Genomic DNA, 71,554 nt, shown 5'->3' on the forward strand with positions numbered 1-71,554 from the left:
GATATTTTCATGTCTTCGAATGCGTTGTCGTATGCGCGATGCGTTGTTTGCCTGACCTTTTGCAGTCTTAAGCAGTCATCCTAAGTGGAATGCGGTTCGACTGTACGAATGGCTTTTCTAGGCAGACATAAGTATCTACCTGTAAATCTGTGGTGGTGTAAGAGGGTTTTCAGGAACGTAAAACTCGCGGCATAGTGCCATCATAGGGATTGATGGTAGAACTAGATGTTGCCGAAACGCCTTATTATTTCAAGACAACCCATGCCGTCCGAAGTACAGCGATGTGTCCTATCCAGCTTTCTGACGTCACCGCCCCACGAACCACTCACGCCTTCCCTGACGTCACGGAGCTGCCGTCAGCCACTCACCGAACACGGTCTCTCCCTCCCTGACGTCATAGTTCTTGATGCGTCCGTTGACGGCGTCCGTACGACCGACGCCGCAGCTGCCCGGCTGCTGCCTGCCCTGCGAGCCGATGGGGATCGGGTTCCGGCAGCAGACGTCCGTATGGAAGCAGCCGCGGTGGTTCGGCTGGTAGCCCAGCTGGCGCTGCCAAATGGGAGCGTGACGTCAGTGAGGGGGGGGGAGAGTTGCTGATCATTGTGATCTCAGGCTACCTCCAGGACGAAAATTTAGCGGTTAGCACTGCTCGCGTTGCATCGGCGTAACGTTCACGGTCCAGATGAGCTCAGTTCCAAAGCTGACATGCCGACTGATCCTGAGCACTTTTTCCACCTTTTGGATGTAACCAACGCATGAGGTGAAAGCAGCTTTGTGGGGTTCATTGGCCGTGACCACAACTGTTGCTTTATTGACGAACCGACCGTGGCTATCAGTGTTTTCCAATAATTTTCACATTCATTGGGGACTAAGTGACATTGGCACTCGCAGATGCGATACAAAGTGTGGGTGCGTGGCATGCCGGTAGTTGCGTGATGTACCGATAAAGCTAACATAAGACCCAATGCACAAAATATTGCAATGTTGGGTATTGATTGGCGAATTCCAAGGGTTAACATGTAAGCAAATGCTCGCACTCGAGGTCGAGGGTCGGAGACTCGACGGCTTGCAGCTGCTTTCGCGTGCAGTGAGACCGCTGAGGTCACAGTGTTATCGCCCAAATGAGGCGAGGACTGATGTCATGTCACATAGTTGGTGTGGCTTGCGGAACGAAAAATCCCGAGACCTATCGTCTGTATCTGCACGTCTGTACCGAGACCTATCACTGGATCTAGCAAAGCCTATCAAGGGAGCTTTGCAGTTGGAATGGCATCCCTTATTTTTCATAGTACTTTCTGGAAATCATTAACAGATTCCTTTCAAAACAAGGCTCCCCTACCATTTCGCCGCTTCCGAGGATGACGTGTCGCCTGTAGCCCACGGAATCGGTTTGATCGGTCATCTTTTTCAACTCATGTCATTAAAGTCACTGACCCCAGACGAGCCCACTTCAAGATTACAGCTATGACGTCGGATCAAGGACCGTCAACCGAACCACAAAGCCGTGTGGATCGCACGAGCGCCGATGAACGCCGGTGACGAGGTCGCCCTGGAACGCGTCTGTCGTCACGGCCGACGGCCATCTCCGCGCGCCGAGGCAATGCCGCAAGGAGCGGCCTGATAATCCTCCAGCAGGACCACGCACCCCGCCGTCCCGACCGCATCGCCCCCGGGCTTCCCCACCGTGACCGATATAAGAGAGGGGGGCGCAGGCGACCCTCGGCCGAGACACAATCCTCCCGCCGCTCCTCTGTCGTAAGGCTCGATTGAGCAACAACGCCGCACCGTGGGCAGCCGCGGACAAAGCCGCGGCCTCCCGGTGCCGGACAAAGCCGGAGCCGGCCGGCGCCGGACAGGGTCGGAGCCGGCCGGCGCGCGCGCGGGCTGGACGGTTTTTGCGGCGCTGTTGCGACAGTGGTGCAGCTCCGGCGGAAGCAGGCGCGCCGGCCGACCGCCGACGCTAATCGCAGCACCGGGTCACCGGCACGCCAACAGTCCAGGGGAGGCAAGATGAATGCTCAGTTTGGCGGCAACGTGGGAGTTGGGAGGTCACGCGAGTTGGGGGTCACGAGCGTCGGGAACGGAAGGGGTAAGCTGCTAAAAGGGTGGGGCTGAGTCATGGGAGACGTAGCGATCATAGGACTCAAAGCGGGTGCCGTAATTTTAAATCTGACGGGAGGAGCAATCGAAATTTTAATTGACCGTAGTTTGTGCAAATGTTACCCCGCCTCCATGCACGACTTGCAAGTTTTGAGGGCCATGTCATCCCTGTTGGGTGCCATGTTTCGGTAATGCTATAGACATAAGCCATGCGCATGTGGAATGTGTCTGAGTCATGATATTGGTTGCGGGATTAGAGAGCGGGTCGAGATCACACACATGGAGCTTGGGAAGATTGCTGAACGCTGGGCAACCGTCGATTGTCATCCCGTTGTCACCAGGGGGCTATCGATAGCAGCGACTTACAAAGTAAAAAAGACTGGCGCCATGACAGCAACGGGATGTCGCCCATCGCCCCTGCGAAACGAGAGGACGACCCACTCGTCGCCATCATAAGGGGCTTTCGCATGTGAACAGATGGGGTCACGTGCCTGTACGTGGTAAGTGTCTGTGTTTTGGTGGCTCTAAGTTCGTCGAACTATTCACTCATGCCTGGTGTGCTATGTCGCGATGCAACAACTGCAGCTTGGCAAAGTCGTAACGAATAAGTACGGAGTCCCGCATAAGTCCAGAAGAGTCTCAAAGTTCCGAAGTAATCCGAGTGCGCGCATATTCTGCGTTGCTCGAGTTGCGGATCATTTCGTAGGGGCGCCACGAGCTCAGGAAAAAAACACACGCGTATGTCAAGCTGCACGATGGATATGCTGTACGCTGCACACATATCCCCAAATTGCGCTTATACATCCCCAAATTTGGAATGTCCGTTCGGCAAACGCCGGGAGTTCGACGGACGCAACTGCCGGCCATCGTATCCCTCTACTGTAGAACTCAAGCGTACGGCACGGACAGAGCCTAGTGGAGCCATGGGGTGGATCGGCTACGCGTGTCCGCCATTGCTTGATGGGTTCTACGCGTCCGCCGCTGTTTCATTGAGCCGCTTTCATCGACATTCCAGACGGCTTGTCTATCCGTGTTTTGCTCCCACGCCTCAAACAGGGATTCAAAGGACTCTTTTCGTGTTTTCAGAGAATTTTGTGAAGATTCCGCTTCTGGTTTTAATCGCCACACATCAACGTTATCTGCCTGACACCAAATCTGGTTCATGGCCTCCGCGACCCGTCCTGATTGCTGCCATGTGCTTTTCCCGAGAACCAGCTTTCATCTGACGCTTGTATCGCGTGCTATCGCAGTCAGCGCCCACACAACAGGCCGCTCTGAGTCTCGATTTCTCGACCGCCCGCGCTCGCGTGCCGGGCTCGACGGCGCCCCCAGCTGCATTGCATTGACCTGTTTGACCATAGCGTCGCGGCAGACCGGCCGCCGCGACCACTTTCACTCGTGCCGGCCGTTTTCGCCGGGCGCCGTCGGATGGCGCTAGTGTCGGCACCGCTCGTGATAAGCGACTGTCGAGCAGCGGCGTTGCTCCCGCACAGTTATTGAGCTCTGGCGCTGCTCCGGGCTGTATCGGTCGGGTCCGCCGGCCAGCTCGGAGCGTGGCCTGGACGGCTTCCTGGTTGGGCAACGCCTGCTGACGAACACTACTCCTCCGAGGCCGCGACCGGTCCGCGCCGACCTCTCGAAAGACCCGTGCCATGGCACGAGGAGCGGTTGACGGGAAGCGCAGCCCACCGGACAGGCGCACCCCGACGGGACTCATTGAGGGTGGGGCCAGTACGTCTGCACATCACATGTTACTCAACCAAGCTGGTTGACTCAGAGCGCACAAGATAATGTGGTTTTTATCATGCCATAAATGTAAAACTGCCGTCGGATGGCCACCACCCTATTAAATGTTTCGCGCCGCCGCCTTTAAGCTAGTAAAACAGGCTATAAATTTGACGTTCAAAATGCAGCCCTGAGCCAAAGCCTTAGCAGAATGAGTGAACTAGCAAGAATAGCAAGATAATTCGAAATCGTTCCTTCTCACACACTTACCGGAGACGTCGGTCAACGCTCTCTCTGCCACACGAACAATGACGGGGAAATAACCAGTGCGATCTGGTTTGAGAGCCGAGAACTGGACAGCGCTCTCACCAAGCTCAGTAGAGCAACCCTTCTCCGGTTCCAGTGAAACTCGCTCCCTAATATCGATATGGATTGGGATATACCATTAGTGCCGCTCCTTGACTGGACCATCGACAGTCAAGCGCGCATTGTCAATCTGTGCGAAAGTGTCTACACGGATGCTAGTTTTCTACAGACAGTTTTGACAAACCGCTCCAGCACCCCAGCCTCACGGTATAGCTTCGCGACTCAACGATGGACTTTCGCCCCACACCAAGTGTCGCACTGCCCCTCCCGCAACGACACCATCCCCTGGCCGTCTGCAGCAGGCCACCTGTCAGACGGGTTGAACGTGCGCAAGACACCAGCACCGAGGCGCAATCTCCAGCCTTCGCGTGGAGCCCCTGCCTGACGCAGGCGCCGTACTCACCCCCTGTGCGTCGGTGACAAGCTGTCTACCCTCGGGCACCTCGGGCGTCGGCTGCGAGCTAAGACGGCTCAGTTGGCGGGCCTCGGTCTCCTGCGGCTTCGTCAGCGTCGCACGTCTCGTGCGAGACACCGTCTCCGACCCCGAGGCCGCCGCAGACACGTCCTGCTTCTCCTCCGAGATGACGGCCTTGACCTGCGGTGGGGGGGGGGGGAGGGGGAGATCAGCGCAGGGTGGACGTGTGGGCGGGACCCGCCGTCACCGACTGAAGGCGCACAGGCGTACCGGGTCCGCGCCTGGCAGCGTAGACACTGGAAAGCGAACCAGTTCTGGACAGCTGGTCGCATGCGTCATGTTTTTGTCGCGTTTCAGGACAGCTTTGGTAGGATTATCTGTTTGAGTCTTTCTTTGCTGTTTGTTTTGTTGTGCCGATCATAAAGGTGTGATCAGTTTTCTCCCACATTACCCGCTAGTCTCGTCCCGGTTGAGAATTTGCTGATGGTGAACAAAGGTGTGGTGTGGCACATGGTGAGAACAGACGAGGGGGACACGATCAATGTCTCCCAGTGACTCCTTACGAGCATCTGTCAGCAATGTCACCGCATGGCAGTCCATGAGCCACCACATCCTCGTCTCATCCTTCTCGGGCCAAGACAGCTCATCATGACGACGCCCCCTGACCGGCGCCATCCCCCCCCAGCGACCCTCCATCTCCAGATCCCTTCCCCCCCATCGTAACCGAGCTGCCGCGAGCTGCCTCTCTGGCCCGCGTGACCCTCCCCCTCCCCACGCCACTGAGCCTGCCTTCCTATGTGACTCTATGTCCCTGTCTACGCGACCTGGCGTGGCCAGCCCGCCCTGTGACGCACCTGGGCCAGGATCTCGTCGCCGTCGAGACTCTTGGCGACGCGCGCCAGTGCGCTGCCGTTGCGGAAGTTGGCGCGCGGACTGATGACGCTAAGGTCGACAGTGCCGCGGCCGGCGCGCGCCGACACCACGTCTACGGCGTCGCACGCGTAGCGCGGCACGCACACGCAGTTCTCGCGGTAGTAGAGCGAGCCGAGTCCGCTGGCGGGCCTGCCGAGGCTGGCCGCGCCGCCGCCGCCGAAGCCGCCGGCGAGCGTGGGGTTGGTGAGGCCGGCGCCGCCACCGAGGCCGCCCGACACCGGCCGGTTGGCGATCTTCGTGACCCCCGGGCCGAGGTTGGAGTTGACGAACGCGCCGCTGTTGATGGAGGCGATGCCCAGCTCGGGGCCGCGGTTGACGCCGGCCAGCAGCGGCGTGTAGGTGGGCGGATAGACGGGCAGGCTGACGTCGATGGCCTTGCCCGGCCGGCCGGGCTCGATGTGCGTGTGGTGGTGCGTGTGGTGATGCTCCTGCACTGGCGCCGGCTGGATCGGCGCGTGACTCACCGTCACATGGCTGTCCTTGCCGTGGCTGTCGTGGTCGCCGTGGTGGATGTGCGTAACGTGGTCGTCGTGGTTGTTGTGGCTGTCGTGGCTGTCGTGGCCGCCGTGCCGGACCGGCCCGTCCCGGTGGATGTCGTGGTGCGCCTTCGGCGGCGTGTAGTGACTGTTGATCGGCGCCGGGTACGCGCCCTTGGGCGGGCCGTAGCCGCCCTTCGGTGGCGGGTGATACGCCGGCTTCGGCGCGCCGTAGCTGCTCTGCGGCGGCCCGTACGACGGCTTCGGCGGCGAGTAGTGCGAGTTGACGGCGGCCGGGTAGCCGCCGCCGTGGACGGGCGGGGGGCGGAGCGGCCCGAGAGGCGCCGGGCCGACCGGCGCCGAGCCGAGCGGCACCGCCTGCACCGGCGGGCCGTGAGCCGCCAGGCGCACCGGCTGCACGAGCAGCACGTTACCCGGCGGCGCAGGAGGCGGGTACCGCGGCGGCGGCGGCAGGTCGTCATCACACTGTGGAAACACCAGAGGCGGTGATCAGCCGCGCACAGTGAGCACGTCACAGGCCGGCCTCATGTGGAGTAGTTGTCGCTCGTCTGACATCAGATTGACACGACATGCCACGAATACACCGTGAATGGCTTCTTGGGTCGTTGCGGTAGTGTATTTATGCATCGCTAAATCGTGCGAGGCGTCACGCTACTAAAACAGCTTCAAACGTGACGTCGGGGTGGAGGCTACTCGGACATCAGTCAGTCGCGTATGGCATATATGTAGTGAGGTTTTCAGCCTATTTCGCGCAGTTTCAGAGCACGTCATCTTCCACAATAACGGCCCTCTCCCCGTGATCGGCATACGTCACTTCCGATACCTGGCTAGCGGAGCTCACTCCCTCCCCCAGGCTACGAGGATCGCCGACGGGTGGCACCGGTCACTCACGTCCACCAGGCCGAGGAAGCACAGCTTGTTCCTGATGAAGGAGCGCGCCTGCGTGTCGTTGCCGGCCTCTAGCGCCGCCTGTACCTCCGGGTCGTTGTAGATCTCGTCGTAGGTCTCCGAATCGATCGCCTTGCCCCCGCGTGAGGAGTCTAGCGCGGACTCTGTTGGCGACCCGAGGCGGATAGTGGATGCAGCCAAATTCGTCGTTCCAGGGGCGAGTGGGATTAACATCCATGACCACACGGCAGGGTCAAAGGCATAACATTCAACAGACTCAAATTGTCAAATAGATTCGACAGACTCAAAACCTGAGAGTATTTACTAGTGATTCCTCAGACCATCATGGAAGAAGGTTCACGTCTAAATATCACGGAGCCTTTGCCCCTTCGCTCCATCTAAGCCTTGCGTATGGGTCTCCCACTTCTGCCCAACACAGAAACAGGACAGATTTACTTGCTCGGATGTCGTTCCACAGAATGAGTTGGGGAGAGGGAGTGAGGGGCTATAAAAATTACGAAACCTCACCTCCAAATAAGTATGAAGATATTTCATGTGTTCAGAATTTAACGCCGTCGACGTCGGTACAAGTCACCTGAACCCGCTACCTGCTGTTACTCACCGGCCACGAAGTCTCCGGAGGTGCCCTGGACCACCTTGGCCTGGGGCAGAGTGTCAGGCGGCTCCGTGAAGGCCACGAACCCCTCTTCGTCGGCGGTCACCTCCTCCACTGGCGCAGCGGCCGGCTCGGTCGGCTGCGCTGGCGCCGTCTTCACCGCCTTGCTGGTGCGACCCCACACCCACTCGGCCGACGCTCCGCCGTTGCCTAGCAACAGCAGGGCGGCCAGCAGGCCAACGCTGCGCGGCTGCATCGCGACACTCCTGGAGGGAGGAGCGGAATGAGTGAGAGGCGACAGACGTGGGGAGGGGAAGGAGGCCCCATGATCAGAGGCCCCTGTTCGTTCGTCCCATGAATATGAACCCTGTTCATCCGTCCCCTGTCAGCGCTATTGAGCGGGGGGAAGGTGTTAGAGCTGCCAATGTGCTGTGGTGGTTCAGATACTGTGAGAGATTGCTTCCGCTCTTGCGAGCTAAATTCCGAACTTATCGTTACCTGCACAAAACAGTCTTTGCAAACTGCGCTCTGAACTTTGAACCACGCGAGCCGGATTACCAGCATCGGAGCTGGCAGGAGCCGCTCCGGTGGCCCCTAGTACGAGCAACCAGTGGAACGAGATTGAGTCACCCCGGAACGAAACGTGACTTCTCAAAGCCCACGCGATAGAAAGCAAAGCCGGATGCTGGCATGTGGCCACCATTCTGAGCGTCACTGCCGCACGCGCCAATGGCCAGGCGCTGCAGGGCTCCCCCACCGGGCGGGTCTCGACGTAGACGGCCTAGCCAGTCAGGTGTGCTGTATTGTATCATACGGCAGACACCCGCGTGCCTTGCTCCAGATCACATTGCGGAACCCGTCTCTCACGGTGTGTGCTCGCTCTCGCATTGCAAGGCATTGACCGGGCGCTCTGCAGAGGTCAGCCCAGCGGCGTCCCGTGTCCGGAACGCAGGTCAAACCCACGGGTCAAACCCATGGGTCAGACCCACGGGCGAAACTCAGTGGTCAGACCTACGGGCCAAACCTGCGGATCTAACCCACGCGTCAAACCCACGGATCTAACCCACGCGTCAAACCCACGGTTCAAACCCACGGGTCTAGCCCGCGGCTCTATCTAACCCGTGGCTTCAGTCTGCGGGTTCGGCTTGGCCGGCCCGGACCGCCGGAGAAAGTGACTGTGTCTGCCCGTGGCGAGCGGCGCTAACTCGCGGGGGCGACAGCTGACCGGCTGCCATATGTGACGTCACAGCTGCGGTTTTCGCGATGATATCACAGCGCCAAGAGGCCGATAAACCTTGTTTGTGTCGGGTTATTGGCCTCCGCGTTAAGACGTAATCTCCACTGTGCAATAGCTGGAAATGTGAACAATGAACACAGGGAGGATTGAGATCTACATGCCAGTGGTTCATTTTTGGTCGTCTGCGTGACGAGCCAGCAGCTCGGGATAAGTCCCAATAAAAAAAACACGTCGAATGACGCCCTCTCTGCAAAATGAGAAAGCATCTCACTGCTTACCATGGCATTTTGACACTGCGACATCACAATGTACAAATGCAAATTTTGCGCGTCACTATCAATGCGGCGATAGATTTACAGATTATCAGGTTACACTCGCGCAACCAAGCTTCTCCATTGCATAATGGTCAGCAGCGTGAGCCATGAAGGTCGCTGCTAGGCCAGGCTCGACACGTAGTGAGCTGCGCCAGGCTTGTGGTCGTTACTCACCCTGGCTCGAACGAGTATCAGAGGCCCCTGACCTGGTTTATGCTGGCCTGCCATTAAAGGTGGTGAAATGATGTCGCATTCGGCGTGGGCCGTGAGGAGCTCGTCTGGGATTATCTACATACTGTTACTGGTTAAAAGGGGATTTTGTGTGATAAGAAAATGCCATTGGGAGAAAGAAAACTTGAAATAAGTAACATCGTTTGTTGCACATACTCAGTGGCATCAAACTTTGATAATGGGTTTCCAACCCATTGCATCGCTCAATATTGCCAGCTGTTCGTTGTGGTGGTCTCTCAAGCTTTAAGCAATTAAGATGAATTGGTGTCAGTACAAATTAGTTTAACAAGATCCAGAAGCCACTGCTAACCGAGAAGCTGGATTGAATAAGAAGAATGCTGAGTTTGCTGTTCTTCCCTCAAGTTTTCAGTTAAAGGTTTCCCATCCCACAAACATCCCGCATGAGTTTCCCTGTCATTCTGAGACTCTCTCCATTCAGTCTGTAACCAATGACCCTGTTTAAGATAGCGTGCACTGTGTCTGCGTTTTACAACCAACAATTTGCATAGCGCCGCCGCGCCATAAAAGCACCGGCACCGCATGCACAATACGAGGGGCCGACGAGATGCGGCAGGACTGCCTGTGATGCGGGCGTCTCCTCCCACGGCCATGACCATGAGTGTTCTGCACAATCTCTCTCCGGCGCGGTACCACGAGCCTCCCGCGTCTCCGCGTCTCCCGCGTCTCCGTGTCTCCCGCGGCGGCGCAGCGGGGACACGGAATGGTCGGCGGCGTCGTGTCTGGGCCCCAGCCGACAGCACGCGGCGGTTTCTCCGCTGCGAGGGGCGACGCGTCACGTGGTCGGGTGACGATTTCGTGGCGCAGCTGCGGCGAAACGCGCCGTGAAATGGTAAACCTGCGGTGCTGATGCGGGTGTGTGTGTGAAGGTGTGCTGACGGCAGGCCCGGCTCCAGACAAGCGTGACCAGCGCGGTACTAATCTGACGTCCGCTCGGCGGCGGGGTAGCGGAGGCGGGAGGGGGGGGGGGGGGGGGCGACGGCGCTTGTTAATGCTGGCTTATTGTGTTTATGCGTGGGAGCGTGGAGAGGTTTTCAAACAGGTTTTCATCAGGGTAGCTCGATGCCAAGAGACTGTGGATGAGCGGTGATGATTCATAAATTTTTCAGAGAATTGAATATACAGTTTTTGTATAGGGTGAAAACAATTGACAGGTATCAGTGAAGTTTGACTCATGACGTCAGAGCCCTTTGCATCTCAAATGCAACACCTTAGAGAATCAATAACACAACAGTGCCAGGCTCGTGAGTAATCCGAGCCCGTGTATGGAGTGGTCCGCGTGTTCGGCGCGCCTGGTTCTCTCCGAGCCAGACGTCATGAGGCGGCGATAAGCTGCCGGCGAAACCCGGCCGGCGCCGCTGCGGTCTCGGCAAGGGATCGGACGGCGCCGTGGGACTGCAACGCCACAGGAAGCTAACATCAGCCCGCCACGGCAGCCGGCGCCGAGCGGGGACTGCAGCGTCGTGCCGACGAGTGCCCCGCTAGCACTACCAGCGGCTGGCCCGCTAGCGCTACCAGCGGCTGGCCCGCTAGCGCTACCAGCGGCTGGCTGGTTCTGGGTGCGCTGACTGTGCAAATGTCACCCTGCCCCTGCCCCTACCCCAACCTCCCGGGTATGTTTCCCCGCCGGCGGGAGAGCCCGCGACGGAGAGAAATCTGGGCGGCCGGTGCTGACGCTAAAGTGATATTGCCGGGCGCGGCGGTCAGGAGATAAACGGCATATGTACAACCAAACGTATGGGGAAACTAGAGGTAGGCTTGCTCCGTACCTCGGAAAAAGTGAGCCCTGGTCACTCCTTGTTCCAACTGGTGAGAGTACAGAATTTCATCACGGTGCCGTTGCCGGACATGCGCATCTACACCATCTGGAATCTAATTTCAAATTGGTTCGGACATTTTGAGAGAAAACCATGGCTGCAGCCGGGGAGGGGAAGGGGGCGGGTCGGGGGGCGTAGGGAAAGTATGAGATACTGCAGGATAAAGCGCGAACGGCGAGCAGCATGAAATGTGCACGCCGGAAAAAAGCCCAGTACAATGCATGTTGCGTTACCACATTATCCGGGCGGAGGCAGGAGTTGCACAATGCGGTCATAGTTTTATTTTGTAGGCGAGCCAAGTGGAGTGATTTATCTTTCCAAACATAAAGGGGTCTTGCAACACGCCTGACTTCGTCAACTCGTGCAAATCTCCTCCCTGCAGCTTGTCTAGCCCGTCTATCCCAGCTAGTGAGCCCCCAAGGTCGGCCGGTAAGCGGCCGTGCTGCGCGGCTACACACGATCCCGTTATACGGCTGTATGGGCCGCCTCGTGCCGTGACGTCATACTACCAACTGTCAGGTAGCACCTCCGTTTACGCCGGCTATCTGTTCGGAGTATTGAGGCTGGCACTGAGGAAGCTTATCCTCTCATGCAAGACATAAAAACAATACAAAACCCTCTGGCCAAGAAAATAAATCAAGGCGGACAAACAGATGTCTTGATCGGCATCGCACGGTGCAATTATCATTTATCAGGTGGCAAATATTGGAGTGATTTCTGGGCAGTTGGTGCGAATAACATACAGACTGGATCCTTTACAGGACGTTGCCAAGCACTCTTGAGCTGGAGCACCTGCTGCTAGATAGGCATGCTGTGCTGTCCAGCGATATTGTGGCTACCGTAAAGATCATGACCGCCAATGCCTGTTGGCAAAATTAAACAAAAACGGGAGGTTTTTGAATTGGCAAAGGCTGCACAGTTGGGCTGAAGATATCGTTGCGTTTTAAGGTCACACGGTTCATATCACTTGGATTCAGTACTAAGGCAGTCACCGTGAACGAAGCAATGCTATTCTGATGCACGCAATGATTGAGAAAATCACTTTTGGAGCAAGAGCATGACATTACATTTGCTCAACGGCCATGCCATGGCGTTATATACATCTGCCGCCGAACCCCATTTTCACGTACTCCACATCGACAGGTGCTGATCACCGGTGGCGTAAATCCTGCTGCACCACTTAAGAAAACTCTTCGACTGTCATGTACTGAAGGGGACACGAAATGTTCATGGCATGGAATCAAAATTGTTATTCCTCCCCTTCCAAGCAACGATGTATGAAGCGTATTACGTGGCACGTAACTGATTTTAATACTGTCATTAAATTAGATAACTAACTTTCAAAGCCATTTAAACAAACAATCAAAAGCAATCAGTCAACAACTCTCCCATTGCGGATCCTTAAGACACATTTGTCGCCCACCTGATTCCCAGTTCTGCTATTGCCGAGTTGATGCGACGACGATCGCTCTGCGTCTCGCGTTCCGATTCAAGCACCTTTCACTTTCGCGGCGCGGCCCCGTACTGAGTGCACCACCGAGCCGGCCCTTTCTTTTTATCTGGCTGGCCGTGGAACTGTGACGTCACCGCCGGGGATGGCGCGCCGCCGGAAGGGCTGGGGGCGCGTCGGTCAGCGCGCGGCGCGCGCGCGCCGGCGCCGTTGGGAAATAGCCTGAGGCAGGTCCGGGTCAGGTTGTGGCAGCCGCGCGACGCGCGCCGCTTGGCATAACACCATATGCTTCAGCGAGACGCTTGGGTAACCGAAGCGAGGGTGTCGCTCGTCCCTGACCCGCTGTGTCACCGCTCCTGACCCTTCTGTCCGGGAAGGGCTCGACCAGGACTTCCGAGCAGCTTCGGGCATGCTTGAAGAGGATCGTGCTGTTCTGGAGGTTTATTGGTCCTGGCGACGCGCCCGATCTCTTACCCTATAGTCGGGTGGATGATCTCAGCACGTGGCCCGGGACTGATCAACCACCTTCAGTAATTGGTCGAGTCGACTGAATGCGTGCTCTCCTCATTGGTGCTTATCCATACGTTTTTGTGGGTGTGTCAGGTTACGTTATTCGTGATCCCATTACGTTTGCTTACGTTACTCGGGCTCCCCTTTTGTTCAAATTTGTCCTGTTCGCCGAAGCTAACTTCCGCTGAAACATTGCCATCTGGTCATGAATGTATCTAGACCGCACCGTTTAAAAAAATACTTTAACAGTGTTGTCGCAGCATTTGCACCACATGGGAAAAGCAAACAAGCACAAAAATAGACCATGAAGGTGCTTAACATTTGCTCTAGACTGGAGATGGTGACCCGGTTTTGTGACACCGGTGGCGTAACATCCCACCCGCCCGGCACCACATCATCGTCATCAGCGGAGCGGGGCAGGCCTCCTCCGAGCATCGGGGACCCGGAGCTGGGGGGAGGGGGAGGCGACGGCACTCTCCTGACGGCGTTGTGGGGCCCTATGCTCCTGCCGGAAGGCTATATACATGCGCAGTATATGTACACTGGATTGTATTTAGACACGTTTGCTCGTCTACTTGAATGTTGTGTGATTGCTTTATAAGATCAGTATTTTTTGGAGAAGCCTTGCTGTGAGGAATTCAGAAAAAAATTATTTGGGAAGAGGAACTTTTTTGGCTTTCTGGAAGAAAGGCGACGGGTATTAAATGATCTGCAATAACTACGTTTCGTTGGGCTAAATAAGGTTAGGATGGGTTGGGCAATGTTAGGTCGGGTTAAGCTGGACATTAGTTAGATGTGTTCTGTGTTAGCATGACATCGAGTATGCATGTTTTGCTCGTACAAGGTTTCTCATGAAGGCAGTGAGGTCTGTACCTGTACATCAGGCCGTCTTTCATCGGCTTTCGTCCGGAAACATTCCGGAGCAAACATCTCTTTCGACATTTTGCGTTAAGAAACCATTGAAACAAGTAAGAAGCGTTATATGTGAAAATGGCTATGCTTGCCTTTTCCACAGTTGGTTTGAAATCCTCTTTGTCAATAACCGCCTGTTTGCTGTCAGGTCTGTCTGACAACATGCTTCATGACTATTGTTGCGATCATTACGCATCTACGCAAAACCTATCAGCGGCTCTCAATTATATAAGATTATCGGATAGCCCGACATCTAAGTCTATATCGGAAAAACAATCTAGCTCGTTGCAGGGCTCGATCTTTATCTTGCTTACTCATAGTACAGTACCTCATGACGCATGCGCGTCCCAGTTACTGCAGCGCCCGCGATGATGTCATTTTCCGATGACGCAGTACGGTACGTGGCATTCAGTACTCTTGTCTCAGGTGTTCTTGATTCAGTACTCAGTCGGTTGCATGCTGGCCCCAAACATTTAGCTATCTAAGTGCTGCTGAAGTATGAAAATAATTTGAACTTTGCATAGCTATAAGCATCTAAGTGAAAGCTATTTCGACAAGCAAGTATTCTTGATTCAGCAAGCCCAACTACGTACTTACAACTCGCCTGAGTGGCTAAAGCGTGACTCAATGTACATTTGCAAACATCATATGTGCAATCATGGGGCTTAGGTTCCGAAAACTTGTCAAATTACCGTCTGCAGCAGGGCATCACGTCCGTACCAGCACGTAGGCCCCATCCGTCGCACGTAAAGAGCAGCTCTTTTGCGTTTCCGCTGTAAACGGAAGAATTTTCCGTGATGATGGAATTGGGTCGCATCAGAAAATATGCTCGACCTCGCAGTTCTTGCAAGGGATGTGATACGTCATGAAAAACGCACCATTGCACTGATCCATCAAAATAGCGTAGCTAAAGCTGTACGACGGCGGGCAATCAGTCATTCTTGTAAAAGTTCTGCAGCTGAAACTACAGTGGTCTGCAAGTGGTCGGTCAAGACAGAACATGGGACTTTATACAGACACGTTTTTTATGGCACAAGGTGTATCTGGAGGTACCAGTCAAAACTGAACGGCCAATTTTTCTCTTTTAAAAGACGCGCTACATCTCGCCAGCCAACGCATATTATTGTGGCTTGGTCTGAGCTAGTGAAGTAATGAGAATTCCAATGCAAATTAGCGCACTAACAATATGCAATATTTTACATACACAGGCGGTAAAACGATGCAATACAACTACGCATGGCATCCCTGTCGCGGCGCCGGATAACTGAGGTCAAACTATACGTAACGCTACTATCATGCAGACAGTGCAGCTTCCCATCAGTAACCAGCAGGTCCTATTAGGTCATTGCCTGCGGCTGCGCTTCTTGCCTGCTCGGAATTGTCCTCGCCGCTCCCTTCTCCTCGAGATAAAGACATTATGTCAAGAGGTTTGCTGTTTGGTTTCGTGAGCCTGTCGCTTGCTGAGCCAAGCTCCCCTGACCTTACCACCCGAAGTAATCCGATCCCGCTCACCGCATCATTTCTTTCTACGACCTTCTTTCTAGATAGGACTGCGGAGGGTTTTACGTGCCGTACGGTACTCTGAAACGGCCTCACGGGTCATCTTGACCCAGTTTGGTCAGCCGCCACCAGATCTTTTTCCATCGGTCGGGCCAAACCTCAACACCGCCGCAGGTCCTCGTTAGCCCTGTTAAGCTAGCTGTCAGTGAACCTTTCTTCGGCAGGCTGGCATAAGATGGCGCCCGCTCCTGGGCTCGAGCCCAGCGCCGCTGTAGTGTAAGTTCACTGTATCCCTCCACCGCCCAACAGAGACCGACGACATTGCGTGCATGACAACGCTCATGACGCGCCGCTGTTCTTGTTGCTAGATTAACATTGCATGCACATGCTGAGCATTTGAGACAGCTCAGAGCCTACTACCGATCCAGGCAATGTACTATGTGTCAAAAGAGTTTTAATTTGCTTGATTCGGCCAGAGCTCAGCCGTCACGCACGCCTTGCCATGGAGTCAAGACCTCGAGAAACTCCGAAAATCTCCGACGGTCAAAAACCTCCGAGGGTCGAGAACCTCCAGCAGTCGAGAACCTCCGAGGGTCGAAAACCTCTGAAAACCATCGAGGGATGAGAAATTCTGAGAACCTCCGAGGGTCGAGATCCTTCCAGAAACTCCGAAGGTCAAGAATCTCCGTCGGCCGGCGTCCAGAACAAGCAATGCTTTCTTAGGCTGCGCTGTGTGATGCTGGGTAGTATTTACCCCCCCCCCCCCCCCTCAGATGCCGTCAGTGGCCAAGCCATATATCCGCCAAGCATCTATCTTAAGTTTTTGCTGACCGGCTGGTTCTTCAGAACCCTGCATACGGCATTGATCTGACGCCGTCGTCGGCGATAATTCGCAAACGTGCTTACTGAACGAACTCGCTGAATGTTTTTCGTCACAAATTGGCGGTTAGAGGGAGTGTTCCACATTTGCATGGGGTTCAGTACTGAAATAGGCATCTTGCAGATATTTCGGTATCGTTCACACGTTTGCCCCTCTTAAAACCTAAACGCATCTAGTTCCAGTGTTACACGCCCGCGAGGACGTGCAGACTTTTTCGTGGATACTTTTTCAAGATCACCCAGGTATACATGAAGCGACAGTAACGCCATTGAAATCCTGTCATTCCATTGGCCAAACGGCGATCAAGGCCAAGAAAAATATAACTGTCGTGTCGTTCACATCAGGCGTTTGTGAGCACAATTTTCAAATGTAACGACCGTTAGTTGGCTTCAAATCAATATTGTGCAAGGCACGATAAGGTGATAAAAAACGAAGCATTAAAGGGCACATTTCCTAAACAGAGAAGTTGGGTTGTCTGGAGCAGCCTTTTCCGCTTAAAAGTATACCAATAGCAGTGTGTGAGCTCATTTCATCATATCTGATGCCTGCTTCAATATCGTCAAGTGTGGAACATTCCATTAAGTCGTCGCCATCGTCACCGGGTTTTACGAGACACTCAGCTGTTGAGTCACCCTGGCAGGAAGGCCGGGTACTGCGGGGAATCGAACCCCGCAGCTCTGGCTTCCCACACGCGCACGTTACGTCTGTATTTGACGTCGTTTGTTCGGTTGCTATAATGCTATATTAGTTGCTTGTGTGTCGTAATTTTTGCCTCAGTTGAAGCATTTTTCCGTACCTTGGCGCATTGTTTTTCAGCACTTGCAAATCAGATCAGGGTGTGTTGCTTAGGTAAAATGATATGCCCACGGTCTTGTTTGGCACTCGTTCTGAAGGCCCTACCTTAGTTTTGAGCATTTCACACCACATTCTTGAAAAAAACAGGTTACGTTAGAATGGCAAATGCTTCTGCTAGTTACACACGGGGGCTTAAGAAAGTAGCATGTTGAGAAAACGATGTCAGCTGCCATCCGCCTGACGATCAACGGCTTCCTTAGCAACTGACGAAATCAAGAATAACAGTGCAGGACGGTCCCCTGAATTATAGGATACATAATGTCGGGTAATGCATGATTAAAACTAGATGTTAACAGCTAAAAATTGAAATAATTTCCAATTCTCAGTTTACAGGATCACAAAATGCAACGCGCGCAACCCTTTGACTACACCACTGCGTGCAGACGTAGTTGGAGGCGGTTTTAAAAAGCAACGTTATATGACCCTCGATGGATTATTGGTGCGGCGTTGTCTGGGCCTCGATGGATTGTATAGCGTTTTCTGGCCCTCGTTGGATTAATGGTGCGGTGTTGTCTGGCCCTCGATGGATTACCTGCGCGGCGGCGTCTGGCCCTCGATCGATTATTGATGCTCTGAAGACAGCGCTGAGCGTCGGTGAGGGATAAAATGCACATTCCCCTACACCATATGGCCAGCTTAACGTCTTCCCAGTACTGATGGAGCGCCATGACCGGGTGGTTAGTCCTTCTGGCTCCCATGCGGGTGCCGGATAGAATGCCAGTTGCACCCCAGCCCCTGAGCGCTTTTGTAGCCACTGCAGTCGCTGAGGCTCTGTAAAAGGCACGCGACAACGCGCGTCGTTTTTCTTTTGAAAACATAGATTACTGCGTGGTATAAATCCTTAGAGGCTCGCCACAACTGGTGGGTTCATCGTGGGCGCCCGAGTGTGCGTGACCAGCCGCCCAATCTGGCCCGCTCTGCTTAGTTGATCGCTTTATTTTTTGTGTTATAAATGCTCATGTTTGTCGGGACAAAGCTGATGAACTTGATTACTCAATTAGTTTTGAAATGTGCAGGAAACATTGCAATGCTGCAGGAAAGCGATTTCCGCTCAATCATCTTATACATAAATAGCTGGAAAATGGTGAAAAAAATGTCGACAAAATGTGGTTCACGTTGCTAATAATTGCGTGGCGTACGGTCAGTGACTGCAAATATATAAGCCTTCCAAAAGCAGTGACTGCCGGACCGACCGGATCAGACTGCTGAAGCCAAAAGAAATCCGGTTGACTGATGTTAAGACAAGCTTTTCATCCTTTGTCAACCTGCAACATGCCATCTACGTGCCGATATCAGTTGGATCTTCAAGGCTGTTGATACGGAGACATAAGAAGTCCTTGGCATGTCTACAGGTAGCACGGATGTACGCCCAATTTCGCAACATGGGGTCGCAACCTTTTTAAAGAATCAATAGTTGTCTCGCGTGTAAAAGCACCGGCTGTTTTTTAGACACATATTTGACGTTTGTGCCCCAGTTTTAAATTGCTGTCATTTTTTCACATGGGTATTTTGCCATGTCAATATATCATGGGGAGGGGGAGGGGTGGATGTAACCCCTTCTTCTCCTCTCGTTCTATTTTCAAGTGCTCTGTATCTTCTCCTTTTCTACGAAACCTTTTCAGCTCCTTGAACACGCTCCTTAGCTCAAAGATGTGAGCCATCTGTCACTAGGCACCAAGTGCCATAAGTATTTACCATTAGTTGTGACTGAGAACCAAGACCATGTTTGCATCTACATTGCTATGATGCAGTGTTATGTCGTTTGCAACGTACTTAATGATGTAGGTCGCAAGTACAGGAGAATCATAAAAATCTTACTAAGCTGGTTTCGACAGGGAGAGTTCCCGACCGCAGAAGACATCTCACCAAACTAATTAGCCCCGGCACAGTCGGCTACATTTCTCGGCGTGTCGTGAGACCGACAGCCCGTTGATGTTCGTCGCATGCCTACCCGCTGACCGACGCCGCGTGTGACCGGCGGCGGCCGGCGGTGGGCTTTCCGGCGATCAGCCCCCGCAGGTCACGGTCACGTCCGCTGCCGAGAGGCGCGTGCCTGTGGAGGGCTGCCGCCCGCCTGCTCCGCCGACCCTGACCCTGGGGGGCCGAGCGGGCCTTTCCAGCGCGTCGGGACGGTGGGGCCGGGGGTTTCCAGCCGGCCGGGGTCAGAGGGGGGCGTCTCCAGACCCTCTGTCTTTCGGTGGGACGGCGGATTACGCCGGCGGTAAAGAATCCTGCTGTCTGTGAAAAGGTCTAGCAAACAAAAATTCGACACCAACACGCGATGGTGGGCTGGAGGCTGAGATTCACTCCTCGCCGCCCTCAGCAGTTCGGCTCTTGTTAGAGGAGATGAATCTCACTCGCAGCTTCTTGAAGAACTTGGATGGGTTGAAAATCCTGATCGGGCCTGCGTTAGGACCAGACAGAAGAGACATGCCACGCGACAGAAAACTATGGCCAATATGTGCATCGGCAGAAACACATCTGCACGTCGGCAGGATGCCAGTGTTGTCCGTCAATTGTTGTCATGCAGATGTCCTGTCATGTTCGCGTCATCGGTGTTCCAGAGGTGCCCCGTTGCGTAAATGCGCTGTCAGACGTGAAGCGGCGTTGTCGTTGCTCATAAAAATGTTAGATGTTTTTCTTATTAAATAATAAAGTTTAAGATATATTTTGTGGCTTTGTTTGCCTTTCATGTGTCAAGAGATGATATCCCTCATCTATTTTTGGGTCGAGTTTCCAGGCAGATGCAATTCGGTTTTGGTAATGGTTGGTTGACAGCCGGACAGCTCTGTCCCTCAGGACCCTCTGGTTGGTTGACAGCCGGAAAGTTGGTTAGTTCTTTTGTCTTGATTTACTGTCGAGGTGCCTTCTCGTATCTCGCTGCATTTCAATTTCAGCCACACAATAGATCGTGCCATTTATCACTGCAACATAAAAAACATCAACTGTTTTATGAGAAACAGCTCTAAAAGGCCTCAGAGACTTAAATGCACCAATGTAGCGTATCGACTCAAATGCAATCTCGTGAACTGCAAACTACATCCGATAAGAAAGAACGTGGAGAGTTGTATCAGTTTTATCCTGAGCTCCCCCTGCTAAAGATACTGAGAATAAGACTTTTATATCTGCAGGAGGTTATTATGTCTGCAAACAGCTATACCCTCCACCTTTATATGTAGACGTAGAATGATGCAAAGCTTGTTAAAGTCTGTTTCGTAAATGACTTCTGAATGAGCCCCTGCACAAACGAGACAACCTGTTCCACCCCGGGGTGAATGATGTCACATCGTAATGAAAGGTGTGTGTATGTTGTTGTTCTTAAAACGTAAGTTGCATCGCAAGCAAACTGACCGTGCTACGACATATAGGCGAAAGACGCTCGTCTGTGCTATTTCGCAATTCATTGTGATTACGGCATGACAAATCTTTGTCATCTTGATCAGCCAGTATTTTTTTACGACTACGTTTGATTACTATGACTTATAACTTAATTACTCATGACTGCCCAGTTACATGGGCAATGTATACATCAACTTGCTGTCTAGACGATAATGAGTCATGACAATCATGTCAGTCAGTCATTGACAATTATTCAGTCAGTGGCATTTTGTGGGTACACTGCATCAACGGTACAACATACATATGCACAGCTGTTACAAAAGCCATCTTGCAAGAAAGTTTTCACCATCCCGAAATTCTTTGCTTACAGATGTCAAATGCCTTGCAGCATATACGACAGATCTTCTCCACCACTCAGTGAAGCATTCCGGCTGGTCTAGTGATGCTGTAATCCTTCACTGGCAATGTTCCACATTTAAAGATAACAAAGCATGCTTCAGATATGACGAAACAACCTTATTTATAACTGTTGGTATGCCAATAAGTGGAGCAGACTGCTCCAGACAACACGCTAGCTCTATTTAGTAAACATGTTCCTAAATACGTCATTGCTTGATGGCGTCATGGAATGTTTATATGACGTTGAGGTAGTAACAAACTAGCCGTGGGAAACTACCACCCCCGCACTCACTTGTACTTCAAGTGCCCGAGAGGTGACTATGGCTGTGCTGAACCAAATATGGTTATATGCTCGTGATTTGGCCCTCTCTTGCGGTGTTCTTACATATTTATTCATAAGTTTAAGTTGATTACTTGTTTTCACGTATTCGACTATAACGTAATTCTTAATTTATTCGATGGCAAGTCTGATTTCCAAAATAACTAGTACGCATGTCGAACTTTTTGCATCATGTAGCACAACATGTGATTCGTGATCGAAACTTGCACAGCCTTGCACAACATGGGCTGAAAGCCAGTTGACGACGGTTATGCATGGATATCCTGCTCACCAACGCCAGATATGAACGACTCAATGACTGTATTCTTGTTGGCCTTGAACAATGTACGGCCATTGGGGTAGCTGGATTTAAATGACGTTTATATGGCGTCATGCATGCCTGAACGGCCCTGAAATAGTCTGCACGAAATCGTGTGCACGCTTTCGTGAGCGTGAAGCTCAGAAACTAACGGGATTTATGTATTAAGAAGGGAAGGATACTTAGATGCACCGAATGATCTTCAAAATGGCTATTTCATCTGAAAACCCCATACAAACGTGTAACGCTCAGTTCAAACACACAGTTAAAACAATCGCTTTAGTTTTTCAAAGACATGCGAGAAGAGATTTGTTACGCTCATCTCTAGACGCACACACATAAGCAGCCGGTAGTACCCTGAAAAGCCAAGGGAGCTGCTGTGCGCTAGATGATAGGCTCAAGACAGCCGTCCAGCGAGTAAATTTGGACTAAATCACCCTGATATTTCTTTGACATGATTACACTCACCCCACTGTCCCCCACCCTACTTTGGTTTAACCACAACGACACTCTCTGGACGCCTGATAATGCACTTACGCGACGGGGCATTTCTGGAGCGCATGAGACACGAACATAACAGATCATCAACACAACAACAGTTTGCGAACAACACTGAGAGCTTCCGGACGTGCGATGACAAACACGCCTTCAAAATTGGTTAAAACATATTTACCAATTTCTCTTCCCGCCCCTAAACAGAGAAATGGTTCTAGAAACGGGGGATCAAACGCGATGCATTAAAAAACGCGTCCACGAGCAAATGCGATGCGGATGATTTACTGTATAGCCCAAAAATTGTGTACATAAAACAATGTGACGAGAAGAAATGCGCTTACCTAAAAACGTAATCAGCAAGGACCGACTTACAAAGAAATGTCATGCGGTGACATGCGATGAGAATCTTGTCCGTGTAAAACTGTGACGCCAAGTTCTTAGTGTCAGGGAAGCACGACGTAATATCACTGGTCTCGGAAATGTGACACGCTGTCATTCCTCTGCAAAACGTCACGCAGGCTTCGTCCGTTTCGCGTTTGTAGGCCGATCTTACCTCACTGCTACTCTGACTCGTGCCATTACACTCTCGCTGCTAACAACGTCAGCGACTGCATGTGTTGAGCTAAAACCGACAACACCCTCCGGCGTAATCTGAATGTAACGTCTGTTTAGGATGGCCCCTAAGTACGTGCGCATTCCATGATACACCGAGCCTCCAGTGTCACGGCACCGGACCGCCACCATCCCGGATCTCGCGAGGCGTTCCACTCTCCGGGAATGCCCTCGGGCGTCACGGGTCAGCGGTCCGCGCCCAGCGCCCGGCCGTCGGCCCAAGGTCAGCGCTCTCTCGGTGACGCACACGCACGCACCGGCGGCCACCCCGCCCTCAGATCCTGTTGTTGTGCGTCGAGAGGTGGCGGTCAACACAGGCGAAAGACCTCTGGAGCGGGATGCGCTGCACCCCCCCCCCCCCCCCCCCTGTCAGACGACCGGTCTTCAAGGTCGGGACGGTGACTCATGCTGACCTACTTGGGCGGCAGGTGGTCGGCGGAGGTGGCGCCGACGGCGGCTAGTGGTGGCTCTGCGGCGCAGCGCAGGCTGGCGCCACACGCCGGGCCGCCCGGGAAAGGCCGAGTGGTAGCTCAGTGGTTAGTTAGTCGGCTGACTGATCGGCCTGACACTAATGTGCCGGCAATGCAGCATGCCTAGATTCTCTCATGTGAATGTAAAGTGGATGTGGTCATCTAGATGAGGACTCCTGCATGGCTTAAATATAAGCCAACGCGGAATGACGTTGACATCCTGTCGATGTTGTCAAAACGTGTGGCTTGCTTCATCTGCATTTTACCTGATATGTTGAGTGCTTTTATCTGATTTGGCGTACCTAGAAACTGCCCAGCCTTGTGGTTTCTAGAGCGACAAGGAAAATGGGTGGCTACTACAGCTCATTACATGCAGCGACTGAAGTATAGCTCAGCGCATTGAAGCACCTAGCGCGTTGTCTGCAGTCCCATCAGGTGAACGCCGCGCCTTGGGACTGGTAGCTACACCGGGTCTGGCGCTGCCACCGCACTGAAAGCCTGTTGTCGCCGCGCTTCTTATCCCCAACAGCTATCGAGCCTTGCTTCGGACCATCTGTCACGATTTCTCTCTTCTTCCATCCATGAAAGGGTTTTGTTCCAGTATTGGTGTGACAGCTAGCGTGATATCCGTGGTGACAGGCAAGCGGGAGTGTCAGTTTTTGCCAACCATTGGGAGGAGGGTTTAGCCGAGGGCCCAACGACCTCCCCCTGTTTTTTTTTCATAAACGGAGTTGGCTCAACTCATGTTGACGAAAGTGAGCTGTATCCTAAATTAGCATGTCATTAAACCATCATCTATTTTAAGTAGCCTAGCAGTCAGGCAGGGGAAGACCTCGAGAGGGGGGGGGGGGGGGCACTGGAAGCACATGCCAACTTTGATTGGAAAGTAAAAGCGTCCGTCTAGAGACCGCCTTGGGGCGCCGAAAACACTCTTCTCTGATGGCCCTGGGTGGCGGCACGCATTCTTGGTTACGGGCGGCGGTAACGGGGTTAGTTATGAATGGCTCAGGTCTTTCCACGCCCGCAACTTTCGGTTTAATTTTTAAACCTTCGTGCGTCTTATGGCCGTTTGTATGTGAACTTTATTGCATTTTTTATCCTCACAACAGCTACAGTTTCTATCTGGCAGCGAAAGCATAGATTGCTTTTCATTGCGAGGAGGGGTTCGTGTGTCGGTAGGCACACTGCTCTATATGATAAACATGTCTGCTGTGTATCTTTGAGGTGGTAGACATCCGGCTACATTAACGGATGATTCTGTTATGAGGCTTGATATCTAAGTCATTCGGCCAAATTACACAACCTACTCCATTTTGTTTTTGCCCTGGCATATAAAGCGCAGCGTTCCCTTGCATTCAGTTACGGTCTTTGCGTGTCTCACGAGTGTCGTGCGACATTTTCGCGACCTGAATTTGGTGTTGTACCACGTTTTCCAACTCAACTATGCCATGGCATCAGAATTTGTAATCAAGAGCATCATCATCATTTGGGATGCTCAATAATACTAAATTAAGTTCAACAGCTTATAATGAGCTATTATCATTGACCAACACTTGTATGGCATTAAGGCTAGAGCACACTGCCTCATTAAGATAAATACAAATGCACTGTAAACATATCGGTGAGGATGGTTTTGCAGCAGCCGTGGTATAGACAATGCATACGCTATTAATATGACCGCCACATGCATGCTCATCATGAAAATTGTGTTGCGCACCAGAGATGCACATAAATTTTCGTAAATGGATGCATGCAAAATTATGTGAACCAGTCAATTTCCTGAACACTAGTTATTCATCGGCATGAGAAAGTGATAGAAGACCGGCCTCCAATGTAAGTTTGACCTAGAGGAGTAAGGCTGCGTATTATCAAAAGCATCATTCTTTGCCGCACACGGCGAAGCACTTCTTCCTTGCAGTCCGAAAGCTTGATTTAATGCCGAGTCGTTAAATTCCCCGTGATGCTAAGGAATGCGACTAAAAAATAAACACATTTTCATTTGCAAACACATTTTCAATGCAAACACATTTTCCACAGGTTTCCAGATGAAGCTCAAACTTTCCCTTATATAGTCCCGCAAAGCGTAACGGGTGTTACAAAACAATATCAATGTTCCAGTTACTGGTGGCATGCCTCTACCTTGTTTAACTGTGCTTGGCTGTGCTCTGGGTCACAGTCGACATCTCTCGACAAAGAACGTAAAGGGTCAGCTCTTAGGACATCGCTTTTCTCCGAACCATTTAACTACAATGCATAATACACTCGCAAAAGAAACTATTTTTCCGCGCAGACATACCAATCATCGTGGCGAAAGCCCAGCTTCGGTACAGCGCTGGAGTTATATTGACTACATTCGTGACGCGGCGAAACGCGTGGTGGCAGGTTCACCTTCCAGTCTCAGTGTTCTTATATGGCTCGTCAAAGAGGGCACGTGGCCTTTGGCTTCATAATGTCAGCCTGGTCACAGGGCAGCCGACAATCGTGTAATCGCGTGGCGCGGCAAAAGTTTTTTGTGCTATTTGGATAAGGGACCGTGGTAAAATGGATCCGCTGGGCGTGCATTCCAGTAATTGAATGCTGGGTTCGGAGCGTAAGAAATAAGTGATGTTCGGCACGGAATTACGTTAAAAATGGGTCAAGACAACAGTTGTATTTTCCGTATTGTTTCTCATTTTGTAGCCGAAATGCACCTATTATCTGAACTAACGCTGCCAAATCCAAAAATTTGTTACCCGATTTTGTTTTCTCGCGAGAATTCGCAACAAGGCAGCTCGGGTTCCAATTTCGAGTAAAAAATGCTAGGTTGTTTCCCATCATGGATAGGGGAGTTCATCCGAGAACACTACGCGTAAAGCAGTATAACCATGCCTTGCCTGACATCGAATCCTTAACTCAACACTTCGTCTACAATCTTTAAGCACTCACGTGCGAGAACACAGCCGTGCCAAACGCGGCCCCGCGCAGGCACGCGGAACACTCAGGATCCGAGAGCGGCGTAAGCCGGACCCTTGATACCGCGACGGTGTGACGTCACACGGCGTGCAGCGGCGGAAACGAGTTACGACATGCAGACACACTGCGGGCGTATCTGACTTCCGACGAGCAGGACCAAGTTTGGCACAGGTGCTGCAACAAACCGCTGCCAGCAGCGACGGGCCATCTCCGTAACGCCAAGGTGTCGCCACGTACTGCGGATCCTTGTCCAGATCAGATGATTTTCGCGCCGACCGGTGACGGTTGCTATGGTTACGGTGGTGCGCAATCATTTGTTGGCACTGCCAGTCACCATGCTGTAGAGCGCACAGCCCGAAGGCGCCAGGCTAGATTTATGCCAGCAAACATCACTTTGGTATCGTAGGACGCTGAGCTCTGATGCCACCTGACTAATATGACGTTAAGGTGATGATGATCAGTAATTGTGCCTGCTTTTTTAACATGCACGTCTGCTTCGGGCCTGAGACATTGGATCATCAAATATACTGCTAAAGGTTTGTTTGCTTTGTCCGTGAACAGCAGGCTCGTCATGCTGCGGAAGCTCACGCTTGCAAACACTGCCAATTCCTGTGTCCGGATTTTCTGCTACAGGTGTTCGGGTACACAAACCTACCCAGACGTACAGTTGGACCCAACAACCTTCGGACGTAATCGACAGTTGACTGGCGATAACTGACATTGTAGTGGACGGTGACGGATAACATTGGCCGCCGAAAGCAGCTAAAACCGCATGTCTCGTGTTTTTCCAGCATCTTTGCGGTGCTTTCGTATCTATCGCTGGAATCGTCCTTTTTCTTGGACAAAAGTTTATGTTTTTCTACGGGCAAGGGCTGAACAGTCCACTGCCAAATCGTTCCCCACTGGCTGTCTTTGTCTAGTCACAGCGGCAGTCGTAACGCCCAGCGACGTCAGATGGGCCGACAGAATCGGCGACTTCCTGCGCTCACAACACCGACTTTCACTTTCTGCGCCGGCGGTGGAGCGGGGCCTGACCTTGAGCCGCTGTTGTCCCGAAGGAGCTGCCAGGGGTCATTCACCGCCAGTTGGCTGCTGTTGGAGCTAACTGGTCTCCATCGGCGCTGGTGGCAGGGTCCAGCCCCAAAGGTGACATTAAGGCTAACGTGGCGTATTCGTATTTGTATTTGTTTTTGTATTTGTTTGCTCGAAATCCACCAATGAAGTATTTTTCAGGTCCTCGGCTCGTTGCGACGTCGATTCGTTACAGCGCTCACTCACTCGTTATAACACATCGCAAAAAGGCTGTGAAATACTAGGCCACGAAATATGCTACAAAGAAAGATATTACAAAGCAATATTACAATTACAACTGTTCAATATGATGCTGTAAAATACTATAGCAAGAATACGATGCGACAACATAGAGTGTCACAGAATACGTACGAAGTCAAACGATAGATCCAATGAAGGTGCTAGATTGATAACGGAATGTGTCAAACTTAGAATAAATATAGAAAGATGAAAGAAAATACCTTGGCACATGGGATCCACATTGGCATGCATAAATCCACACGTACCTGCGCATGGCGTACAATCACACAGGTAACCGGCATTTGATTTGTAATCCTTCAGATATGAAGACGTAGTGGTGGTCGATGTTTGACCGTTCCAAGTTACCGCGGCACGACAAGGAAAGGCTCGCTCGATGGCTCCCAATCGGCCTGGGCTGGCGGTGATCTGCTGTACTACCTTTCGCTGCTGTACAGCATGCTAGCTGATTTCAAGGTGTATTGCTACATAACAGTGGTTCCTATAGCCAATCAGCGGCGGGTAAGTCGTTAGCCCGCGCTCCACGTCCGGCCACTTTTAGTATTGATTCTAGGCGAACATTCGACAATTCCCGTCTTTACACGAGTGCACTCTCGTATTTTCTATACCTTACACCTGTCGTGCGTCTGTGAGTGTTGAATCAGTGTCACCTGGGTTGCATGGCATTAATTGGATGCAAAAGTTTAAAAACCAAGCTATGTCTCGGTGTAGATCAAGCCAATCGTCGCATGATTCAGCCTGTCTCTCACGATTGAAACCGGTCAGCTAACATATTTGCAGAGTTGCACTCGATGCCGACTGCCGCCAATTTCGTCAAGCATTTGTCTGAGCCTAAATATACGAGTGTTGACCAGAAATCCAGCGTTATGGAGTCCGTGTCTGAGCAGTATTCTGAGTTTTCAGTCCATCCTTTTACACTGGGCATAAGCCTGTTCCCAGGGCCGAGGCCCCAGAACATTGAATACATGTCTGATTCTACAGCTTTGACCGCACAACAGTCATTCGCAAATTCAAGCTTGAGTCCTTATTCAATCCCCATGAGTAAGAGTTTTGAGGCACTGGCTCGCGTCCATAAGCCCGACAAGATTTTAGTGGATACCAGCACAACGTAGGCTACTCACCCAGTCTATAATCGAGCCTTCCAAACGTACCAGGCTAAACCGAACATACAGCCGAGCCGAGACTAACCACACAAACTAACGGCAGTCAGCCAGACCAAACTAACCGACCAGAACGTAACCGATGATTCCTGTTTGATTTGACTTGAACCTCAGACTGAGCTCAGTCGTTGGCCTCCAGAATCTTGCAGTCTGATTTCGTTGATAAACGTCTGAATCGGATGACATCCGGGTACAATGACTTGATCGTGCCTAAGCAAAACACAATCCTAAACATACTCATTCCAATTCTAAGCAAAGCACATTCATTCGCAGAGCGAACTGACACGTTTGAGCCCGAGCTTAAAAGTTTCGCGCTGAAAAGGCTTCGATTCCGATTCCCACCGGATTCGGACGACCATGATTCAAATTGATCCTGGATCATGCGCCCCGTGCCGTCCGTATGCACCGCACCGGTTCACTGTTACTTATCAGATATTCTACCAAGCTGTTGCTCCTCTTGCCTCGAGAATCGTCTTTTGAAATAAATCGATGTCGTCATCCGCGGTCTCTCCAGGAGGTCGTAACTGAATGTGCCAATGGCATTCAGGCACGCATGCAGCCAAGATTTTGTGTAAGGGGGAGAGGGTGGGAACACGTGGGAACTTAGTGAACACGCGTCACGCCGCCCTTTTCGGCTCTGTCATGTGCCATTTACAAGATGAAAAACATGAAAAATCGGTCCTTAGGCCTCTCCCTTGACTGCATCTCTGCATTGAGGTGAAATCTATGTGTGACTAAGTCGCGTGGTCTGAAGCGATAAGGTACCGGGAACCCCATGCGCCGTAATACACAGGGTCCTGATCATGTAAATCCGCTGGCCGATCTGTTGTGCTGAAACCCCGCTCCAATATTGGCAAACGTACGTTCCATCCGGCTCAGCGCCCCAGGAACGAATGCACCTTGGCGCGACAGGGCACTGAACTGCGAAACCAGGGCGTGTTAGAAAGTACGCTGGCTGCCCCTCTTCGCGCTCTGTCCCCACGCTCCGCCTGCCAGCCGTGCAGGAAGCTCTTCCCTCCGGATTCCCGCTGATGTGCGCGACTCTCGCGGTTCCTGGCGAAGCGTGTGCGTACGTGCGTGTCGCCAGGTGAGCGCTCTATGGCTCTTTGAACGCTCTGTCCATGTTCTCTTGGTACACTTCCGAGGCGGCAGTGAGGTGGCACTGGGCCGTGGAGAGGGAGAGCGGGTGGGGGTTCACCTCTCAAGGCCCCCCACATCCGGCTCGCGGCCAGGTCGGCGGCGGCGAACCGTCGGCCGCCGCACGCACAATCACCAGCGGCGAGCACAGGCGGGTCAAGGAGCCAATCGGCGCGTGGCGTCAGGTCCGGCTCCGGCTCCCGTGTCCCGAGAGGTCGGCTCCGGTGGCATTGGGAAGGGAAGGGGGTGGCTGAATTCGGAGAACTCCACGCATTTAACTTATTACCCAGAAGATTATTTCAGGCATGGATGGAGAACGCTCCGGGTCAGGTGCTGACAGCCCATAATTTTCGAATAAAAGCAATGTCGGCATTTCTCTTCCGGCAGACGTTCATTAAGACAGCTTTGCCACGTCGAGCTTCTGAACGATCTTCACCTGTTATCTTATGGCCATTTTTCCACGCGACGCCAGAAGCATTATTATATTATCGGACATCATAAGACGGAGGCTACACCTCCTTCCCCTTACAACAACCACCAACCCTTCACGCTCGTTCAAGCCATGCGTGTGAAGCATGTTCAGCAAAAATTAATAAGTGTTTTGATTGAGGCATGTTTCTTGTCATAGAATACACCTAGTTAGTATAAGCAATATGCTAAGCCCTCAAGTTTTTTTGCGATGATATGCTTTGAGGCCAACTATATAAATTAGTGATGGCGTCTGTTTCAACAACCGGGGCCAAACCGGTGTGCGCCGCTTTCGCATTTGGTGGCATGAAAGCTTCAGTGGGCAGGGTTCATGATGATCTATAATAACTAGTAGTCTGGGCGATATCTAAGAACACTGGGTACCAGTGGGGTACGTTAACCTGTTTTCAGTGCATTTGGGAATCTATGGCACGAGTTTACCATAAATTATTTGGAAAGCAAATTTTACGGCGATCTTACCGTTGCGGCCTGTTGATGCCGAAAGCATGACACAAATGCGAAATCTGAGGTGCCATGGTTTGATTTGAGGCTGACATTAACTTTATCACATTTATAAGTATATTCTATTTGTGCTCTACCAATGGCTATCTATCAGTACGCCACGTGCGATTCTAGCTGGTGAATTGTTGGCTCAATTTTCTGAAGTAGTAATGTGGGTGAACTTATAAAGGCATGTAATCAGTCAAGGTATCTACTTTGGTTGCTGTTTTGATATGTTGGCTGGCAGCGAAATTGGTAATGTTCATTCCAACCCACAAGGTCTGCAAGCCTCTAGATGAATTAAGAGGGTGCACCTCTTATAGTGTTTTGGAAATAAAGGTATCATGTGAGATGATAGCAAAACCAATGTATGCTTTTTATTTTTATGGGTGCTCGATTATGGTCTGAAACACAATTGTTGTATTTATGTACATGCCAGGATTTAGAAGCAGAACTGTTTGTTCTTAACATGATTGATGCCATGGTATCTTAAAATACCTTGTATCATATGTATATTGTATAGAGATAATTGATCAGGTTTGAATACTGTATGTTAATATCCTATTGATATGACTGCATTTGTATATATATTTATACCCATGTACCACATGCATAATGAATGTATATTCAGGTTTCTATGCAGAATATGTTCAGTTAGCATCAAATTTCTATTTTGATACTTGGTAGTAAGAGTAGTATCCTGATGAGGTCTATCATTATCATATATTGGACCTACAATTCTAGTGCATGTCAGTCTGGGCTCGTCTTTTCTAGGGAAATGGCGGTGTTACAATAATAACATATTGTTAGCAGTGTTGAGGGTGAAACATATATCCCATGCTACTTGTAAGCTTTGAAACTTGTGATTGTCAGGCACAGTACATGGTTCATGGGCAAGACAAGTACCACCTGTTGGTATTACTCAATAACCCCACTTCCCAACAATGCACATTGTATTCTCTACAAAATGGCAAGCTATTGCTTTACAACTCCTGAAGCTGCCTGTCACCTAAAATGGTTTGTCGTTGATCATTGGGACAAGATCACAAGTCAAACTGCTGTGTGGAATAAAGCTGCAGGCATCCAGAGGCACATAGGAAAGGGACCTGTGTGATGATTTGTGTTGACTTTTGCTGCATACAGGCCTGACCACTGCGGCCAGCCACCCCAGCCTGAGAGGAGGCACTCATCGGACTGCACCAGCTTGGTCCCCCTGCTGCCCCAGCCAGAGAGGAGCTACTTGTTGGGCTGTACTGGATCAGTCCCGCCACTGCCAAAATGACCGACTACGCAGCCAACCTGCTTAACGAGCTGATGGGCCGCAACCGGGACCTGCTGCCCGACCAGCAGTCCAAGAAACTGACCTATGACTCCCCTGAGGTGAGCAGGCAGTGACCGTTGCAGTCCGGAACCGTCCCTAAGGTGGACAGTTAGTGACGTCGCGGACGGAGCCGCGCCCCTGAGGGGGGCGGGCACCGACCGTCGCGGTCTCAAGCTACACCCCTAAGGTGGGCGGGCGGCGACCGTGACGGTCCGGAGCCGCGACCCTGGGGCTGATGCAGTTTTCTTTCAGTGGTGGTGTGCAGAACACTTGTGACACACCTTGTTGTTGTGGGTGCTTTGCGGAATGCTCGGCAGCTGAGTCTGTGTTGCGTCGCCTGCCTCACCCTGACGCGAACTGCGGGCGCTACGTGGAATTGAACCCGGTGCCTCTGGTTTCCCAAACATGCAGCTTAACCACTGCCCGGCGGGAACCCATGGGGAGCGCCATAATTCCCAGGCGGCATGTGCAGAGCGGGAGTGTCGTGATCCGCCCCCCGCCCAGAGTACCGCGGCTTCGGCTCGGTTGTGCTCAGCAGCTGTCAGGTCTGTTGTCTGGCGCTGCCGAGCAGCTGCCAGGTCTGTTGTCTGGCGGTGGCGGCTTGCGACGTCCTGAGGTCGCTGGGTCGCGGGCGCCGCTGGCACTGCGCGGTGACCTAACACGACCCCGCGGTGTCCGGCGTGCCGTTCTTTCCCCTCCCCGCCCGTCCGAGGGCGACCGCCGTAGTCGGCGCGCCCCACTTACCCTTACCTCCGCCAGGTGTGCCGGTATTACCTGGTGAAGCTGTGTCCGCACGACCTGTTCACCAACACCAAGGTCGACCTGGGCCCGTGCGGCGGTATCCACGATGACGCCGTGCGCGAGGAGTTTCTCCAGCTGCCCGCCTACCGGCGCGTGGTGTTCGAGGACGAGTTCCTGCGCTACTGTCAGGTCCGTGTTGCATGGGAGTGCCTGGTCGAGTGCAGGGTCACGGGTGCCTGCCTTATTTCCAGGGCATTGCAATTTATGGACGTGGTCGGGGAAGCAGTTGACTTTTCAGGGCAGGATTGGCTGCAGCAGCCCCTTCCAACTAATGTTGCTAGACTACGTCCCTGACTGGCCAATTGCGTGCTATGAAGGCGTGCAGTGGTGATCGCTGGCTGGCGTCTCCAAAGCCCACTGACGCAGGCATGCCGCTAATCGAACCTGTCTAGCGCTATGGCTCCATTGCACTGATTTTTGTTTTCTTTTTTGTGAATCTCCAAGCCAATTACGAACGATCCCTTTTGGCTCACCTTGCAACAGAGCCCGCGAAGTGACATGGCTGTACGGGCTGCTTGCAGACCGACTCGGCGGCTTCTCTGACTTGTATGGCGGTGTCGGTATTTCGCTTTCGAAAATCTCGCGGCCTCCTCTGCGCCCGAGTCCGGCGCAGCACGCCGGCCGTGGCCTTTGTTAGGAGCTAGGTCACAGGCTGAGCAGATCTTGGCCGGACCGGCCCGACCCGGGCGTCACCGTCTAGGGGCCGGACATATGCTATATTGCTGCGAACCTCGTAACATGGTAGAACAATATTGCTATTCGCCGAATGCGTGCTGCACGAGCGTCCTGCGTCGTTCCAGGTCGCGCCCAGCCCACGCACCCCCGTCTCTTCTCCGCCCACGGACAGTTCACGTCCGGCCCACGTATCGTCCACGTCCGACCCACGTCCCGCTCGCACATCGTCCATGTTCTTCTACGTCCTGCTCACGCATCAACCTCTTGTTTGAGCACCTTTTGTGCTATGTTCTATAAATTTGCAACCAACGAATCGCGGGCACGCATTGTTTTGCAGCAAAAGCACAAGTTTCAGAACCGACGCTTTAACATTTTGAGACCTTTCATGCGTGTTGTCTGTAGCGTTTCACAGTGTGTAGCATGCGTCATGAATGAAACATAGCCATGCCAAGTTTTGTGTTTTCTTGTGTTACGACGTTCCGCTGTTTTACGTTCTCCATTAACCTGGAAAACGTAAAGCTTGCTGATGCTAACATATAGCCCTGCTGATGATGAAAGAAAAACTTACCAACTCATAAACCTGGAAAACCTAATATTTGCCGATATGAAAGGCTGCCACGGTTCAAAGACGGAACCAAACATCGGCGATCTTTCGTAGCAGCGATACAAAGCTAACCCATTTTGACGGACGAGAGGTTTGAAAATGCGGCCGGCAAAAGTCTGGCCCGATGTGTACCGCAGGTTGTTGCACTTTCAAGCACAAGTCATGAATGTCCCCTTTTTAAAAGGGGTAGGGATGGGAGAGGACGTTTTGAATGATGACTTTATATTTCTGCCGTTAGAGGACATAAAACCACAGCAGGTCATGGGGATGGGCTACTTACTTATTGCCAGCCACACTGGGTGGTACAGATCAACAAGTGGTCGGTGTCCGACTCATTGCTGCACCAACAGTCCACCGGGAGGTGATCAACGTCAACTTGTACCGCTCTCGAACACGGGTGGTAAAGCCTGTCTGGAGACATTGAACCTTGCGAATCACACGGGTATCTGGTCCAGGCAGTGTGGGAATTTACGTCTGTTTCCTGGTTGCAGAGTGCATTTTTTAGTCTTGAAGTACAAAATTTGCAGTGAGCGGTGGTGGAGGGTTTCTTTTGTCTAGGCCCATATGCTATAGGAGCCCGATCAGGTGAGTGGATCCAGGTGAGTGGCAGTGTTAGCTTAAAAAACCTGTACCTCCTCTAGTATAAAGTACATGATATATTTCTGGTTTCGTAAGCTGACGTAGCTCAATTTCAGCTGTAGCCTTTAGCACCAGCCAAGTAAAGCATGCTGTGGCAATTTTTGTTCCATAATCTTGAATTTGAAAGGCACGTGTAGGGCGTTCCCTGCATCAAATCAGACACCAGGAACGGTGTCTGTTACGGCAGGCAGTCGAAACGGCAGATTACTGCAAACCACACCACAAAACAGACAGTACGGAGCAAACAGGCAAACAAACAATGCATAGTGGGCGAGGCCAACGACGTAAGAACCAAGAGTCATTAACGTGCATAAGTGCACCTCGGGCGCGCTTTTCGCCCCCACAGGCGCGCGTCGTTACGCAAGTCAGTGTTGCACCACAAAGCTCTAATATACCGTCAGGCATCTAGCATATAGCCAACGACGGTGCTGTCAAAGTGGAGCGCACACACAGCCGGCCGATGAGTGCGACATCGCTCGTCCATGCGACAGCCGGCTCGATTGTCGCATGGGCCAGCGTCCGCCTGCCAGACTCCCACCAGAGCCGGTCTCGCCAGTGTATGGACAGTGTATCCCCTTGATGGTGCGCTGCTGCCTGGGCCCGGCGTCCGCCTGCCAGACTCTCACCAGAGCCGGTCTCGCCAGTGTATGGACAGTGTATCCCCTTGATGGTGCGCTGCTGCCTGGGCCCGGCGTGCGCCACGCCGCGCCCGGCGCCTCTCGGCTCCGTGGTGGGACAGGCGCCAGCGGCCGGGACGCTGGCACACGCCTCTCCGCGTCAGGCCCGGCCGCAGCTCCCAGCGGCGCGTGCAGCGGCGTCGTGTCCCTGACGACGACGCCGCCGCCGCCGCAGACGATGCTGAACGAGGTGGAGCGCAAGATCCGCAAGTCGAAGCAGCGGCTGGAGCTGCAGCCGGACGACGAGAAGCTGGCCTCGCTGGTGCCGCCGCAGTTCACGCGCCACGAGGAGAAGATCGGCATGCTGACCGGCAAGATCACCAAGCTGGTGACCGAGGCCGAGGAGCTCGGCTGCAAGGGCCAGGTGAGCGCGCGCCGGCGCCGACGGCCGGCTGCCCGCGGCAGATCGCGCTGGGGACGGGGAGTGTCAGGGTGGGCTCGCGTGGGAGCGGGATAAGGGTCCGGAGGGGAGGTGACAGCAGCTAGTTCTGAGGTGGTGGGGTTCGGACGGAGTGCTCGGGCAGAGGCTAGGACCCCTTACTGTAACTTTTTGTAACCAACTGGTGGGGAGGGCTGAGATAAAACAGGAACTTTGATGCAGCGAGAGCCCCCTCGCCTTCTGGCCAGCCTTGCGTCCGCCCCGTCACGGGCTAGTGTGTCCCCCAGCCAGCCGGTGTCCGTCTTCTGACCAGCCTTGCGTCCGCCCCGTCACGGGCTAGTGTGTCTCCCATCCAGCCGGTGTCCGTCTTCTGACCAGCCTTGTGTCCGCCCCGTCACGGTCTAGTGTGTCTCCCATCCAGCCGGTGTCCGTCTTCTGACCAGCCGTTACGTCCACCCCGTCCCAGGCCAGTGTGCTCCCATCCAGCCCGTGTCCACTGTCGTCCGACCTGACGTGCGGCTGCTGACCGGCGGCCTCCCCGCAGGTGGAGGAGGCCCAGGGCATCATGAAGCTGTGCGACAAGCTCAAGGACGAGCGCGACAGGCTGCGACGCAACAATGAGGGCTCCGTCTGGCACCAGGTGGGTGCGTACGTCACTGTGTGACGTCACTACACTGAGCTGCCTGCGTCTGATCACGTCACACGGCGCCGTGTGACGTCATGACCGTGCGCTTCCCGGGCCCGGTGCGGTGACATGCTACGATGTGAAGTCACTACGCGGCCCTGTCCTGGTTTGATGACGTCACTGGTTGCGGCATGACGTCACGGCGCCGTGTGACCCGAAGCCGACCCTGTCCTGTAAGGAGGTCTCTGTGTCAGTGACGTCATGTCTCGTGTTTTGGGGTTGGGACAGGCGTCTGCCGTGGTCGTCTGTCATCCTACTGGCTCAGGTGGCACGCGAGCGTGAGTTGTGTATGCCAGCACTAGATAATCGCTTGGACAGTAGTCCTGCGGTTTTTGCTGAGGCCCCTGAGCGTCGGCACTTCCAAGTGTGTAGACCGTATCCAGCTTCGCCGCCCAACCACTAAAGCGAACCCCCTTCATGAAGAACGGACACGTTTGCCTCCCGTATGTCGCCATGTAGATGTGTTTCGGTCCGTCGCGTCGGCCGTGCCGTGCCGTGCCGTGCCGTGCCGTGCCGTCGACGCGTGACGACCGGGCCCGTCTCGCTCGGCAGGCGGCTGAGATGGCCGCCTCGCAGGAGAAGCAGATGCAGGTGTGCGAGATCTGCGGCGCCTTCCTGATCCTGGGCGACGCCCAGCAGCGCATCGACGACCACCTCACCGGCAAGCAGCACATGGGCTACGCCCGGCTCAAGGTGGTCGTCGACGAGATACGGGTACGTGGACTGGATGTGGGCGGGCTTGGGCGGCACGTTGACTGTGTGGCCTGGATGGAAGTTCGTGCGGCGCGTGTCCAGCGGATGGCGACCATGGGGTGTCTCGTGTGACGGGGCACGGAGCTCGCGTGTCATGTGTCGCGTGGGTCTTGGCATTGCTTCCTTAACCCGCTTGTTGCTGGGGAAGGGCAGGGAGCTCATGGTGCCCTCCCCATTTCCGTGCCGCTGCTCCACGTTGAGTTAGGCGAAGTGACGTCACTTTGGTCGACCAGAGCATAACAGTCTGTGTTGCCTCCTACTCCCGCTGCTGTGAACGGCTAGGGCGGAGTGTGTACGTGCTTGCGTGCTGACGTTTTCCCGGATCGCGCTGGCAGGAGAACCGCGAACAGGAGAAGCGAGACCAGGAGACGGCGCGCGAGCGGGAGCGCGAGCAGCGGCGCCAGCGAGACGAGACGGACCGGTCGGGTCCGGCCGGCTCGCGGGAGCGCACCAGCGAGAGGGGCCGTGCCGAGCGAGACAGGGGCGGCCGCAACGGCGAGCGAGACCGCTCCGACCGCCGACGCCAGAGGTGAGACTGGGCTGCATGCTACGCACGGCGGAGCTGGGGGGGGGGGGGGGGGGGGGGACGGTACGGAAGGCGGAGCTGTGGGGACGGTACGGACGGCGGAGCTGAGGGGACGGTACGGAAGGCAGAGCTGTGGGGACGGTACGGATGGCAGAGCGGAGGGGACGGTACGGACAGTACAGCTGAGGGGATGGTACGGACAGTACAGCTGAGGGGATGGTACGGACGGAAGAGCTGAGGGGATGGTACGGACGGAAGAGCTGAGGGGATGGTACGGACGGAAGAACTGAGGGATGGTACGGACCGAAAAGCTGAGGGGATGGTACTGACGGTTCAGCGGAGGGGATGGTACGGACGGAAGAGCTGAGGGGATGGCACTGGCAGTACAGCTGAGGGGATGGTACTGACGGTACAGCTGAGGGGATGGTACGGACGGTATAGCTGAGGGAATGTTACGGACGGAAGAGCTGAGGGGATGGTACTGACAGTACAGCTGAGGGGATGGTATTGACGGTACAGCTGAGGGGATGGTACGGACGGATGAGCTGAGGAGATGGTACTGACGGCATAGCTGAGGGGATGGTACGGACGGAAGAGCTGAGGGGACGGTACTGACAGTATAGCTGAGGGGATTGTACGGACGGAAGAGCTGAGGGGATGAACTGTGGTGACGGTATGGCCTGTAAGCAGTAGAGATTGGAGTGATATCCATTCAGCTTAAAACGAGTGGTTGGGCTTTTCCATGAAAATCGAGTTATTTATGGAAATGATGGAACGTAGCGGTGGACGTGTAAAGGCATCAAGCATTTTGGATGTTACAGGCCCTGGGAACAAATATAAGCAACGGGATAAGGTATGCCGCTTATTGACTCACACTTGGAACATGGCCGGATATCTTTGTCACTTGCAACAGACATAAAACAATGATGGAAAAGATCCCCGATGAAATGCTTTTCTTCCTTTCAATTACTTAAACTGACCAATTTCCCTTCTGACGAGCCGTAAAGTAATTGATTGTGTTAATACTGAAGTAACTGACGTCGCTGTGACCCATTGGCAGCTCGAGCGATTGCTCGTGATAACTCCCGGTCATGTCTAAAGCTCACACAGCCCGCAGCGCTGTGTGCGGCAGCGCTGGTCGCGCGGCTAGACTCGGAAACGGAGGCGTCGGGCAGCGTATGTCCGTCGCCAGCGGCGGCCGTGTCCGGCGGACGCTCGTCCTGGTGGGTCGCACTCCTCCGCCGACGGTGTGCCCCCCCCCCCCCCCCCCCCGTATGTCCGTCGCCAGCGGCGGCCGTGTCCGGCGGACGCTCGTCCTGGTGGGTCGCACTCCTCCGCCGACGGTGTGCCCTCCCCCCCCCCCCCCCGACACTGTCCCGCTGACGGCGCTCGGTGTCCCCCAGGAGTCGCAGCCGGGACAGAGACCGGGAACGGGACCGGGAACGACGGCGGAGTCGGGACCGTGAGCGGCAGCGGGACCCGGACCGGGACCGGCAGCGGGAGTCCGACCGTGAGCGGCAGCGGGACCCGGACCGGGACCGGCAGCGGGAGTCCGACCGTGAGCGGCAGCGGGAGCCAGACCGGGACCGGCAGCGGGAGTCGGATAGGGACCGGCACAGTCGGAGGTCTGGGCGACGGTCCCGGTCCAGCAGGTACGAATGCGTTGCAGTGCATCATACCCTTGTGAGGCCTTGCCCGGGCACGTCAGACATTCGAGACCGCTGTGTGTTGCACTCATTTAACGGTACAACAGGGTCATCGCAAAAAGACCAATTCTGTAACGGAATGGAAGTGTGGATTAGAAATACGGTTACCGTATTTGATGATGGATAGTGAAGCTTGCAATGTGATCCAGGGACAGCTCATGGAATAAAGAAACGTAAAAGGTCCGATAACGGATTAGGAATGCGGACAGAACAACCGGCATCGAGTGGTTGGTGTTGCCGGCTGTCCTCAGTCTGGGCCGCTGGTGGGCGGTGCTGTTCTCGCCCGCCGTTGCGCCTGGCCGTCCGTCTGCTTGACCCTGGACTGTTCCCCTACAGCCGGAGCAGCCGGCGTTCACGGGACCGGCGAGACTCGCGGGACCGCGCGCCAGCCGACCGCAGACACGCAGGTACGTCCGGCTCCCCCGGGCACGTCCTCCCCCTCTCCCGTCCGCTCGCTCCCTCCTCGCGCGTGAGAGGAGGGTCGGGGTGGGTGCCGCCTGAGGCGCCACAGGCCGGCCGCTGTGAGCGTGGGGTTGTCACTCGCAGTGTGGCCCCGGGCCGTGTTCGTTGAGTCGTCTGTCCGCCTGGCCGCCCCCCCCCCCCCCATCCCCCGAGCTCCAATCAAGCCTCTCATCATCCGACCGTGTGTGTTGTCCGGCAGCCGAGGGTGGCAGCGGCGGCGGCCAGGAGGAGCGGCCCGGCGGACCCCGCACGCCCTCCGCCGAGCCGCCGGACGTGGGCCGATGCGCCGGCGCGGCTGCCGTCTGAGGCGGCGGCCGTCGGAGGCGCGCCCGCCGCCCCGTACTAAGGTGTGTCCGTCCGCCGGGCTCCGCGGCTGCTGCAGGGCTGGCAGGGCTGGGGTCCGCTGCTGACGGGTCAGGCCGCGGCGCCGGCTGGTGCAGTGCCGCCAGCTGCGCCGAGGGCGGCCCGGCCAGCGGCGGCGTCAGCAGCACTGACTGGCTGGGGCTCTCGTAGGACGCCGGCTGGTGGCCACGCAGTCGGCGTTGTTGCGTTTACGGCCGCGCGGAGATTTGCTTGCATTGCCGTTGTCGTGCAGTGCTTGGTGTTTGTCCCGGCTCCTTCGGATCTAGCGCTGTGACTGGATACAGGTTTTCAGTAGTCTTAGCAATAGGTGGTTGCTGGTGAATCGGCATGGGTGGACAACGATACCTTAAAATGGAAGCAATACTGTGTCGGCGTAGGGCATCGTCCTTTCGTGTGTTCTAGTTCGTATGTCCGTTATTCTCACGCAGCGTCGTGACAGCGGCTGGCAGCGCGGCGTGTGCCGCCTGCAAGCTGTCGTTTAGGGCCCGGCTTCCTGAGCAGAGCCGCGCCGCGCCGCGCTCAGTCCGTCGCTCTGCCGGCATTGGAGGCGGCGTGCTCACCGATCGCCACCGCCCGCAGGTCACGCTGAAGCCGCGCTGGAGTTCCTGCCATCTAGTGACAAGCGTGGCCAGATGAGCCTCGCCCGTCGCTCGCCAGGGTGACAAAGCGCGTCCCCCTGCCACGAGGCGATTGGTCGGTGGATGCCGTCTGTTGCGCCGTTCCGTAGGACAGCTGTTTCATTTTCATCCCCCGCGGAGGGCAACTGGACGATTGCGCGCTCCGCTCCCATTGGCTTTCGGTAGGACCGTGCTCCTCCGCTCGTTGATTTCACTCACCGACTAATCGGCGTCGTAGTATGAATTGAAGCGCGGTGAGAAAGGGTGGAATGTGGAGATTTTGTGTGCTGACTTTCGCCGTCTAAGAGGCTGGACTACAGTCACGGTTCTGGGTTTGTGAGAGCGGAGCTGTTCTCGTGGAGAGGCTTCTGTTGCTGTCTGTCTTGAAACGCAAAAATTGTGGACGTTTAACGGTTTTGTACACAGACTGCATGTAGGACTCGCCGCGGTCGTTCTATATGTGAGGCGAGAAAACAATGCTCCCTAGATGAAATCTGGGCTGATGTGAAGGAAATACAAGTCAAGGCCCGTCATTGTTCGCATTGAAGTATCCCGATGCGGGCTGGTTGACAGCAAGGATTTCGGGGTAGAACATGTTCCACTGCAACTATCATACGGATGTTTCATTTTAGTAAATACCACCCTGGCGTCTGAACACGCCCCGAGATCATCCTACCTGAATTGTGGTCGAGCTCTGCGGAGCTGTGAGCAAAACTTTGCTAGAGTAGTTGAAACAGCCGAATTATAAGTCATGCTTTTAGCTGTGGCAGAAGGAAAACAAAACAAAACAAAAGCATCACGAGCAATTCATTTCTGATGTGTCATCGATGGTCATTGCCAAGTGATGCAACTAACCTGCTAGCTGTTTGAGGTGAGCCTGACTGTTTTTTTCTTCTGTCATGGTTACCTTGAACTATGTTAATTGTCGTCAGTAGGGGAAACTGACAATGCCGAAGTTTTAACTAAATGTGAGACATTTGCCCTCCGGTTTTGGCCCCAATTGATGACATTTGCTCTCTGGTTTTGGCCCCAATTGACGACATTTGCCCTCCGGTTTTGGCCCCAATTGATGACATTTGCCCTCCGGTTTTGGCCCCAACTGATGACGTTTACCCTCCGTCTTGGTCCCCACTGATAACATTTACCCTCCGGTTTTGGCCCCAACTGATGACATTTGCCCTCCGGTTTTGGCTCTCAGGTTTGGTCACCATTGATGACATTTACCCTCCGATTTTGGCCCCAACTGATGGCATTTACTCTCCGGTTTGGCCCCTACCGATGACATTTATCCTCCTGTTTGGCCCCAACTGATAACATTTACCCTCCGGTTTGGCCCCAACTGATGACATCCCTGGGGGGTTTTGGTTTGGTCTGCATGTCATAGACTCGGTTCTGAGCGTTGCGCTCCATCCCATTGCAACACTGATGTCGGACAAAATGGACGTCCCGAGGAAAAACCTAACCAGCGTAGTGAGGCACTCGCGGTGGAGTTGCGCCGTTCCGTCGGCTGGTTGCCGCAGGGCTGCAGCTCCATCGTTATTCTGTGAAGCCTCATGGCGGCGGGCGGTCGACAGCACACGTGCGAGCACAATCCATCGACACCGCTCGACCCGTCCGGGGTCCCGCCGGCATATGCTAAAGCTCGTCTCCCGTGTCGAGCATGTGGGTCAGGGGGTGCCAAGCGAGGCTGCTGGATGCTCCATCAAACATACTCATCATGTATTAGCGAGCCCAGAGATCACAGTGAAAACACGCGCCTCCCACGGGTCAGGCCATGGACGAGGCAGCTGGCAGGCAGGTGGCGCTGGCAGAGACGGAGGCCACTTTGCTCCGGATGATAGTCTGGTCACCCGTGTGCGGCGTCTCTCGGAAAAGCGAGAGCGAGATAGCGAGTGAGGCTGTCTCGAATCCCTGAGAAGCTTGGCCTCACCAGACGACCGTTCCTGGGAGGCCTCACGTCCTCAGACTGTCGTCCTTGGGAGGCCTTCCGTCCCCTCCGTCTCTGGGAGGCCCGATGGCCCCAGACAGCCGCCCTGATAGACCCTCTGTCTCCTCCGTCCCTGGGCGGCCCTTTGTCCCCTCCGTCCCTGCGAGGCCTGACCTCAGACAGCCGTTCCTGGGAGGCCCTCCGTTCCCACCGTCCCTGAGAGGCCCTCCGTGCCCTCTGTCCGTGGAAGCTCTGGCCTCAGACGGCCGTCCCCGGACCCTGCCCAGCCTCTGCATCAGCGCACGTCGAGCCGGGCAGCTGGCAGCCCGCCAAGCTCCGGCTGCCGCCCTTCGAGCCGGCCGAGCCGAACCAGATGTGTCTGGAGCCGGGCAGCGAGAGCACGGCTCGCCGCGAGCTGGCTGAGGTGGAGCCGGTGCCTCGCGAGCCGCCGGAGCCAGCCGAGCGGCTGCGAGACGAGACGCCCGCGGTGGCGGCCCGCCGGCGTCGGCAGCGGTGGCGCCACCACTCCAGCGCGTGCCGTCGGATAGCGCGCCGCGTGCTGCTGCGCAGGATGAGCACCAGGAACAGCAGGCAGCCCTGCAGACTGTTGATGATGTCCGTGGCGGACCTGCCGCGGACGGGAGGGGGAGGGGAGGGTCAGCTGTGCCGCGGGGCAAGCCGACGCGCAGGCAACACCAACCGCCGTGGGGAGAGCTGAAGTGCTGTATTCTGGGTCAACGGGGCTGACGACCCATTTAAATGTGGAACCACGGGCTTAGGTGATTGATGACACATTTATTGGGATATGGCCCGACGATAGCAAAAGTGAACTCGCAAACACGAGCTAGATTTAACTGGTCATATATTGCCGGCTTGCTTGGCCAAGACCATTGATAGTTCTTCGGCGGCTTACCAGATGTAGGCGGGACCGACGTGCTTGGACAGAGCCTCGGTGATCCACGAAAGTCCCATGACGACGAACAAGTTCACGTATATCTTGAGTCTGAAAAGAACGGCACCGAGGTTGTCACTGCTAGCGAAAATTTAGAGCGCGATTGTCGAACTTTTCATGACTGGAAGAAAGTATGGTACGATGTCTCAGACGTCGTGACGCTAACATCGTGCTTCTCCGTGAAAACTGACGAGGTCGGATTAGATTTGGTCATCGCCAAGACACCGACCCTGGTTGTGTTCCGAGGATGCATCTTCCGAGACGACCACTCGCCAAGCTGCTGTCTAGAATGACTGCCAGTTTCTGTCGGTGGGCGATGATAATTCATATTCCAACGATCGTTTATTTAGATTGGCGTTAACCTGTTCGAGCTATGCCACTAAGAGGGTTTTTCGTACACGAAACTTCATCGCATGATGAAGGATGATGCGCAGAAACAAAACTGCATGCCCTTGATACCATCCCAGCACATCAGCACACCAGCATCCAACACGTCAACCTACAACTACAGGAGCTGCACGTAAAACGAGGGGACCTCACATTCCCGCGTTCATGACTCCCATTGGACGAGGCAGGCACACAGTCCCGTGTCATTTGACGATGGAGTCACATAGTGCCGTACCAATTGGACAAGGGAATCACACAGTCCCGTGCCCACTGGACGAGGCAGCCACACAGTCCAGTGTCCATGACTCCCATTGGACGAGGCAGCCACACAGTCCCGTGCCCATTGAACGACTGAGTCACAAGGTCCCGTGCCCACTGAACGAGGCAGCCACACAGTTCCGTGCCATTTGACGGTGGAGTCGCTCAGCCCCGTGCCCACTGGACGAGGCAGTCACACCGTCCCGTGCCCACTGGACGAGCCAGTCACTCAGTCCCGTGCCCACTGGACGAGGCAGTCACACCGTCCCGTGCCCACTGGACGAGGCAGTCACACCGTCCCGTGCCCACTGGACGAGGCAGTCACTCAGTCCCGTGCCCACTGGACGAGGCAGTCACACCGTCCCGTGCCCACTGGACGAGCCAGTCACTCAGTCCCGTGCCCACTGGACGAGGCAGTCACACCGTCCCGTGCCCACTGGACGAGGCAGTCACACCGTCCCGTGCCCACTGGACGAGGCAGTCACACCGTCCCGTGCCCACTGGACGAGGCAGTCACTCAGTCCCGTGCCCACTGGACGAGGCAGTCACACCGTCCCGTGTCCATTGGACAAGGCAACTTCGTAGTCCCATGCCTCCTGCAGATGCGAGGCCCGGACATCGGAAAAGGCATCAGATAGTAACACGCGGAGTGTGCATACTATCGTGCTGCCCACCACAGCCACCAAAACATGACATCAGAGACCTTTGTATCGGATCTGGCCTGTTTACTTCAAACATACGCCGACGCGCCGACCTGTGACTGTCCCACCAGCATGGGCAAGACCGGAGCCCGCCGGCGGGGCCATGTGCAGGGCGGCAGGACGGCGGTCCCTCGCCGACCTGTGACTGTCCCACCAGCATGGGGCAAGACCGGAGCCCACTGGCGGGGCCATGTGCAGGGCGGCAGGACGGCGGTCTCTCGCCGACCTGTGACTGTCCCACCAGCATGGGGCAAGACCGGAGCCCACCGGCGGGGCCATGTGCAGGGCGGCAGGACGGCGGTCCCTCGCCGACCTGTGACCGTCCCACCAGCATGGGGCAAGACCGGGGCCCGCCGGCGGTGTCATGTGCAGGGCGGCAGGACGGCGGTCCCTCGCCGACCGAGCGACCTGCTTACGGAAGGAGCTGCTGGTGGGTGGGAGACTGCTGGATCAGACAAGTGTCAAGCGCGCTACAATGTCATCCTTTGCGCAAATGGGTCCTTTGATGCTGTTTGTGTATGCATTGTTGGTATGCTCTATCCATATCACTTTCCGTTATTTTTGACTCACTGTTTCACTCTTTGCTAAATGCTACATACTAGTCACGGACATTGTGTGCGAGTTGTCTGCAGAAGATGCCGGGGGAGCCTGCAACTAACATTTCACACCAGGCCCCGTGCGGCCCCCCGAATGACCCCTCTCAGTATCGCAGTCCCCACCTTGCGAAAACCCTGTGTGTTCCCATTGCATACACATCTAAAATCAGCACTGTTAGTAGCATTAAGCATTTGAGGACTAGTGACTGGGCACGAGCATTTGGTCTGGCAGTCGCTGGTGATTTTCACTGGTCCGGCGCGCACCGGCGTGCTTCAGCCCTCGCACTGGCAGCAGCCGGATCCCTGGCTCCGTATGCAGGCCAGCGCTCAGCAGGCTGGCCGGCCGCGACCGCTGCTGATGCAACTAGTCAGGTCATCTGTTATGGTTGCGTCTTCAGCGCTCGTCAGCTGATGCTTAATAAACCCCCCGGCGGTCAGCCGGCCGGGCTGCTGGATGGAGGCACTCATGGGCGGCATAAACACGAGGATGCTCGTACGGAACCGGTGCTGGGTTGGGCTGAGTAGAGAGCTGGAGAAAAACACGCGCGTGGTTACGGGCGTGGTAAGGAATCCAGAAGTGTTGTGGAAATGTAGATACTTCCAGTAGTGCCGAAAAATGGCACCGACGGTGCCTTTAATCACAATTCCTTGCGTTTCTTGGAAATGTAGTCATAAAAGAAAAATGGCAAATCTAAATGTAAAATTTTCTGACATTGTTGGATGATTCAGCAACGAAGCCCCGCGAAAGGAAAAAAGAGTGGGAAACGAATGGGTAATTGGGTTGGACTGGTCAGGAGTGAGCACAGGATGGGTGTAGGAAGGGCCCCATGGGTGACAGGTGACTGAAGTCCTCGACTGCCTGTTGAATGGCCTCACCTTGCAGATGGCTGAACTAGAAAAATAGCTCGTAACATGCAGAGGTCAAACAAATACGAAAAGTCTGGATGCGCCGCGTAGCATATCACCAGACGTAGTATAAAATTTCAACAGTGTCCACCTGTTTTTTTTTCTCTCTCTCTTCCCCCGTTCCCACACGTCCTTCTGAGCAGCCGAGTGTTTGGCCAACGTTAGCACCTGAGTACACCTCACGCGTCCGCTGACAGGGTCGTCAGCTGGCCAGGTTTTCTTCAGCTACAGAGGGCAGGCGGCTCACGACGCCGACCACTACCGACACCGGGTCACCGGCCGCCTCCGTCAGCACAGTCTCCTCTGCCCGGAGGCGCTGTCCGGCCTGCGAGGCGCCACTGCTGTCCGGGCTTTCCCGGCTCGTGTATCATTAGTCCCCCTCCCAGCGCGCTGAAGCGCAGCAGCTCGCCGCCGGAAGTGTTGGGCCGTTTCCGGGTCAAAGGTCAGTGTCCGGCCGGGTGATGGCGTCAGGTGGCGAGTGACGCGCCTGGCCGCCGCGACACAAAGCTGGTGAAGGAAGCTCTGCCAGCCCGTCACACCGCTGCCGCCCTGACTGCCGTGCGGCTTTCAGAAAGGCTGTGCTGTGAACGGCCTCCAACTTTGGTTGGCGGCAGAACGAAGCTGATTGTTACCGGCGCACAACACGTCAAGGAAAACTTATTTAGCTCTCACTAGCTTCATCACTTTGCAGCAGCGTACGCAAGGACTCCTACCGATTCCACACTCGAACGCAAGAACAGTCCCAAAGTTCTTATAGACTGGCTGCGCGGTGTCTGGTCTACATTTGCTTTAATAGGGGCGTTGTGACTTGTATTTCACGATGCCCAGTCGAGTCAGTTTTCTTTTTTATCGCAGCATATCATAAGCCCACAGAGGCTTGGGCCAAGGTACACCGCCGTATAACTGTGAGGCGTAACACGAGGATGCCTTAAGCCGCCCATCACCTATCATGGCCATGGCCTCAGCATTTAACATGGCCCTGCATATAAAGGGGTCACGCGTGACAATGGAATCGATGCACTAAGAAATGTCTACTGACATCACTTCACACAGGACGGCTCGGCCCGGCGTGGCCTTGAACTTGAATGACATTCCATCACCACGGTGACCTCCCAGCCGCTTTGATTCACACTCGAACAGCTGAATGGTCGACGCCGCGTTAGTGCGTCACCGCAACCCGCTGAGGTCTCCCACTGCGAGCGAACCTCAGGCCGGCCAGTCCGCGTCCGCAGCACCAGAGGGTCCTGTCGCCTCGGCGGCGCCCGCCCGGGGGACGGCTCACTCCGGCTCGAAACTGAGGACAGACAGCAGCGCTCCAGACCAGACGGACGGCGGCAGGCTCAAAGCAGAGCGTGCCAGTCGGATGTACGCTGCTGGCTGCAGCTCAAGCATGCACGTGTTTGCATGCGCAGCCAGCGTTTGACCCTGGAGGCTTCCTGTCCGCGGTGCGGGATGGATTTCGGATTGATGTGTTCGGTGCAGCGGAGCTGATGCACCGGTGCTGCGCCCGTCTTGAGCGTGGACTAGCGACGTTCTCAGCGTCAGGGCCGGAGACCGGCGATAGGAAACGGCGTCTAGCCACATAAGGTAGTGGGTCGCGGGGAGGGGCAGACTCTGGAAGCGGCCAGGAAACAGCAGGATATAACATGTTCAACGGGTGTGGATAGCGTCGAGTTATGACTGGGTGATATGGTGATGATATGGCTGAGTGACATGAGTACATGAGTTATGACTGGGTGATATATATGGTGATATATACAAAAACTTCAGTTCACCGCGATTTTCAAGTTGGAAGGTGCCCGTTTAGGCAAAACAAGCTTCACTCTTGTGAATAACTTGGTGGGATTAATCTTTGGGCAATATTTGTGCAAAATCAGAACTCTCCTCTGAGTGCGGGTACGAAGCTGGTGTTACGGATACTATATCTTGATAATGGTTGCATATATATATATATATATATATATACATATTTAGGCATACTACATTGAAAACTGTGAAGCTATGGGCAAGCTTTCTGTTAGGTCGTTTGACATGCCTGATGAACTTTTCATGTCGGGTTGAAGTTCGAAGATCGAGTCACCAAAATTGGCATAAACTAGGCTGAATATCGGTCACACGTCATTCGAACGTTACGTTTCGGTTTAATCCTAGAACCATTCCGAAACACATGTCATCGTACACGACCAAAGGAACACTTCATGCAAATTCGATGATTTAACCGAAGAGAACAATAGTATGTTTCATAAACTAAGTTTGGTTCGCCTCCGCTTAAGACATACAGTTACACAGGCTTCAATACATATGTGGACGCAAAAAAAACACTCCCACCGTAGAGGACGCCCATTACCAGCTATACTCAAATTCATCATGTAATGCAAGAATAAAGTTGTTGGTTGGGTGCTGGGCACGTTGGCGGGTATGTTCGGCTTTTTATATCGCAAGAAGTGTTTGTTGTGTTGTGTTTTGATGACTGATGCGTCATCGGTGCCAACCTTGCCTGTCAGTGTTGTTTGGTGGCACTGGATCATGTGTTGTTAGGGGGCACTGTGCCTGAGATACATTGTGATCCAGTCGCTTAGAAAGGGAAGTAGTTTTAACGCCAATGTAGCCCATCCGACGAAACCTAAACTCATCGTTTCAGGTTTTGGAGAGCTGGTAAACTATATTAGTGCACTTAAATATGGATTTGTGTCGTCATATACATTTTTAAAAGGTCGCTTGTTGTTCTGTTAAAGGTCGCTTGTTGTTCTGTTAAAGGTCGCTTGTTGTTCTGTTAAAGGTCGCTTGTTGTTCTGTTAAAGGTCGCTTGTTGTTCCTTATGATAGGTGGTGAGCTGAAGGCGACAGTTTGCGTTGTAAAACCATCCTTGTCAAAACCGGTTTTAGTCTAACAAACTATGCGTGTGGCAATTTAAAAAGCGGAACAGTTTTTAACAGATCTCCTTATCAAAGCTCTAATCACCCTTGTTCTATTGCTAGAAGATACCCGCTGTCGCCTTCTCCATACGTCACGGCATCTGTAGCCTTCGGATAAAGGGATGTTATATATATATATATATATATATATATATATATATATATATATATATATATGTATATATATATACAACATACATATGGTGAGCATATAAATGCACGTGTCTGATCTATCCACAAAAAATCCAGACAACGTTAAATTCCATAAATACCCCACATGAGTTACGCGCCTTTTCACCGTCACCGTTTACGTGACCACATGCCTTTAAATATGTAAAAGAAATCATTAAAAATATTTGCGCAGACACGATTTTAAGGAAACGCGTTTATCGCTTGCGGCAGTCTAACAAACCACTGGTCTCGAACAGTGTTTACTGTAACGTACAAAACACGTACATAGAGGCGTCACTTTATGTACCTGGGGGAGAAGGACTGAGGCCCGAACGCTGACCCCTCCCCCCCCCCCATTGCTCCTCTGAGCCCCTCATTGCTACTCTGAACTCATCAGTGCATATGAGGAAAGGGAAATACTGGGCCGATTAAATGCAAACATATCATTTTATCGATTGGTACATTAGGTATCCAGACAAATCACTATTAGCATCATTTGTGTCTTGTATCAAGAAGTTACCGGTAGATGCCTTAAGTTTTTGTCACGCCAATTCATCCATATGTTATATCAAGCTGCAAATGCTTAACAAGCTGTTTACATAATAACACCAGGAACTGGATAAAGAGAAACTGTCTGGGATGTACAGCACGCCTTTTAAAAGTGTAGGGCGACCCAGTACCCGTGTCTCCCTCAACAGTGGCAAATATATTTTTTGTACAGCCGGGACTGTGGCATTCGACCGCGAACTGAATGGCAAAACACGATCTGCGACACCGGTAATCATCAAAGATTCCGGGTCAACAGCTGAACTTTGCAGCGAAAGCGTCACTTGCCGCAATGTTCGTCACAGTCCGTCCTGGCTTCTGACGTCACCTGTACGTCAGCGCGGCCGCTGTCGGACGCCTGAAGTGGCTCGAACTCACCCCATAGGTCTGTGAATCGGAAGGCAGGCACTCTAATCACCTGAACTACCGCGACGGGATCGAGTCCTTGCGGGATGGGACGATTTATAGTATTGCTCGGAGATGTACCTTCCACCTGGCTGTACCACAAAAAAGGTGACGAGGAATGGGATCAACATATTTCGCGCGATGTGATCCAGAGTGAAATAAATATTGGGATGGTATTGTTTTACTTTAGTTAAGCTACATCCAGGCACACTGAAGGTTCATTATTTTCTACATGAGCACCACCAAGTCACCAATCCGAAACACCAAAACTCAAGGCTTTTCTTGCTTATTTCAGTTTCCAACATGCGTCAAAGCGTTGGTCACGCTGTTTCTTAAGACGGCCATTCTGGACGCTCATTCAGTCACTAGTACGTATCTACTGCGTCCTTTCAGTCATCGACATGCCTGCTGATAAGGTCATGCCAGTTGAGTTGTGCATTCATTTATAGGTGTATCACGGCAGTGTACTCACAAAAGTTTCAGAGGCCCTTGTCCGTACGCTTCAAGCCACTGCATTCGACATAAAACCGCCCTTTTGTGCATCAGGCCACCTTCGATGAGCGATTAACTACGCCTATTTTCGTTGATCACGAAAACTCGAATTGCTCAAATGCTGTTTTTTTCTGCGAATCACACCCAATTATATGCATTTTACATGCCAAAAAGGCGACTTTACATCGTCTTGGAAGGGAGTCACTGCCCTGCGAGAAAACAGTTTAAGAAACGACGATATATCAGAACACAAGTTTATGCTTTTATATAACAGGGACACATTTTAAAATGGCGCCAATGTGGAGAAAATCAGTTTTTGGAGAATCAGGTCGACCTTATCGGCCAAGCGCCCAGTCGATTTTAAGAAGTGACACCTTTGGCTGTGCAATGACGTTGAGTGAAGACTTGCGCTGACAGTGCTGGTGAATGAAAATCGGGCCTCTAAAAACGCTGAGCCTGTTCCGCTGTTAGAAGTGTTGCACATCATTAGTATGTCCTGCTGAACCCTGTATGCCTTTGAGACCTTTGACTTCAAATACTTCACAAGGTTGAAAAATGACCGACGCAGAATTGGTGTACCGATTAGCTCGCGAATAAAGCCAAAAATGAAATGGAAAATGCTCTCTCTCAATGTTGGCTGCATGCACTGCGGCCATCCACGAATGACCCCACAATATTTCAGAACAGAGCATAAGTACCTGCCTATGGTGATATGCAAGCACATATACTTTGCTAAAGCATCTACATGTGCCAGCTTTTCAGTGAGCCTGTCCGTTTCAGTAGAGCCTGCCCTCTTCTTCGTGGTCTCAGGCTGGCAGCCTGAACGTGCTTTTTCACTTAAAGTGACGCCTAGATCGCAGATGATGTCGGTTATCTCTAAGGCTGGGCCCGTAGCATCTTGAATCCTTTGCATCCGTTTCCTTTTGAGAGTCATGTGTAATAATTTATCAGATCGTTAATAAATATGTCAAAAAGGACGAATACAGCGGAATACCTCCAAGAGTGCCAAAGGCAGCCGAGCCCCTTTCTATTGCTAAACACTCGCTTCTGTTCATCACGGAGATACGATGTGAATCAACGTGAAGCATACCATGAATGGTATGACGAATTTTGCAGCTTTTGGATGGCAAGGGTGCGATGAACACTCCAAAAAATCCCGTTACAGTCAGTGTGCATCACATCAGTTTAAAAAACTGGGCATTCTTAAGTCAAAACTGAGGTTAAAATTGTTAACAGGATGGTAGCCACAAAGCCACTCTCCACACTGGACATGATGGAGTTCACGCAAGCCAGAGAATGTGAAAACGCATCCTTTTCCAGAACTTTACCACCAAAAGGAGCCGGAAAAGCACATCGCCAACTCTTGATCCTTCAAGCGCGAATTTATTTGCAAATAAGAATCATGTAAGCCTTCTGTCATCGTCTCAAGCCGTCTCATGCATGAAATACAGAATGCACAGTTTTGCCAACGGCAAAGCGAGCCCAACACAGCATTCACGTATGATCCTAGCACTTACGCGTGCCTCGCTACAAGCCTCGTTCACAGGATATCTCGCAACCTAACCACCTAACAGCTGACGTCACACTGACCACCTAACCACCTAACAGCTGACGTCACACTGAGGCGCAGTCCGGGATTATTGTTTGATTACGTGATCCGCTGGAACAACGGGAAAGCAGCGTCAGCACGTGGTTTTGCGAACTGCGCATCCAAAGCACGGTTTAATAGGTTCGCTCGCTCCCTGCCGTCAGCAATCTTCGTACCTTCACAGAAGTCAGCGTGATTGTCTTGGTGAGCTCTGTTCCCCTCCTGTTTTCAGAAAATCCTGGATGAGCCCCTGTGCTATGGTACGAACAGTATCAGGAGGATAACCCGGACTTTGCCTGGTAGCCAGACAGTATCAGGAGGATAACTCGGACTTTGCTTGGTAGCCAGACAGTATCAGGAGGAAAACCCGGACTTTGCGTGGTAGCCAGACAGTATCAGGAGGATAACCCGGACTTTGCTTGGTAGCCAGACAGTATCAGGAGGATAACCCGGACTTTGCCTGGTAGCCAGACAGTATCAGGAGGATAACCCGGACTTTGCCTGGTAGCCAGACAGTATCAGGAGGATAACCCGGACTTTGCTTGGTAGCCAGACAGTATCAGGAGGATAACCCGGACTTTGCCTGGTAGCCAGACAGTATCAGGAGGATAACCCGGACTTTGCCTGGTAGCCAGACGGTATCAGGAGGATAACCCGGACTTTGCTTGGTAGCCAGACAGTATCAGGAGGATAACCCGGACTTTGCTTGGTAGCCAGACAGTATCAGGAGGATAACCCGGACTTTGCCTGGTAGCCAGACAGTATCAGGAGGATAACTCGGACTTTGCTTGGTAGCCAGACAGTATCAGGAGGATAACCCGGACTTTGCCTGGTAGCCAGACAGTATCAGGAGGATAACCCGGACTTTGCTTGGTAGCCAGACAGTATCAGGAGGATAACCCGGACTTTGCCTGGTAGCCAGACAGTATCAGGAGGATAACCCGGACTTTGCCTGGTAGCCAGACAGTATCAGGAGGATAACCCGGACTTTGCTTGGTAGCCAGACAGCATCAGGAGGATAACCCGGACTTTGCCTGGTAGCCAGACAGTATCAGGAGGATAACCCGGACTTTGCCTGGTAGCCAGACGGTATCAGGAGGATAACCCGGACTTTGCTTGGTAGCCAGACAGTATCAGGAGGATAACCCGGACTTTGCTTGGTAGCCAGACAGTATCAGGAGGATAACCCGGACTTTGCCTGGTAGCCAGACAGTATCAGGAGGATAACCCGGACTTTGCTTGGTAGCCAGACAGTCGGCTTATCCGCCTGTCGCTCTGCTCTGTTCTCCAAGAGAAGGAAAGAGGACAGATGTGGGCTAAATCCGTGCTTGACACTTGAATTATTTGAAAGCGATTTTTCATATCTGAATCCACGAAAAATGGCCAGAATATTAGTGGTCTACTTGTGCAGGGTTATTTAGGTGGATTCAAGCGAAAAGTCAATTTCTCGGAAATCAGCCAGCATTACCGCAAGCTGGGTATGAGACCGAGAGTCGTTACCAAACGGCTTGTGGAAAGTTAAGAATATTGAAATCCCTTCAGTTTCGCGGCAATGAACATTGATTGAACTTGCATTAAAAATGGATCAAAGGTATAGCTGTGTGAAATCCTAGCCCAAACTTCACCAGGATGTTATCACGAATGCGTCCCCTTCATTATTGCTTTGAGCAAAGTTGGTCTTCCAGAGCATTAAAGGCAGCTCGGGTACTCGCCACCGCAGCACTAAGTTCGCGTGGCTTGGTTGCACGGTACGCTCTCCGCCCAGTTTATGTACACAAATGCGACTCATAACGATCGCACCGCAGACTCCAGCCTGGCGCCGGCCTGGAGCCCAGCGTCTCCTCGGTTGCACAGCTCTGCGTGCATCCGCCCGGTCCCGGCCCGCGGCCATAAGCAGCGGTAGCAGCAGCCTGCTGCGACGGTCGCCGCGAAAGAGAGCGGCAGGTCGGCCCGACCAGCTCCACACGGAGGAACACGGTCCGGGAACATGTGGCCTGTCTCTTGAGGAGTGGTCTGTGGAGGGGGGTACCCTCCAGATACCTCCGGATGACAGGAAGGGAGGGGTCATCGGGGACACCGCAACACCGCACGTGCTGTGTACTGCGCACTGCTGCCAGGCAATACCTCCCGCTGAAGAGGCTGCAGAGCAAAATGTCTTTACTTAAGCGAGCAAAATGTCTGCGACGACCAATTCTTCATCCGTGGGAAACATAACGCTGCCGACACGAAGAAAAGTTCACGTGGGCGGGTGCCTGTCTTTGTGTGTGTGAATTTCTGCACCGGTCTGTTTCCCCTCGCTCTCGTGAAACTCATCAGCGACTGGCAAAATAGCTCAGTGGCTGTGTCACCAGAACAAATTGAACGTTCCTCCTCCAGACCCATACAACAGACGTAGCAGCTGAAAAATGGCTTTTAAATGGCACAGTCATATCCGGCGGGCCGTTGTATGAACACCTTGCGCTGTTACGTGGGGGGGGGGGGGGGAACTATGCAGCCGCTTATCAGAATTCTGCCTTGGCGAGGCCTTCCACGTGCTCTCTGGAGTCACAACGGCCCCCACACTTGCTCTTAGGCGCCTGTTCTTAATAGTGAATATCATCCCGACGAGGTTCATCGACTGTGACGTCACTTAGAAGTGAGTCACGAGGCCGGCGCAGAACGCTGCTCATCTTAATATCGTTAACAGATAGAATGAGCCGATTTCGTCTTTTGGTGAATCCATCGAAACTCAGCAGCGGCCCAGGTAGATCAGATGTCTCTGCACACTTATTGGAAAGCTATTCGGTCGGAAATATCGACTTTGATCGCACCATTCGAGTGTGATGAAGCACTGCAAATGGGTCTAATGTGCACGACAATCAGCAAGGGTCGCTAACACTTTACTAGGGGTTGCTGCGTTAAAAACGACTTCCTGTATTAATTTTCTTCCCGACAAGGTTAATTTTTATTTGTCTCTTACATATTGTTGTCTGCTAGTAAGCTGTTATTTCTTGTTTCACCACCTACCGGGAGTTAATCATTGGGCTTCGAGTATGATGTCACAACAGTGGCGTGGCCAGGCTTTAACGTTCAACATACTGCACATGTTTGCGTGGAACATATCTGATGGCAATTTTTACGGTTGGTACGGGAAAAGCCAGAGACCCAGTGAGTATCAACATCACCCAGTCTAAAAATTTGTGGTCTCAGAGGCCCACACTAGCCTGACCTCGCCAGCCGCGCTCTGGCAAAGTTATATTTCACTGTGAACTGGCTGCACCGCCATGAAGTTTCTCAACAGGTGGCGCAATTCTGAAAAAACGTGATAAAACATTTCTCAGAAATTTCAGCGTAAGTTCGGCAAGATCATGTCGTGCACATGTGCAATGTTGCAGCAACACCACCATTTTGACTCCCTGATGGACAGGGGTATAATCTTCAAAGGGCGAAAACCGGGAGAACACGGTCCGGAAACATGTTCAGATCTCGACGACGGAAGTGTCGCGGCACCGCGAGGCGTACCGATGCTGACGAAGCAGAAAACGGGCGATCGTGCCAGAGCCAGTGTGGATCGATGCGTGTGAGCTGTTACACGTTACTCATTGCAAACCATAATCCCTTTGAGGGCGGTTTTAAGCACTGTTGCCAAATACCAGCGACCAGAGCAGGCGGGACTGCAAAACCAGTTATGCCCTGAAGCTGATTGCACTATTGAGTGTAGCCAGAGTGGCTGTCATCATCAGCCGTGGTTGATTGCACCAGATTGTAGTTTAATGTGACCAATACCCAATCAAAACGTTGGTGTTTATCTCAATTCCTTTGTCAGTCAATATGGCTGTCAACCAATCGAGCTTCATCGATTTCATCATTCAAAATTACCGGCAACTTGTCAAAACCAAAGCCAAACAATATGTTAGCAGCGGCAGCGGCAGCTTTGTGTACTGATACTGAATAACAGTGGACCCGTTCTCGCTACACTTGTGGGATAAGGATACTCCAACTCATGTTAGAAGTCATATTCGTACAGGTTTTCGAAGACGGCGTGCTCCGTTAGATGGTGTTCTTGTACAATCTACGTGGCGATAACAATGCCGTCTGGTATCACCTCAAAATGAGTTTCGGGGGGGGGGGGGCGATGCCGTGCAACATGACGAAACCTACCCGAAAATGTGTCAAGAAGCGGATTTCTCCACGAAGTTGGTTCGCTCTCCTCTCAAATATGGGGGTGCGGTAGGCGTGGACTGAAGCCTCCTCGGCTGAATAGGGAACTGCATCCCGGGCTTCGCTTGTAGCACATCAAAACAGCCCTCTGACTGCACTCGTGTCTGTGTAATGATATCCTGTTCACTGCCACAACATGCTGCAGGGTGTATCTAAGTAAATGCGACGGGGGCAGACGCAGGGACCATAATAAGGAACATCACGTATGGTTTTATGTAAGATAAAATGGACGCACCAGCACAAAGTGCTTTCACAGGGCACGTCTAGCGGCGATCAAACTGACCCCCACGCCTTTCATTTGTTATCTACCGCTGACCAAGATGAGTGGCGCTTCTGCTCTTCCAATGTAACCGGGCTTATGAACAAAGCCATTACAACCGCACCCACCACAGTACTGAAATATATAGCCAACACGCTTTTATGCCAGCCCCTCGTTGTGTGCCTGACTGAGCACGGAAATTGCATCTGCAAAGGGTACATTTTTTGGTAAAATGTCTCAATTCTCATCATATCTGGCATTTTTGGTCACTTTTTGACAAAGAAGGCATACAAAATGTGTTGTCGCAATCGGAGGTGAAATATACCAACCGCGCATTTTTGTATATGAGGCTTCCATCCTTAAAAAAACAACCTATATGCGGTTCATTGTTTAAAACCAAAGGAGCTGTGCTCTTTGAACGCACTTAGTACATTGAGATCTTGGAATGGCGTCTCGGCTAAATACCGCAACACTTTTAGCGATTATATTTGGCTGCCTGTCCAACCCAACATACTTTTACCATACCTGTCCAACCATTTCACATGTCAATCCTGGCCTGCAAAATCGACCGTCACCAAACCTTTACCATCGTTTGCCACGGCTCGGCGAACAGACTAAGGGAAGCTGGGGAGGGGGGCGGGGCGGCCGGCACCGATGGATCGCGTCCCGCGCCGCTCCCTGAGGGTCTCCGAAATTGAACTGCCACCAGTGCATATCAAACGGGCAGTGGCACAGGTCTTCCCGTCGGGAGGAATAGGATCAACGCCGTGACCTCTGACCCTCAGAGACCTTGTCAGCGAGCGGCGACAGGTGCCGTCCGACGAGTACATCTCTTTTGGCCATGTCACCTCTGTGTCGTCAAGGCGTCGAGCTGCGGCCGTCAAACTGGACACGTCAGAGGGTGCCGCTGGAGACGTCCAGTGGCATCGAATGTAAACAGGCCGATGTGATAACTTAATGCCACTATCGTTGACGGATGGTGCCCCGCTCATTAGACTTGACACGCTTAGTGTAACGAGTATCTGCAAACTCGGCGCAGTGCTCAGTGTTAATAAGAGTGTATAGGGAGGTACAGTCTGGCGGGGATAGCAGCATGGAGTGACGCGTGGCACGTGCGCAAATGACTTGTGTTCTTTCGCTTGCTGTTGAGCCGGTGGCGGTGTCTCGCGTGTGAAATATGACACATTAAGTCCTCAGAGCGTTTGGATCCTATTGATGGGTCTGTTTTGTCCTCGTACGGCCACAATCAGAGCAGGCAGCCGCACGTGTAGACACGCGTCCCCACCGGTCGAGTTTGCTGTGTCCAGGACACGACAAGCCGGGGCGGTCAAGGTCGACGCACTTCATCATGCCCATGACTGCTATGAAGGCACGCACTCCTCTGTGACACAAACGCATTGGGTGACTCATAACGGGCGAGCTCATCTTGGTACCGCTCAGTTTCCTACACCAAAATCCGACGACCAGACACGACATTTTGACCTTTCATGGATGTTCATTGGGTCCCGGAAATGTGAAAACCATTCGCTTGCGTGTTGTATTGAATTGCGGCCAGTCTCGATGCCGGCAGCCGCAGCCGCCGCCGCACGCACGCACGTGAGCCGTCATGCGTTGTGTGGGATGTGATATTAATCGCACGGGCTGTAGCGCCCAAACTAAATATGCTGCTTGATGCCCACAACGGCGGTGTGAGTATGTGCTTTGCTTTAGGTAGTTCTGGTCATGGTTTTCGGTTTAAACCATATGGTAGTGTTTCTTCTCATCGTTCGCTTCCAGCCGTCTGTGAGAGTGGTAAGTCCATTTTTCACGAAAACGCGCCGCACAAGGCGCCGGTTTACCAAGCACGAGGGATTCGAATTCCGTTCTGGTCTCAAGTTACACGCTTTTTCCCCGCTGCTTACGCTGTCAAAACATTTGGAGCACGTGCACGTGAGTCCTGCGTTTCATCATTGCTGCGCAGGCCCCAGCACCCAGCACCCGGCATGCTCGGGCGTGCCCAGCCGGCTACCTTTCTGCGATGTTCTTCCGCTTGCGCACAGCCGCAGCGTCGCTCTCGCCGCGGCGCAGGTTCCAGGCTGTGACGACGAAGAAGCCCACGTTGGCCGACATCAGCAGCAGGATAGGCCAGTGGAAGTACACGAGCATCTCCCTGCTCCCTGCGGCAGGCGCGGGGTCCAGGGGTCAGCGACAGGTCAGCAGGGGCGGGGCAGGGGGACACGTCTCACGCCGGTGACGGAGGGGTGCTTGACGAATGGGAACAAGGCACCAACGTTGCAGATGCGGAAGGTGATAGGACGGCGGGTACCGGCGCGGCGCGTCCGCAGCTCACCACCAAGTGGCAATGGGCTAGACCTGTACACAACGAGCGCGGTGGGACACCGTCACGGACCCGTCCGTGTACTTCCACAGATCTAAAAAAAACTCCGTTCGAGTGCCCCGAGTGTAGTGATTGACTCTGTTATAACCATGTGACGACGTCGCCCCGTAAATCGCATCAAATAGCCGTTGTCATTGGGGCTTTACCGATGCGCTTGGCGTAAAGTGTCGTCTGCCTTCCACCTTGGCGGGAAGAGCGAGCAGCGCGGGGAAAAACTCCGTACCTCTGGTTTTCCAGATGAGCAGCATAACCTCTACACTTTTAGTACCCCAGTAGGTCCGGCGTAAATCAACGCCAGTCATACGCATGTAGTCACATGTAAACTATGATCACGTGGGTTGGTGTAAGAGCTAATGATTACGCCGAACAAACATTGTCCTATGTTGAAAAGGTATTGACTAAAATACCACTACTTGCCAATCGATCGTGCGAGACCCCCGCCTTCATGTCGCCCACGTGGCCAACCTCGGCGAACGCTGGCCTGGCTTCGTTAGGCCAGCGCTGTGGCCTAACCGCTGCGGCCTAAGATATTCTGAAGGCCCGCGCTCGGTACGGACAGTGGCGCCTTTGTCGCGTTTTATTCGACCACGATTGTGCCCTGATTTTCACGAATCTCACACTAAATGCCGCAAACGCCATGATGAAGTAGTTGAGCCAAGGCTTGAGTGGCAGTCACGCGTTGGTGAATAACCGGGCGGTCATGCGAAATTCGCGCGCGTTTCCGAACGAGATCCCTTTTTCTGTTAAAATGCGCCAGATCATCAACATTTTGCCATGGAACCAGTTGGTGCAGGCGTTCATCACGGTCCGACAGCCGGGCTCAATTCTTCCTCCGATGTTATTTACGGCCTGATCGGCCCCGCATGCTGATTGACCTCAGGGGAGAGGGAGGGGGCGGTAATATGATACCGGGCGATGCGGCCCCGCGACGCCCGGGCGGTGTCGGCCAGAGCACCGGCCAGCGCGTCCGGCCCGCGCTGAGAACGGCCCTCCGGTGATGTACTGGAGCTGTGTGCCCTGCCAGGCAGCCCTGAACCGCTCTGCTGGACACGAGCAAAGCTTCTGGAAGCGTCCCATGGCCGTGTTTTGGGGTGCGTCTCTATCCGAACAGGAGCCGTGCCAAGTATCCGACTTGCGGTGCAAAACAGCAGTGCGCTATTTACCCCAAATGAAGCGCGACGTCAGCTGATGTAAGCAGCAAGGTGAAATTCCAACAGTCAACCCATCGCATTAAGCTGACTGCAGTGCGCGGCAGCTCTAGAGAGCTCGCGTGAATTGGACGTAAATTGCGCGTCTCAGCAGAAACAAGGCATTTATTACGGCCTGATCTCCAGCTGCAGCACGTTTCGTCACCCTGACGTGCCATTTGCCCTCACGTTCCGGAGTAGATTAGTGGGAAGAGCCGAGATGCGGCTCCAAGTCGCAGCGCTTGTTAACTTAACATGGGATCACGTAAGTTGTCCAGTGCATTAGCGGAGAACATTAGTCGCATAGTTGAGACAGTAGTATTAGCCTTATTCCTCGGAAAAAACAGAAAAGTAGAGATAAAGTTAGCTTGATATTTCAACAATAGCAGAATAATTTTCTTAGCAGAAATTTTGAACAGCAGTAGTGAATTTTGCTTTTTCTATAACCTCGAGAAAGGCATGCTGCCGAAATGTCATGCTAACTATATCTCCATTTTCCTGTTTTTTCCCCGAGGAATAAGACTTATACTACTGTCTCATCTATGTTAACATGGAATCTCTTGAAGGGTGATGAACGGCTTTTCAACGCTATCTTCGTTCGAGGAAAGGTTGATTTGACTTTCCTGTGATTTTTGTGGCTGCATCTAAACCGCCCAATGTAATCAAAATCAAAATGAAATAGCTAACCCTTCTAGACCAGACATGCACCGCTCCGTATACCTGAGTTCACAGTTCGCTTTTGTACGCCGGCATTGCTGCGCTAAAATGCGGGAACATGCGGAAACGTACCACAAAATACAACAAACGGGATTCTCACCGCATTAGACCCATTCCCTCCTCAAATAATGAATTGTAAAATACACTCCTGATCCTATTGCCGAGTGCTGCTAACATTTTAGGCAATGCACTTGCAACTTAGAAATAGTAGATCAAAAGCGCTTAATACTTAATGAACAGGATATACTTTCTTCCTCCCTACCTGAATATTCGTGCGTCAGCCACTGACGCGGAAGCGCCCAGGAGTGCTCATACACCTAGTTCATGAACCTGACGGCCAATCTAGCGCACAATTTCGAGAAATTAAACCCGCGCTGTTAGAAGTGCGCTTTGTCTCACATGACTCAATTACGTGTCACGTGTCAACACCACATTATTACGAGTGTTACTAATGAGGATGTCCTTGATCATGTCATACCAAAGGTGCCTGCCAAAGACAGTGCCGGGTGCGTGCCCTCTCCCGAAAAGCAAAATTTACATGGTCGATACTCAAGTCTCAGTAAATGAAACTGGCCAGAGGCCAATGCTTCTCCCCACTTCACCTACACCTAGGATGGCGAGCGTGAGCTCCCGTCTGTCACGTTCGGCGCGAGCGATGCGGTGCCGGCGTCCCCATGCGGTGATGACAGACTGCTCATGCCTAGAGCACGCCACCAGCGGCCCTGACTGGGGCCGGCGTGACATATGGACTCTCCGGGAGCACCACCAAGGACGGGCTCGTTAATGGCGAACCGCAGGGACCCTGTTTTCTATCGTTTTCTTTCACCGCCGCACATTTGTTTGTTGTTGCTTGAAACGATGCCTGTCGTTAGCCTGAGGCGCAAACCATGTCTAGTCGCGCCTGGCGAGCTGCACTCCCAGCTCGGCTGTAAGTGGGCTGATTCGGAATCGAGGCCAGGTGTCAGCGTCACCAGCCCTGCGGGAGACACGCCGCCAGGCCCAGGCCACAACAAGTAACCTCTGGCAGGCGCGCGTCCGGCGTCAGGAACGCGGCGGGAAGGCCAGGCCCACTGGCGGCCGGCCGCTCCAGCTGCAGCAGCCTATCGACTGGAGGTGGGAGCGGCGTGGTGGCTGGAGCCGCCGCTGCCGCCTGTGCTGGATGAACCGCCGTGATCTGAGTGGCGGTTGGTGTTGGGCGGCAGATAATGAGCCCGTCTCGCCGCCTGCTCGCACCGCCCTGGAGGAGGAGACCACTGGGAGCCAGGGTGAGCACCGCCAGGGAAGAGCGCATCTGGCAACCAGGGTGGACACCTGCCAGGAAAGAGAGCTTCTGGGCGCCAGAGTGAGCACTCTTCGGGAAAACGGGCCAGTGGGAGCCAGGGTGAGCACCCGCCAGGGAAGAGGGCCTCCAGGAGCCAGGGTGAGCACCCGCCAGGGAATAGGGTCTCTAACAGCCAGCGCGAACACCCACCAAGAAAGAGGACCTCTAAGGCCTAGGGTGAGCACCCGCCAGGAGAGAGAGCCCCTAAGAGCCAGGGTGAGCACCGGTCGGGAAAGAGGACCTCCGGGAGCCAGGGTGAGCACCCGCTAGAAAAGAGAGCCTCTGGGAGCCAGAGTGAGCACCCGCCAGGAAAGAAGGCCTCTATGAGCCAGGGTGAGCACCCGCCAGAAAAGAGGGCCTCTGGGAGCCAGGGTGAGCACCCACCGGGGAAGGGGGCCCCTGGGAGCCAGGGTGAGCACCTGCCAGGGCAGAGGGCGAGCCGGGAGCCAGGGTGAGCAGAAGGGAAGAGGGAAGTTCTGCAGCGCTCGAAGCGGATGGCGTGAGAGGCTTACTCTGATGACGAAATCACTATCTCTAGGCCGGTGAGCCTCTTTTATCTGAATAACGGCAGACTGCAGCGCAGCGCTCTGGCCCGTTTGGTATGCCTCGTGGTGGTTATTTCCAGGAACATACAGCGAAATCCTGACTTATAAGGTCGCATGCTTCTGAGTGTTTCGGAGACCTTTGCATGAACAATCGGAGCAAACACCACAGCATGAGCGGGTCATGCGGGCTGCATGTAGTTATCTAGGATCCATGACAACTTTCAGAAGCCATAGATCATTGATCATGTTCGGTACATTGTTCACTCGGCTGTTCGGTGCGCATACGTGCACCAGTGACGCGGCGCAAACCGAACGTTGTTGACAGCTGCTACAGTTTTTGCTGTTTTCTGGTTTTAACTTTCACAGTTTTTGCTGTGGTCGCAACACAAATTCTTGCATCTTCTTAAATCACCCCCAGAGCCCTTATGCATGTAGCTTGCCATGCCGTACGTGCAATTTTCATTGAGGTATGTTTTCCACAACTTGCTGCAAGTATTGAGCTGCAACTGCAACTAGTGTTCCACAATGGTGATGCCCTCAATGTCCAGGGTACATGAAAACATTTGGAAATTTAGCGATATGATATCCCAATAGAAGTGTCGGTTACATCTGCCGTTACATCGTTAAATAATTATAAGTGCTGGCAAGGAAAATGACATCTACGTCTGATCCTCACTAAATCAGGAAAGTCTCCGACGGGTAACTCCAATCTCCGGAGCGGTCCGTTTGTCAACGTAATGTTCCTATTTCCACCACGCTAACTGGGGCTGTTGCTATACCAACTCGCAGCTGACGCAGCCTCTTATGGTGTTACAGTGTGGTAAACGCCATCGAATTCGCCCGGAGCCGTGGTGCTAAGTGGTGCTAAGAGACGTGGTACTGCATGCGTGGGCGGAGGGCGAGATTGGTCTTTAGAACGCCTGCCAATCCCCCCACTTATCTATCCTGATGGGCTGAACGACTGAAGTCATGGGAACGGCCACTCGGCGGCTAGGCAATGACGCTGCCATATTGGGGTTCATTGAAAACAAATGTTTAATGCGAGTGCGGACGTATTTGTCTTGCAGACCTTCACAAGGTCCGTATGGTGGTTATTGCCCGCGTCTGTGGGCGTTTAGGTGGCATATTGTGTTGTTTGTGTGGTTGTTCAGGCTCCCATGGGTGGAGCGTTCTGCGATATTAGTTTGCAGCCAAATTAACTATTTTGGCGCTCATGATTCATCTGCATGTGTCTCGCAAAGCCCAGGACCCCTTATTGAAGCATGTTGAGAAATATTGCATCATTAATAGAATGTTCCACGCCGCAAAGAATCGAGTGTGTCGTGCTGAAGAGCAGCACATCGAGGGACAGGCGGACAACTAGCGCCACGCCCCCGTCTCTAATACTGCAGCGAACATATATGTATTGAAGAATAGCAGATGCCGTGACCTTTGCTCCGCGATTTTCAGTAATCAAGGAAAACTCAGAGATGTTACTCCCGGAATTTTCAGAGGTCACACTGGGGTGTATATATGGTAGTCGGGATAGTAACACGTCAACTATAGCCTAACATTGTTCTAAATAAGTTCAAAATTTGCAGCTCGCTTATTTGTTGTTGTCGACATGATAACCTTGTGGCGCGACGACCTCGACCCTGGCGTGACCTGGCATGACTTAATGTCAGCAGGAATGTGCACATCTGCGTTCATATGATCGGCCTTCAGTTGCGTAATCTCGTTGACCTGCTGTTGCACAATCAGATGGCAGCTGTCGGCATTCACACAACAAGCACTGCTTAGCGTGAGTTCTAGTCAAGGTGACAATCTTGCATGGATCGCTAGTATTGAGCATTCCTATAAAGTTACTTTCAACATGATATGAGGGGTGATGTGACAATCTGACACTCAGTCCGTGATTTATGAAGAAACGTTTTGAACTGACGGCTATCATTCGGCTTCACCAAATTATCATGCATTGAACTCCACAGGATTGACATGCCGGTGGGCAGTCGAACACCGTCATATCTCGGCCGGTGGGCAGTCGGACACCGTCATATTTCGGCCGATGGCAGTCGGACACCGTCATATCTCGACCGGTGGGCAGTCGGACACCGTCATATCTCGGAATTTATTAGCTTAATTTTGATGGAAGGGATTTCAAATAAGAGAAAGTGTTCTGGGCTGGCTAGCCTTTCATTTTGAACACCATATGAAAAATACACTCATGGCAAACGCGAAAGGCCTAAAACTAGGGTAAGTCTGGACATTTGGTTCAAGTGAAATAAATCATCAAAATTGCATGCCTTCTTCAGATTTGTGATGCTATGAACATGTTGGGCCGGCCAGCCTCATATCGTCATGACGCTTGTATATCTTGTATATCCTTTCTCGTATATCCTGGGTCGCTTTATGGGGATTTTTCTTTCCCCATATGGATTCACCAGTGCGGGGATTTTTATCACCTATGGCGACGCAAATTTTTCAAATTGCATGTTGATGCAAACTCTCCAAATAACTGTGTACACGGCGGCATTAAAAATCGCTGTAGTCAAAGTGGCCTTCGTTCAGCTTTCGAGAGATGAAAGCAATGTGTCAAAGCATACACCTGAATAGACAGGTGATAAGTTGTCCAGACATGCCTTCAAAGGATCATTCTTGAAATCGTCTTCGGGATACGAAGGCCACCAAAATTTTTGCCAAGGTAGGTCATACTAAGTCAGGGAAAGTCACCGCGCTTTACGGCTTTCAATGGACAGCTAATGATGACATGGAAAAGGTCACTGGGTGGGCTCCGAATCGACACCCACTTGAACATGTGATAACTTTAGTATTTTTGGAATAGTGCTTTTTTGGTTACAATAAAAGCTAAAGCTTTTAGAACAGGAAAATGAATAGAATCGTAGTCGTTTACCTATTGACAAACTCCGTAGCTTTTAGTGGCCGAAACGAGTGAAGCAAAACCCCATGGAACCCAGCCTAAGGCAACAGGCACAGCAATTCGCTCGCAGTCTGCGAGTGAAAGATGCTGTTATGCTCTTTGATCTTGAGTCCAATTCCGCATTTTCCAAAAGCCGATTGAGAATTCGAATACAATTTATCTTGGAAATGAAGCGGTTCGCTTGACACCAAGTCCCTAACGACTGCGATTCCGTGTCCGAATTGGGCCCGTGTCAGATTCGGAGCTAAAAAAGGCTGAAAATATTCACTACTTTCTTACCATTCTTGATCACGTAATCGAAAGTCCAGAAGTTGCAGTTTGGAAATGTGAAAGCTTATTCTGCGCACGACAGCCCGTGGCAAGTATTGATTAGGTCAATGCATAACAAACGATATATTGCTTTTTACAATGTTGTATCGTTTCCGCAAGCGAGTTAGAAGCCACCAAAGACAGCCACACCGTTTGACCTAGCAAAAAGTTCAATGGTTTTCCACAGCCCATTCAGCGTGGCTCTGACAGATCTGATCACCATACAGCTGAACTCCAAACGTCCGATTACCCTGGGAACGAATTTGACCAGCCTTGAAAGCTGACGGTGTCAGGCACCGGCCTGGGATGCCCCACGGGAGGATCTCGCTCCTAAGCTGCAGGTGATCATGTTACTGCGCACCGGACTCGCCATTCGCCGGCTTAATTTTAAAACCCCGCGCGGCGGCCAGTTGCAATTGGTCGGTCGTTATTGAGCCCAAACTGAGCAACCTCCGTCGGAGCCAGCCGCGCTGTCATGGCGATCGCCGGGAACTCTGCGGTGATTCAGCAACTGAGCAATAAGTGAGCCTTGATGAACGCGCTTGAAAGTGGCACTTCCAAATGCCGATTTGTCTAGCTGCCGACGATGACGGAATTAGTCCGTGAAGTTTGCGATTTTAACGATTTCTTTAGCGACGAATTTTGATTTCGACGGAAAGACGTAAGATGATCAATTGCGGCGAGAGCGTAGCATACTGTGTCCACATCTCAACAAGATGTGACCTTTAAAGTCAAGTTCAAGGTCAAATGACGTATACCTCCATGTTACTAAAACGTTACCGGTCGATTTCGGATTGCTGAGAATCAAAACTGTCCTTATTTGTTAAACTAGCGTACGTGAAAACAATCCATGCATATCAAGGCAACCCTTCGAAGTCAAATTCCAACTCAAATAATATGAACCTCTCAGTTACCAAAAGTCGCCGGCTGTTTTCGGATTTCAAAACATAAAAATCGGCTTCAGCGCATAAACCAGCAACCATAAAAACCATGACCACTCAAGATCACATTTCAACGTCAAATTCAGGTTCAGATGACGAGAAATGCCATATTAGAATGCAGACGAATGGCTGATTTCGGATTCCGGATTTCTTGCTTTAAAATCCTAAACCGCGTAGCGTTTGGGTGATATGTCTCCTGCACACCTCCCTCACCTCTCCTGGTAACAAGCCGTTCTGTACACACCCAGTGCACCTCATCCGGGAACCAGTATTTCTGTGCTCACCCAGCGCACATCACCTGGAAACCAGCCTTTCTGTGCACACCCAGTTCACCTCACCCGGGAACCGGCCTTTCTGTGCTCACCCAGCGCACCTCACCTAGGAGCCAGCAGTTCTGTGCACACCCGCTCGCCTCACCTGGAAACCAGCAGTTCTCTACGCCCAGCCGAGGCCGCGGGAGGCCGGGCGCGGCCGTCAGCCCAGCGGGGCCGAACTGCATGAGCGCCGTGACCAGCGTGAGCAGCAGCGGACTGCCCCAGCAGTAGATGCAGTAGCGTGCGAACCGGCGAGTCTGATGCCGCTGCGTCGGACTGGAGCGCAGCCGGCTGTAACGACCAGCAGTGACGTCACATGACGATGGCGGACGAATGTACATGTATATATATATATATATATATATATATATATATATATGAAGTTGACGCAGTTTTTCTGATCTCGATTGGACTCGCCCGACTTCCTTACTTCCTTCGCCTCATATCAAATACCTGACTTAGCGGCTGTCCTCTGGTAGAACTTGTCTAGCAAACGGTTCCAGGACAAAAAAGCTTTGAACCGAATGCTCTTTAACCAAATGTAAAACACGACTGCGTTTTCCCGCCACGTCTTCTTGCCTCGATGTTAAAAAGTCAAACGGTTTAAAAGCAAAATGCATGTAAGAAATTTTTTTTGAACGACATTTAAGTTGCCGAGCTGCAAATAAACCGAAATGCGTAATGTGCCGAGAACGAGTTAGACGGCATGTTACTTGCCGAATGTCACTATACTGGGATGCTTTTTAGGTGAATGGCAGGTAGACGAATGGTCAATGACCGAATGCCTTTTTGTCGAAATCTGAACTTGACGAAGGGTAATCATACGAGTTCAAAGTCGTCAAATGGCGAAAAAGCCGAATTCATTTTGCATATATGTGAGCTAGATTACTTCACTTTTTTAAGTGACACTTCCAGCAGGCTGCATCCTCTTAAAGATCATAATGAAATTTCTGGATTCTCCATTCAATGGTCACGATTCGTTGCTATGATGGCGCAACCAACATTGCTTCCAAACGAACCATTTCCTCTGTCGTTATACAGGTGCGTAGCGTTACTCTACGCCCATAGCATCGTTGGTCGTGGAAGGCATGGAGCATGTTTGGCAATTCGTGTAACAATGTTAGAAGATGGTAGATTTGTGAATTTCCCAATACGCGTGACGTCATTCATGAATGGCCAATGAGGGTTTCCACCAGCTGCTACACATTACAGGACAGAAGGGCCCACGCTTTTTCCCCCATAATTAAGATAGTGACACGTCAAACAAGAAGTCAATAGCTGTGGACCCAGGAAACTTACTCAAGCACGTTCAGGAATGTGTGGACTTTTTGGGGTTAAACGCATTTTTGGAGCCAGTTATATCCTAGAATTTAACCTTATATTGCAAGCTTTATCATGTTCGGCGCAAAAAGGTAGGAAGACGTTTATACGGCCAAAAGGTAGAAGAATGATGTTGAACTCGTCTGTCATTGAATTTTGGAACAATCTGCGGAAGGTCACAAGCGACTAGGTATCCCCTAGAGGTGTTTTTCCTCTTAACACGCACTCGAGTGGGGATCAAATTGGCACCCGAGGGCTTTTCCGGAATAGTTTCCGAACTGCATGGCGTATCCGCGCAAAATTTGCATAAATGCAGACAATTGAGTAGCGGATTGCACGATATCAAAAAACTATATTTGCCATGCAGGATGATTGGCATGCGGCAGGCTACAGTCAGGCCGTAGATTCAGCGAGGTCGGTTTCTGGCAAATCTTTTAATGTCATGGAAAAACTGAGTGGTAGGCAAAGCCGCACCTTCATCCTTGAACAAAATGAATGACCAAATTGAATAAACAAAGTGAACAATTGAATAAACAATAGAATAAACAAATTCATTAGACGTAGGGTCAAGCACAAAGGTCAAACCAAGATCAAAACCAGCCTGTTTTTACGCTAGGGTTTTCTGTATGGGGTAGTTTCTGGTGCGAATTTTGTATTTATTGATAACTAGAACCGCATTAAACAACTTTCGTAGACTTCTCAAAGGTCAGAATAGGTCACTCACCTGCAATGACCCAGGTCGACATTTTGTTTTTAAGACTATGCTGCCTCGCGCGATCTTTGTCGAATATTTAAATGCAGAATTCAAAATAATCTTCTATGATCTTGGTCACCATGACCTTCTAAAGGGCAAACAAGGTCACTGGCCTTAAATGGGCATATTAACTTTTGCTTAGAGCAGGTATCTAGGTTCTTCTGGGGACAATATGGAGACCAACTTTGGGTTTAACCTTCTTGACATCACTTGACCCGAATGCCGTGACCTAGGATCCTCTTGTCCTAAGTAAGTTCACGTACAGATAATGAGCTAATACACCCTGCCAATTTGGTGTCTCTAGCCCTACTAGCCCCTCAGATCTCAGAGGGGGTCAAATTGACCTCCCCACCCGAACAAAGGGTATCTACCCGGCCAACCGGGCGCAGGTTAAACTTGGGAGTGTCAGAGGGCTTTGCTTTTGCCCTGAACCTGTTCTGAAAATAACCAGAGGCGCACGGGTAGCCGATCTAGGATTTTTTGTTCGAACCTGATCCGACACAGCGCATGGCAATGCAGACTGAGATGAAGGTGACCCGTGGCACTGCTTGGTCCACACAGCCAATACTCATAGGTTCCTAATTGCAATTGTGAGCAGCATTATGCATTCAGATAAGACAGTGCTAATTGCCTTCTTCTTCGTAGAATAATCAGGGGAATGGAGAGATAGATGGATTGATAGTTCGGCTCCATGTCTTTATCAAAACGAATATCAGTCTGATATTCGTCTGGTTTTTGTTTCGATGAAGGCATGCAGCCGAAATATCAATCCACCTTGCTCTCCATTCGCTGGCTATTTTACGGTGAATAAGGCCATTGGTGCTGCCTTACCTACAGCCAGTACTCCTTGAGGTGTCCTCTACAACCCATTAACAGCATTTCGACGCATAAACGTTCGACTTAAGAACGCTCACATGCGTATCATCCGACCAAAGAACAGTTTGACAATTAGCATTCGAATAAAAGCCATTTCGGCAAATTACCGTTCGACTAAAGGACCATTCGTAACTTAGCATGCGACTTGGAGTATTACGATGAATTAGCACTCGACTTAATCATATTTCGGAATAACACTTCATAATTTCCACTCGTTAGAAAAGCGGTACATTGTAACACTGCTGTCCCAATTTTCATATTTCGTCTTTTTGACGCGGCAATAGAACACACTTCGGCAAAACAGGACTCGACCAAATACATCCGCCAAAAATACCTTAGGCTGAATACGGTTGAGATTTTTGTCAGGATGCCTTTGATAATATGAGCGGCGGGGAGCGTATGGCCCCAGGTGGGCTGGGAAGATGCCCGGGTTGCTCGTTCTTACCCAGGCTTTCATTTTCTACACTTGCATTTGGAGAGGGCGGAAGGGTCAGGCAGGACCCTGTCGAACAATTTGAACTGCCCTAGATTTCTGTCCTGTGGCCAGATATGCTCATTTCGCTCTGATGCATTTTATGTGATAAATTTGATGTGTCGCACTGATTAAGCGACTGTTAATATATTTATTCGTTCCGAAAACAGCAGAATAATCGCTAGAGTATTGTAAGACGACCAGGTAACCGTTCAAATCTGCCTTCGCT

At 52.6% G+C, this 71,554-nt stretch overlaps 2 protein-coding genes across 2 annotated transcripts in view; one reads left to right on the forward strand and one right to left on the reverse strand.

Moving 5' to 3' along the window:
- LOC119113644 (uncharacterized) overlaps positions 1-12,678 on the reverse strand; it is an 18,047-nt gene extending 5,369 nt beyond the window's left edge. Inside the window, exons 1-7 of the mRNA XM_037237927.1 lie at positions 12,581-12,678; positions 7,547-7,806; positions 6,928-7,088; positions 6,442-6,501; positions 5,461-6,357; positions 4,595-4,786; positions 369-549 (exon numbers count right to left, since the gene is read on the reverse strand). Coding sequence (XP_037093822.1) covers positions 369-549; positions 4,595-4,786; positions 5,461-6,357; positions 6,442-6,501; positions 6,928-7,088; positions 7,547-7,796 — 1,741 coding nt within the window. The 5' untranslated portion in view covers positions 7,797-7,806; positions 12,581-12,678. The remainder of the gene's footprint in view (positions 1-368; positions 550-4,594; positions 4,787-5,460; positions 6,358-6,441; positions 6,502-6,927; positions 7,089-7,546; positions 7,807-12,580) is intronic.
- Positions 12,679-30,549: 17,871 nt separating this feature from the next.
- Positions 30,550-41,505, forward strand: LOC119114286 (luc7-like protein 3). Its single transcript, XM_037238484.1, has 10 exons — positions 30,550-30,654; positions 31,908-32,144; positions 32,845-33,015; positions 35,657-35,845; positions 36,405-36,500; positions 37,098-37,259; positions 37,634-37,827; positions 39,228-39,476; positions 39,867-39,937; positions 40,935-41,505. The coding sequence occupies exons 2-10, from the start codon at positions 32,043-32,045 to the stop codon at positions 41,015-41,017; spliced, it is 1,317 nt and encodes a 438-aa protein (XP_037094379.1). The 5' UTR covers positions 30,550-30,654; positions 31,908-32,042; the 3' UTR covers positions 41,018-41,505.
- The last annotated feature ends 30,049 nt before the right edge of the window (positions 41,506-71,554 follow it).

The sequence above is a fragment of the Pollicipes pollicipes genome, unplaced genomic scaffold (genome assembly GCF_011947565.3).
Source record: "Pollicipes pollicipes isolate AB1234 unplaced genomic scaffold, Ppol_2.1 Scaffold_7262;HRSCAF=8765_pilon_pilon_pilon, whole genome shotgun sequence".
In the NCBI taxonomy this organism is placed as follows: domain Eukaryota; kingdom Metazoa; phylum Arthropoda; class Thecostraca; order Pollicipedomorpha; family Pollicipedidae; genus Pollicipes; species Pollicipes pollicipes.

Bases quoted from the DNA above. Each gene is read 5' to 3' on its own strand.
- LOC119114286 (XM_037238484.1), top strand. From the start codon at position 32,043: ATGACCGACTACGCAGCCAACCTGCTTAACGAGCTGATGGGCCGCAAC. The intron at 37,828-39,227 runs GTGAGACTGGGC...GGTGTCCCCCAG, and splicing joins TCCGACCGCCGACGCCAGAG to GAGTCGCAGCCGGGACAGAG. The intron at 39,938-40,934 runs GTACGTCCGGCT...CACCGCCCGCAG, and splicing joins AGCCGACCGCAGACACGCAG to GTCACGCTGAAGCCGCGCTG.